The sequence below is a fragment of the Microtus oregoni genome, unplaced genomic scaffold, assembly GCF_018167655.1.
Source record: "Microtus oregoni isolate MIOR12 unplaced genomic scaffold, Mior012 000013F_ref0000133, whole genome shotgun sequence".
Lineage (NCBI taxonomy): Eukaryota > Metazoa > Chordata > Mammalia > Rodentia > Cricetidae > Microtus > Microtus oregoni.
The window spans coordinates 8,754,996-8,809,306 of record NW_024543072.1 but is presented as its reverse complement, the minus strand read 5'-3'; the positions used below and the strand labels follow the sequence as shown (position 1 = coordinate 8,809,306).

The 54,311-nt window shown below is 44.4% G+C and overlaps 3 protein-coding genes and 1 pseudogene across 5 annotated transcripts; 2 read left to right on the top strand and 2 right to left on the bottom strand.

Moving 5' to 3' along the window:
- Positions 1-7,877: 7,877 nt before the first annotated feature.
- On the bottom strand, positions 7,878-14,571 carry LOC121455361 (double homeobox protein B-like). The gene is made up of 5 exons (XM_041663026.1): positions 14,550-14,571; positions 13,564-13,718; positions 10,543-10,636; positions 9,888-10,033; positions 7,878-8,528 (listed from the first exon to the last, which is right to left on the bottom strand). The coding sequence occupies exons 1-5, from the start codon at positions 14,569-14,571 to the stop codon at positions 7,878-7,880; spliced, it is 1,068 nt and encodes a 355-aa protein (XP_041518960.1).
- Positions 14,572-27,582: 13,011 nt separating this feature from the next.
- On the top strand, positions 27,583-28,177 carry LOC121455359 (annotated as a pseudogene).
- A 1,524-nt stretch (positions 28,178-29,701) lies between these two features.
- On the bottom strand, positions 29,702-34,366 carry LOC121455358 (cytoplasmic polyadenylated homeobox-like). The gene is made up of 3 exons (XM_041663025.1): positions 34,097-34,366; positions 29,901-30,059; positions 29,702-29,854 (listed from the first exon to the last, which is right to left on the bottom strand). Exons 1-3 carry the CDS (start codon positions 34,364-34,366, stop codon positions 29,702-29,704), a joined length of 582 nt encoding a protein of 193 aa, XP_041518959.1.
- Positions 34,367-43,543: 9,177 nt separating this feature from the next.
- On the top strand, positions 43,544-52,935 carry Tmem254 (transmembrane protein 254). 3 transcript variants are annotated; one of them, XM_041663082.1, is made up of 4 exons: positions 43,544-43,817; positions 45,741-45,844; positions 46,044-46,103; positions 46,875-48,040. In XM_041663082.1, the coding sequence occupies exons 1-4, from the start codon at positions 43,731-43,733 to the stop codon at positions 46,993-46,995; spliced, it is 372 nt and encodes a 123-aa protein (XP_041519016.1). In that variant the 5' UTR covers positions 43,544-43,730; the 3' UTR covers positions 46,996-48,040. The 3 variants fall into 3 exon arrangements, with proteins under 3 accessions (XP_041519016.1, XP_041519017.1, XP_041519015.1); XM_041663083.1 differs by lacking the exons at positions 43,544-43,817; positions 46,875-48,040 and adding exons at positions 43,832-44,070; positions 50,098-52,935; XM_041663081.1 differs by lacking the exon at positions 43,544-43,817 and adding an exon at positions 43,832-44,070.
- Positions 52,936-54,311: the final 1,376 nt, after the last annotated feature.

Sequence of the window (54,311 nt, the reverse complement as noted above, 5' to 3'; positions counted from 1 at the left end):
ATGTAACAGTATAGGAGTGGAAAGCTTGTTCTGTCTGACAGTCCAGCCTAGGTTTCTTAGAGCAGGCAGATCCCACCCTCACCACTCAGCACAGCCAAGGACATGGAGACATTTGATTGGCCTGCCGGATGAGGGAGATGGTCAGAGGGGTTCTAACTGTGACTAAATTCTGGGTGGTCAGCATGTGATAGATAGAGGAGGATGTCCACTGTGTGGAGTAGTTTGAAATGGTCGGCTCTTACTGGGTAGTAAAGGTGGTCAGAGCTCTGGAATCTGCCACACAGAACATGAGTTTCTTTATGGGCAAAAGACATTCAGGAGACTATTTGCAAGTCCCTTCATGTTAAGGAGCATCTAGACAAGGGTCCTAATGGAGACCTTAGATGGAAAGCAGAAACCTACTAAGAAGCCTGGCACTGATGCTGGGGCAGAGTGGTTGTTAGTTTTTATTATACAGACTAAAGAAAGAATATTAAGAGCTGCAAAGGAAAAAGGTCAAGTAACATATAAAGGTAAATCTATCAAAATTACACCTGACTTCTCAGTGGAAACCATGAAAGCCAGAAGGTCTTAGATAGATGTGCTGCAGACACTAAGAGACCGTGGATGCAAGTCCAGACTACTAAACACAGCAAAGCTTTCTTTCACTATCAATGGAGAAAACAAGATATTCCAAGACAAAACTAGATTTAAACAATATGTAGCCACAAACCGAGCCTTACAGAAAGTACTAGAAGGAAAACCTCAACCCAAGGGAGCCAACAACACCCAAATAGCACAGACATCTGACAAACCTCCACCAACACAACTCAACGAAGGGAAATACACAAACACTGCCACCAAAAAAATAACTGTAGTTAACAACCACTGGTCATTAATATCGCTTAATATCAATGGACTCAATTCACATATAAAAAGGCACAGGTTAAAAGAATGGATACAAAAACAGGACCCAACATTCTTCTGCTTACAAGAAACACACCTCAACCTCAAAGACAGAGCTATGAAACAAGTGGGTGTAGCTATCCTAATATCTAAAAAAATTGATTTCAAACTAAAATCAATCAGAAGATATGGAGAAGGACACTTTATACTCATAACAGGAACAATTCATCAAGATGAAGTCTCAATCCTGAATATGGAAATAGAAAACACTATCCTGAGTGAGGTAAGCCAGACCCAAAAAGAGGAACATGGGATGTACTCACTCATATTTGGTTTCTAGCCATAAATAAAGGACATTGAGCTTATAATTCATGTTCCTAGAGAAGCTAAATAAGAAGGTGAATCCAAAGACAAACATATAGGCATCCTCCTGAATATTAACCTTCATCAGGCGATGAAATGAGACAGAGACAGAGACCCACATTGGAGCACCGGACAGAAATCTCAAGGTCCAAATCAGGAGCAGAAGGAGAGGGAGCACGAGCAAGGAACTCAGGACCACGAGGGGTGCACCCACACACTGAGACAATGGGGATGTTCTATCGGGAACTCACCAAGGCCAGCTGGCCTGGGTCTGAAAAAGCATGGGATAAAACCGGACTTGCTGAACAGAGCGGACAATAAGGACTCCTGAGAAGTCAAGGACAATGGCACTGGGCTTTTGATCCTACTGCAGGTACTGGCTTTGGGGGAGCCTAGGCAGTTTGGATGCTCACCTTACTAGACCTGGATAGAAGTGGGCGGTCCTTGGGCTTCCCACAGGTCAGGGAACCCTGATTGCTTTTAGAGCTGATGAGGGAGGGGGACTTGATGGGGGAGGGGGAGGGAAATGGGAGGCGGTGGTGGGGAGGAGGCAGAAATCCTTAAATAAATAAATTAATTAAAAAAAGAATATAAATACACTGTAATCCAAAAACAAAAAAAAAAACAAAACAAAACAAAAAAAACAGACCTGCCGGGCAGTGGTGGCACACGCCTTTAATCCCAGCACTCGGGAGGCAGAGGCAGGTGGATCTCTTGGAGTTCGAGGCCAGCCTGGTCTACAAGAGCTAGTTCCCGGATGGGCAACAAAGCTACAGAGAAACCCTGTCTCGAAAAGCCCCCCCCCAAAAAAAAAGACCTATACGTCATGAGGAAATAAAATAGAGGCTGTCATCAAAAACTTTGCAACCAAAAAACAAAACAAAACAAAAACAAAACCCAGGATCAATTGGTTTTAGTGCAGAATTCTACCAGAACTTCCAAGAAGAGCTAATACCTATATTCCTCAATATGTTCCACATAATAGAAACAGAAGGGTCATTGCCAAAATCTTTTTATGATGCTACAGTTACCCTGATACCAAAACCACACAAAGACTCAACCAAGAAAGAGAACTACAGACCAATTTCATTCATGAACATTGATGTAAAAATTCTTAATAAAATACTGGCAAACTGAATCCAAGAAGACATCAAAAAAATCATCCATTATGATCAAGTTGACTTCATCTCAGAGATGCAGGGCTGGTTCAACATACAAAAATCTATCAATGTAATCCATCATATAAATAAGCTAAAAGAAAAAACCATATGATCATTTCATTAGATACTAAAAAAAGTATTTGACATCATGATAAAGGCATTGGAGAGATTGGGGATATAAGGATCATATCTTAATATAATAAAAGCAATATACAGCAAGCCTACAGCTAACATCAAATTAAATGGAGAGAAACTTAAAGCGATTTCACTAAAATAAGGAACAAGACAAGGCTGTCCACTTTCTCCATATCTTTTCAACATAGTACTTGAAGTTCTAGCAATAGCAATAAGATAACATAATAAGATCAAGGGGATTCGAATTGGAAAGGAAGAAGTTAAACTTTCGTTATTTGCAGATGATAGTGTACATAAGAGACCCCAAAAACTCTACCAGAGAACTCCTACAGCTGATAAATACCTTCAGTGATGTGGCAGGTTACAAGATCAACTCAAAAAATCAGTAGCCCTCCTATACACAAAGGATAAAGAAGTGGAGAGGGAAATCAGAAAAATATCACCTTTCCCAATAGCCATAAATAACATAAAGTATCTTTGGGTAACACTAACCAAGGGAGTAAAAGACCTATTTGACAAGAACTTTAAGTCTTTGAAGAAAGAAATTGAAGAGGATACCAGAAAATGAAGATCTCCCATGCTCTTGGATAGGTAGGATCAACATAGTAAAAAATGGCAATCCTACCAAAGGCAATCTATAGATTCAATGCAATCCCTATCAAAATCCCAAAAACATTCTTCACAGACCTTGAGAGAACAATAATCAACTTTATATGGAAAAACAAAAAAACCCAGGATAGCCAAAACAATCCTATACAATAAAGGAACTTCCTGAGGCATCACCATTCCTGACATCAAGCTCTATTACAGAGCTACAGTAATGAAAACAGCTTGCTATTGGGCATAAAAACAGAGATGTTGATCAATGGAATAGAATTGAATACCCGGATATTAATCCATACACCTATGAACACCTGATTTTTGACAAAGAAGCTAAAATTACACAGTAGAAGAAAGAAAGCATCTTAAACAAATGGTGCAGGCATAACTAGATGTCAACCTGTAGAAGAATGAAAATAGATCCATATCTATCACTATGCACAAAACTCAAGTCCAAATGGATTAAAGACCTCAATATAAATCTGACCACGCTAAACCTGATAGAAGAGAAAGTGGGAAGTAACTGCAATGCATGGTCACAGGAGACCACTTCCTACATATAACCCCAGTAGCACAGACAATAAGAACAACAATAAATAAATGGGACCTCCTGAAACTGAAAAGCTTCTGTAAAGCAAAGGACACAGTCAATAAGACAAAAAGGCAACCTACTCTTCACCAACCCCACATCAGACAAAGGCCTGATCTCCAAAATATATAAAGAACTCAAGAAATTAGACATTATAATTCTAAATAACTCAATTTAAAAAATGGGGTACTGAACTAAACAGAGAATTCTCAACAGAAGAAGTTCAAATGGACAAATGATACTTAAGGACATGTTCAACTTCCTTAGCTATCAGGGAAATGCAAATCAAATCAACTTTGAGATACCATCTTACACCTGACAGTATGGCTAAAATAAAAAACACCAATGATAGCTTATGCTCGAGAGGATGTGGAGTAAGGGGAACACTCATCCATTGCTGGTGGGAATGCAAACTTGTCCAACGGCTTTGGAAATCAATGTGGCAGTTTCTTAGAAAATTGGGAGCCAACCTACCTCAGGATCCAACAATACCACTCTTGGTAATATACCCAAAAGATGCCCAATCATACTACAAAAGCATTTGTTCAACTATGTTCATAACAGCATTATTTATAATAGCCAGAACCTGGAAACAACCTAGATGCCCCTCAACGGAAGAATGGATAAAGAAAGTGTGGCACGTCTATACATTAGAGTACTACTCAGCAGTAAAAAAAACAATGACATCTTGAATTTTGCATGCAAATGAATGGAAGTAGAAAACATTATCCTGCGTGAGATAACCCATAATATGAATATGGTATGTTCTCACTCATTAGTGGATTCTAGCCATGAACCAAGAGCATTGAGCCTGTAGTTCATGGTCCTAGAGAAGCTAAGTAATAAGGTGAACTCAAAGAAAAATATAGAGAGATCTACCTGGAAATTGGAAGCAAACAAGATCGCCTGGCAAAAGTTGGGAGCATGGAGGCAGGTAAGTAGAAGGAAGGGGAGAGGGGGAGGGAAAGAGGAGAAAGGGAGGGTTGGGGAGAGCTTGGGGGAGTGGGATGGTTGAGATGGAGGAAGGAGGGATATGGGAGTAGGGAAGGAGATATCTTAATTGAGGGAGAAATTTTGGGGTTGGCAAGAGGATTGGCTCTGAAGGGATTCCCAGAAGTCCATGGGGAGGACCCCAGCTAGCACCCTGGGCAGTGGAGGAGAGGGCGCCTGAACTTACCTTGTCCCATAGTCAGACTAATGACCCTCTTGAATATTACCATAGAACCTTTGTCTGGTAGTGAAGGATGGAGACAGAGACAGAGACCCACATTGGAGCACTGGACTGAGCTCCCAAGGTCCAGTTGAAGAGTGGAAGGAGGGAAAAAATGAGCAAGGAAGTCAGGACCATGACGGGTTCACCCACTGAGACAGTGTGCCTGAGCTAATGGGAGCTCACCAACTACAGCTGGACTGAGACTGAAGGAGCATGGGATCAAACTGGACCCTCTGAATGTGGCTGACAATTGGGGCCAATGATAATGGCACTGGGATTTGTGTCTACTGCGTGTACTGGCTTTTTGGGATCCTATTCTCTTTGGATGCATACCTTGTTCAGCCTGGATGTAGTGGGGAGGACCTCTTCTAAAGAGGCAGGCAGCTTTTGCCTCTTTTACTTCTTCTCTTCTATCACCACTTTTCTCTCCTATTCTTCCCCCATAACCCTTTACTTTTATGCTGTCCCCAAAACCCACTACATAAACTCTATACCCAAGTTTTCTCTGCTTGTTGTGTCTGTCTCCTTTCCGCTGTGGCCTCTGGTCACTGCCGCCACCCCTCATGGGACCAGTCTCACCCAGGTCACCCACGTCATGAATGATAACAGAGGCCATAAGTGTAGGACCCTTAAAAGCAGAGAAGAGGGGCAATTGTGCACAAAGCACAAGTTATGTGAAGACTGAGTATTCAGAAATCCCCAAGTCGTGAAGAGCCTCTGTCCCAGCCCCACCTTCACGCCCCCCCCCCGGAACTACAGGCACTGCCATAGGGACTTCTGGCCTCTACAGCAGTGAAAATATAAATTATCTGTGGCTTGAGACATACATTCTGTGGCACTGTGATGGTTTCTCGAGTGACAAAATGAGTGTAGAGTTTCGGGTTGCAAGATGAAAGTTATTGGTTTGGACTGGTCGGTGGCCAGTAATACTATAGTTAGCACTACTGTACCACACACTGAGTAACTGACTGGTAATTAGTTAGTAGTATTTGTAGCTTTTAACTCACTGTGACCAAAACATCTTCTAGGAACAACTCAAGAGGAGTTATTTATTTGGGTTCTTTTCAGAATGTTTTAGTCCTTTATCACAGAGAGGCATGGTGAAGTGCTTTGGTCTATGCAGCAGGACCATGCGGTGAATGCTGCCCACATGGTGACTATGACACTCGAGACCCACCCCTGACCTACCTCTGTTGGTCAGAACCCACCTCCTAAAAGCTCCACAGATTTAAAATAGCACCATCAGCTGAGAGGCAAGCATCGAAAATATGAGCTCGTGGAGGACACTTCAGATTGAAAACAAAGCAGATAATAAATAAAACATGTTTTTTGCTTTGTTTTGAGACAGCGTTTCTCTGTGTTGCTTTGGAGCCTGTCCAAATACTGAAGGACAGTATTCAAGCTGTGCAATTATTATCAGCTAGAGATGATTTCCAAGGTCAGACTATGACATCACACCAGGCATGTCACCATAAAGACAATAAAAAGATGCAAGAAGCAGGGCAGTGGTGGCACATGCCTTTAATCCCAGCACTCGGGAGGCAGAGGCAGGTGGATCTCTGGGAGTTCGAGGCCAGCCTGGTCTACAAGAGCTAGTTCAGGGACAGGCACCAAAACTACAGAGAAACCCTGTCTCGAAAAACCAAAAAAAAAAAAAAATGCAATAAACTGCAGAAAAGCCCAACAAGAAGCTAACCTGCCTTAAAAAAGATGAGTGCTTGGCTACTATCATGGTAAGGTTGTTTAATCCAACATGAATTCATTTAGAAAGCTTCCAGATGTCCAAGAAACAAACTTCCTGCTACTGTGTCTAGAGCTTCAAAGGCACAGTCTTTGCCTGGAAATGGCATTAGTATAAGAGCCTTGATGGGGGAGAGTCTTCTGTTTTGTGTTAATTTCATTGGTTAAATAAAGAGACTGCCTTGGCCCTTTAATAGGACAGAAAATTAGGTAGGCGGAGTAGACAGAACAGAATTCTGGGAGAAAGAAATCCGAGTCAGGCAGTCGCCATGATTCTCCCACCTGACACAGACGCAGGTTAAGATCTTTCCTGGTAAGCCACACCTCGTGGTGTTACACTGATTATTAAATATGGGTTAAAGCAAGATGTGAGAATTAGCCAATAAGAGGCTAGAACTAATGGGCCAGGCAGTGTTTAAAAGAATACGATTTGTGTGTTGTTATTTCAGAACATAAGCTAACCAGGCTGGTGCGGAAGCTCGGTGGCGGGAAGCGGCCCGCTGCTCCTCTTACTACAGAGCCTCAAATGTGGCTGCTGCAACTGAGTCTGCAAACACTAAATCTGTGTGCGCTATGTCAAAGAACTCACTTGTGTAAACACCTATTAGAACCCTCCACAATAATACCCAGGGTACGGCAAAACAGGGCCTTAGCAGGACCCTTGCCAGTGTTACTATCAGAAAAGAGCCTTTTGAAAAGAATTACTATGATCACAACCAGTTGTATATCCATCCTCAGGACACAAAAAGAGATAAGGCACCATCAAGAAGTATAACATCTGAAGGTGTAGCCAGGACTAATTTGTCTAATACCAGACTGCTATAAAAGTCAAAATAAAAAGAGTGAGACCCGATTTCAAGAATAAATTAAAATTAAAATAACTGTTTTCTTTGTGTGTCAAAGTGGTTTATGCTGTTTACTGATTTGAATGAGTTTCACAATTCGGTCTTTTTATTCTTCACTATATCCACTGATTTCAAACCCAAGGACAGAGGCCCTGGATTAGGATCTTGACAGTGTCCTCAATCTGAGTCACTGATAAACTTCACGCTGTGAAAGAGAATCTGAAAATATCTGAGAAGCTCTCCAAGCAAAGCACAGTCATCTACATGGGGCCTGGATGTGGAAAGATGAGGTCTTTTCCTGAAAACTGGTGTGCAGTGGGGATTGACGGAAAAGGCTTGAGGTAAACCTATTGCTGTGGGGTTGTGCCCACTTGATGAGATACACTGGCAGGCTGCTGAAGCTGCGCCTGCTGTGGATGGAGCGCAGAGTCACCAAGAGTCCAGTATTCTTCGTCAGGTATCCATTCAGCCAGCATTGACTGGAGCCATTCATCCCAGTGTTGCAGAAAGGCAAAGTCTGTCTGGTCCAGTTCCCGAAAGTGTTGATTGACGGCTGGAGCCTGAGTAGAACTGTCTAAGGGTGGGACAGCCGAACCACTGCTCTCCCCAGGATCTTGCCGTCTTTCTTGGATTTGAAGACATAAAGGAGTCTGAGTGTGGAAGCCCTCCTCTCCTGGAGTTACTACCGGTGATAAGTGGCCAATACATGCTGAGGAATTTTGACCATCACCCCTTCCCTGTACCCCCTGGGAGGGCTGTGGTCCTGTGGTCCTTGACAACTGCTTCTGATGGCCCTTGGAGAGATTCGAAGGACCAGATGGTGTGTGGGGTGGAGAAAGAGCTATTGTAACTGACAAGCGGCTGGTGAGAGTTTTGGAAGGAGCAGGTTGATCAGTAGTCTTCAGGGCAGGGCACTGGCTGTTCTGGGATAGCTGAGCAGTTGCCTGAGTGCCCTGTTTGGGACCTGGATGCCGAGCTCTCCGGTTCTGAAACCATATCTAAAACATGCACACACACACACACACACACACACACACACACACACACACACACACACACAGAGAGAGAGAGAGAGAGAGAGAGAGAGAGAGAGAGAGAGAGAGTCTTTAATAACAGAAGTAATTCCACCTGTTTCTTACCATTTGCTAAGCAGAATAATAACAGTGACAAGGACCATACCTTTCAAATGCAGGCTCTTGGTACTTTATTTCCTCCAACTAGACCCCCCCGCCATTCCATATTTCTACCATGTCCCAACAATCCATTAATATTTCGAATAGATTCTTTGCAGTGATCAGCTCAGAGGTCTTCTGCTCTAATGTGCTCTGGGAATGCCTCATCTCACCAACACACGGGGAGATGAGCTTCACTAATCTTCAGTGTTTCTCAATCCCATTACATTGACAATCAAGATTAAGTAAATCATGTCACATGGCCATGGGTAAAAATAACACTATGGTTGAAAACATGGATTTAGAATCTACCCCCTTTGGTTCCCAGCCCTGATTTAGAAAACAAGTTCTCAAAAGCAGGGTGATTTCTGCTCACCAAGGAGCATCTAAGAAAATGGAACTTCCAGAGGGCATGGAAGCACAATGGCTGGTAGGATTGTCTAAGGACATACTTTAGAAGCACGCTTATCAATCTCCATAATATACAAAGAGCGGGGATTTTCAAACCATGCAGGCAGTGTTCTAAATTTCTCAGGATACAATAAGAGATGAGCTGAAAGCTAGGCATGCAGACATCCCAAGCACAGAGGGTCTGGATGCTAACTAACACCCTAATACACAGGACAACACCCTTATCCTCTGGTACTGAATTTTCAGTAGTTCTGAGGATTAGAAACACTAACAAAGATTGCATTCTCAAAACAAGTGTGACTTTCCAGCTTTCCCAATCTCACCTAGCTGTTTTCACTTTTCTCTCTCCCTCCTTCCCTCCCACCTTCCTTTCCTTCCACCCTCCGTCCCTCCCTCCCTCCTTCCCTTCCTCCTTCCCTCCCTCCTTCCCTCCCTCCTTCCCTGTCTTCCTCCATTCCTTTCTTCTTTCCCTGGTTTTTTGAAACAGGGTTTCTCAGTGTAACAGTCCTGGCTGTCCTGGAACTCAATTTGTAGAACAGGTTGGCCTCGAACTCACAGAGATCCACCTGCTTCTGCCTCCCAAGCACTGGGATTAAAGGTGTGCACCACAACCACACAGCTAATAGTTATTGCTTATTTCCTATGCTCCCACAGGTCTGAGCTGTTTTTCAGAGTGTCTACATCTCATACCTAGAACAGAGGGGACAACCCCAGTCCAGCAACAGCTTGCATAGGACAAATGACGGCCAGAGACAAAGACCCTGTGCGACATACATGAATTCTGGATTCCGGGATGCCTGTTTGTTGAGCCAGTTTTTCCCTGGTAGCAATCCCAGGGAATCGATTCTTCTCAAAAGCTTCAATTAGAATATCAGTCTGAAATTGTGAGAAACATGTCCGTCTCCTCCTAGCTTCTTTAACTACTGAAAACATAGGCAAACAACAGGGTTTGCAAATCAGTTTTCACATTCAAACTTGAAAAAAAAGCAACATTTTGAATATTGTTCTGACTACTTTTACTCTTGGAATATGCTCCACCTTATACTACCAAAGAACTCTTTAATCTATCTTGTCCCTGAGATGAACCCCCAGAGGCGACAGATACAGCATCACCAAACAGCAACAGAAACAAGGAAAGGGAAGCTTTTCTTGCTAAGAGACCCATTTCTGTAGCCCAGGCTAGACTCAGACTCTCTAAGTAACCAGAGATTACCCTGGGTTTCCTTGATCCCCTATCTTTCACCTCCCAAGGTTGGGATTACAGTCACTATCCAGTGAGATAATGTTTGTATCTCTGACCCTAGCATGCTCAGAATACAATAGGTCCCTGGTCTAAGCTTTCTCTATAGAATATTTCCCCATAGCACACAGTTCTTTACATTCCCAAGGAAATCAATGGAGAGGTTGTATTTGAACTTGTGGGTCTTACCTTTAGGTTTATCCTTTCCCTGGGCTTGGCATTCTTCAAAGCAACATTTAAACTCCACTTGTTTCTTTATTTTTCTGTTCTTCTGAAACCAAGTCTGTTGTGGGGGGAGAAAATGAAGAGAGGGAACACAGGATGAAGCTCAGTCTAGATCACTGCAAATGTCAACTAAACAAACTGATTGGGCATCTTCCCTGGAGACCATGTCCATAAGAGAAGAGTAGAATTCAGTTATTCATATTGCTATGTTTATCTAAGACACTAACAGGAAACTCCACTCATTCTCCCTCCTGCTCCCCCAACCCCCTACCGCGCGCGCGCACACACACACACACACACACACACACACACACACACACACTTCATCCTTGTTAAGTGCGTAATGTTTTCAATGCTAATTTCTTGGCCCCTCTTTTGAGCAAATATCATTTCACAATGTGCAATACATATAGACTTAATCTTTGAAAATAATTCCCTTAAATAAAAAGGCAGAATTGACACTAATTTCTGATTACAGCTTACACTATTTCACTCCATGGGAAGCCAGAAATAAGGAGACTCCCAGGGATGCTGATGGAGGAAGGTCATTGGCTAATAAAGAAACTGCCTTGGCCCATTTTATTGGTTAGAAGATAGGTGGGTGGAGTAAACAGAACAGAATGCTGGGAGGAAGAGGAAGTGAGCTCAGAGAGGCCATGCTCCCCTCTCCCGGGCAGACACACGCGATGAAGCAAGCCGCCAGGTCAGACATGCTGAATCTTTCCCGGTAAGACCGGTGCTACACAGTTTATTAGAAATGGGTTGATCGGGATATCAGAATTAGCCAGTAAGGGCTAGAGCTAATGGGCCAAGCAGTGTTTAAATGAATACAATTTGTGTGTTATTATTTTGGGGCATAAGCTAGCGAGGCGGCCGGGAGCTGGGTGGCAAAAAGTGGCCCACAGCTCCTACTACAGGATGCCAACATCTAGTTTTAAAACTGTAGCCGGACGGTGGTGGCGCACGCCTTTAATCCCAGCACTCGGGAGGCAGAGTCAGGCGGATCTCTGTGAGTTCGAGACCAGCCTGGTCTACAGAGCTAGTTCCAGGACAGGCTCCAAAGCCACAGAGAAACCCTGTCTTGAAAAACCAAAAAAAAAACCTGTTTCCACAGACTGGAGAAATGACTCAGCAGCTAAGAGCACAGGCACATAATTCTCTTCCAGAGGACCTGAGTTCAATTCCCAGCCACATCAGGTGGTTCACAACCCCCAGTAAACACAGCTCACAGATACATACATACTTAAAATAATAAAGGTAAGTTTAAAAAGCCATATGCACCGCTATAATTAAATTTATTTGCACTTGTCCTCTCGAAGGAGAACTGTGGGGGTTTTGGTTTTCTTGTTTTCTTGGGTGGGGTTGTTGCTGGTGTTTTAGTTATTTCTGAGTATTTTCTTTGGACTGATAATTCACTCTAGCATTTACAGCCTTATGACAACCACTATCAGCTGAGTTGTTAGGCATAGCTAAAACACCAATTTCAAGTTTTGTTCTCAAAACTCCTCATGTTTTCCAGATTCAGCATTGAAAATAAGTTTTCAAATTAAAGCCTTATGAACAGCTGGACGCTTCCAACTAATGAGTAGGTATAAACGTTCTCAGGAGCGACCAACACCCTGCAAGGTTCAGAACTTTTCCATCAGTTCAAGTCTCTTGGGTACCCAGCCACCAGGTGTGCCCACATGGAACAATTTCATTAGCATTATTTGTGCCAACCATCTCCCATACCTGGATAGTTTATCAGGACGTAAGAAAATTTTCCTTTCTCCAGGATTCCCAAAGAGTCAAGTCATTATATCAAATGATTATTCATCAAGTATAAAAACCTGAACTAATTTTCTCACCTCTAAAAGTTTTTCTTCACTGGTTTAAATACCAATCCACTTGATAAAATTATACAACGTACTACTCTAGTTCACCTTTGTCTATCACATCAGCAATTTTATTAAAATAAACCATATAGAATTTTACACAAAGCTTTTATGTAAAGGGCATTTGAGATTATAAAAGAAGGAGGGAGAAGAGAGGGAACAAGAAGAAGGAAGAGAGAGAGAGAGCTATGGTGGCACACCTTTACCCCAGCATTAAAGAGGTAGAGGCAGGCAGTTTTCTTAGTTCTAAGACATAGCTAGCTTGGTCTACATAGTAAGATGTTGTCTCAAGGAAGGAAGGAAGGAAGGAAGAAGGGAGGGAGGGAGGAAAGGAGGGAGGGAGAGAGAGAGGGAGGTAGGGAGGGAGAGAAGGAGGGAGAGAGGGAGGGAGGGAGGGAGGGAGGGAGGAAAAGAGGGAGGGAGGGAGGGAGGAAAAGAGGAAGGGAGGGAGGGAGGAAAAGAGGGAGGGAAGCAGAAGATGTCCAAAGGGACTGGGAGGGGAATAAGAAAAGAAATCCAAAGAAGATGATTCAGATTTAAAAAAATAATTATCTAGTCCATGGTGGCACACGCCTTTAATCTCAGCACTCAGGAGGCAGAGGCGGCAGGCGGATCTCTGTGAGTTCAAGGCCAGCCTGATCTACAGGAGCTAGTTCCAGGACAGGCTCCAGAACTACAGAGAAACCCTGTCTCAAAAAAATAAAAATAATAAACTAATAAATAAGTGAGAAAAGAATAAAGGATAAAATAGTACTAACCTACAAACCATAAATTTTCATGAGGTCTTAACTTCCCTATATTTTCACAGATGTTAATTTAATCCCTCATTACTATTCTGATGACATAATCTCTGACATTCTGTAATTCTCAAGATAATGATTTCATTATCTCCCATGGGGAAACCATGAACTGGTTATCCTTTCCCACCAGTGCAGGCTCACAAACAATATTTCCTTCAATAAAACATGTTATTTCTGTTTTATCTTCCCAATACATATGGAATAAACTTAGAAAAATATCGCCCACCTATGAGACTTGCCCAGGGGAATTTAGCCTAGCTTTGCTCTTCACCTTGACTCAGACAGAGAGAGGACAGGGGCCTAATGCCTACCATAATTTGAGACTCTGAGATGCCCAATTCCTTAGCCAGATGTCCTCTTGTAGCTAAATCTGGATTAGGATTCTTCTCAAACCATGCATGAAGAGTGTTCTTTTGGTTCTGGTTCAGAATCATTCTCTTTCTCCGAGCTTCTTTTTCCAGTAGGCCTAGCAAAGAAAGACAGGTGAAAATGTGAGAAGGACATCTTTTCTGGCATGAGCTCCCGCCATGTCTGCTCCATGCTGAAAGCCCAGACACACAATGATGATTATGTGTTTTTAATTTAGTGATATCGTTTTGTTTTTGTTTTTTATCGAAACAGGATATCTCTGTGTAGCTTTGGCTGTCCTGAAACTCACTCTGTAGAGCCAGCTGGCCTTGAACTCACAGAGATCCTCCTGCCTCTGCCTCCCCGGTGTTGGGATCAAAGGCGTGCTCCACCACCACCCAGCTAGGAATGTATCTTAAGCCATGCCAATAAGACATGCACAGATATAAATATGAATTTTAGAAGAGATGATAATCATATTAGAATAAAAGCAAGAAATTACAGAAATTCCCACAATGGTAGATGAAAATAGAAAGTAGTGGGAATTAGAAACATGGAAATTAATAAAACAAGTACATAAGTTTTAAAAATTGAAAGGTTAAAAGATTGAAAGGTTAGATTATTATACAAAATTTGAACTTTGGGATAAATGACATGGTTTTAATAAAATGAAACATTAGATATTTAATTTTCTCTTTATCCAAAGTGTCAACTTAAATATTCTAAGTAGTCTCCTTTTAAAAACAAAAAACCCTGTTATTGTAAATTACAAGTTCCAAGAATTTCAAAACACTCATCTATCAACCCACCCAAAATGTCAGTAAAATCCCGCTCTCTTGCCTTTCCTCAAACAGTGGAAAAATAATGATTGTGATATAAAAGTTTTGAGGTTTGGAAAAACAAAGGAGGCCTTTGGCATCACCACGGAAATAAACAGAGAGAAACATACCAAAAGTGCAGCTTAGATCCATACTGAAGTCACCTGGAACCCAGGAGAGACAGATGAGACAGAGGAGTGGAGTGGCCGGACTGAGTTCACAGAGACACAGTGTTTACAAGAGCCCAGCCTGGCCCACCCACCCCTCAACTACCTGTTGCTTTAATCCCTTCGTTAAATATGCAACAGCACAGTGGCAAATCTTGATTGTCAACTTGATTGGATTAAGAGGTTCCTGGGAGATTGGTGGGCCCCGCCTCTGGGTGTGTCTGGGGTGTTTCCAGACAAGATTAAATCATCAGCAAGTTGAGCTAATCACAGGTTTAACCCTTTGATGGACTGACATTTAGAAGACTCTTGACAGGTGATGAACTGTGAATGCTGGGACTTAGTTGGAGGGTTGCTGAGACTGCGTGACTTTAAAGGCCAGGCCTTGGCCGTGGTGCATTCCTGTGACTCTCTCTATCTCTACTACCTTAGTTCCAAGAGAAACAGCCTCAGATTCACTGCCTTGATGCTCTGCCTGATCAGGTCCCCAGCTGTGGAGTCCGCTAACCACAGACAGACCCTCTGAACCAGAGAGCAAGAAGTGAATTCTTCTTCCTTCAAATTGTCTCTCTGGGACACTTGTTAGAGCAATGTGAAATTTGACTAACACATCCACAGAAGAGAAATTTGAAGTAATTATTTACACAAAGAAATCAAATTTGGAGAAAAAAAATACCAATTCTTCTGGGTAATTTTGCATCTATCTTAATATCATATAAATGTATGGTTTCATTTCTGAGCTCTCTAGATTGTGCCTGTATATTATTTCATCTTTTTCATTATTTGCTGTGCTCAGAATGGAACCCAGTCTCACGCATGATAAGAGGAGAGAGCCAACCCTCACAAAATGTCTTCTGACCTCCATATAGCATGGCAGGGACGTGCCCACCTTATACATACATAAATAAATAACAACTTTATATAACCACATTCAACGTATGGTAAGAAAAAAACTGAACGTCACCCAAGAACCTTCTCCTTCTGAGTACATGTGTTCCGGGGAGAGTTACAGAAAGTTAGAAATATGATCTGTTGTTGCTTTTTATTTGCACCGAAGAATAGCTTAGATTAGACATAGGCATGTCAAGTCAGTGTAACTGTTGTAACTCTGGGGAAAGTAACAGTGGAATTAAAACTGCTAGTGAGAGATCATTTCAGCTGTCTCTGTTGCTAAAGAAAAAGATAGTTCATGCTTTAGAAAGGCTGGTAGACTCAGGGCCTCTGAGAAACAAGCTGTCGCAGTTACTTTTTCAGCTGAGATAAAATACCCCGATGAAAAGCAGTGTGAGGAAGGAAGGGTTCGGTTAGGCTCGCAGTTCCAGGCACAGCAGAAGCAGGGCGGTCACGGCAGAAGGAGCCTGCAGCAGCTGGTCGTACTGTTTCCCAAGTCAGGAAGCAGACAACCAAGGATGTCTCTGCTCAGCTAGCTTTCTCCTTTTTAGCGCAGTCTGAGACCCAAGCCCAAGCCCCAGGAAAGGAGGGCCTGTTTTGAAAGTGGGTCTTCCCACCCCCCTTAACCTAATCAAGATTAACTTGCAGGTGTGCCAGGAGGCTTACCTCCAGGTGAGCCGGTACCCTGTAGAGGTGATGATAATTTTTACCCATCACCCACATCTCCACCAATCCTATAAAAGCTAGGTAGTCACCGCAGTGTGTCCATTCCACCAGCAGGGTTTCTAGCTTGTTTTACATTCTAGTCAGACATTAATCTTAAAAAATTGTTGGCTGAACACTTGACATTGTCAATTTTCTGTAGACTGTAGCAAAAGTCACGTTTCAATATGCATGTATTGTTAAAAATATGTTTTGTTGACAGGATATGTTCTTGTGGCTCGCCATAAAATCCATTGTTGTCTTCACTTAAAATATTTGCAATAACAAAGAAAAGAAAACAGACAATAAGTTGGGAGTCCCTGTAGCTAAATAAAATCAGTTGCATTAATTAAACTTTGGGCAGTGTGTTACAGATGTCTGTGTATGAGACCAGTTTTAGTTCCAAAACAGCCACGTGACTAAACTAATGAAAAAATACTTGAGCAGAAAAAAATCCTATCTCGACCCACAGTATCTTACCCATATGGTAAAGAGGAGACCCAGTAGCCCCTCATCCCCCCCCCCCCATGTATTTGCAAACTAAGCAGAGATGGAGATCTAGTCTAGGCGTTCCAGTCAGGCAGCAGAAATTACCTAATTAGGGGAATCGCCTCTGAAACTGCAGGATGTGAAAAACACCTCTCCAGCAGCAACTTGGTGTCCCACTGATACCACCTCGTCCTCTTCATCGTCTCCTCCTCTCCCCACTCCACATACCCCCTTCCCCCACTGTATCAAAAGAGAAAAAAATGTTTGCTTTCTGAAATAAAATGGCGGATTGGACGCTTCCTACAGGCAACCCCGGGACAAAAGAGTCAGGATAACAAAGACAGGGTAACAAATACTGTGTTTTCCCAAGAAAGAAAGAAAGGAAAAGCATCAAAAACAGGTGACAGGACAGATGAAAAAGGATGGGAAAATACAAAGGCTAGCTAGGACAAAGACAAGAAGAAGCAATCTATAGCCCCAATCCCCGCAGAGGAGCAGGAGCCCCAACCACGTGTAAGCGTGCCAGCTCTAGTGACAAAAGACTGGCAGTCCCAGCAGCAGGATAAACCCACAGTTCTCACAAGCCTTAATCCAGTGGGGGAGGGGAGATAATGCTTCCTCCGGTGGGGACCCGCTAGGGGCGGGAAAGAAATCTTGCATCCAGTCCCTGCATCCAAAGCCCTATCCAACCCGGTATTTCAGAAGTGCAGTGCTATACCAGGTGCCTGGTCGAGAAAGGACCTATTGTTTGAGACGAGGCTACTATGGGACTCCGAAAACAAGGAACAGTAGTCACAAGTCAGCGAAGGTGGGGCCACTCTGCAACAAAAGCTACCAGGCGCAGATGCAAAGAGGAAGGGTCTGACGTGGGCCGGCTGTGAAGTTTTAGGGGCGGGAGCTCAGCGGGGGTGCCCCCTCCCTGAGAACTGAGAGCGGGGGTCCCCACACACAGCCAGCGGGTCCCAGCAAAGACACGGAGAGATCCAAGTCCCGGCTGGCGGATTCCTTGGCCTCTGGAGTTGCTTCTAGTCTGCCACGTAATGAAAGAAAACACCAAGAGCCCAGAGCTGGCAGATGGCTCTATTTCCAACAGAGAGGCTTGCTGCTGGGCTGGGGCTGCGTGCCCGAAAACAGGCAGACAGCTTGTCATCCTCTCCCGGTGCAAAAACCAGCACTCCTTGATTCCCTTCCGATACACTCTTGGACACCTCTAGGCTTGGACATTTGCCACTGCTGGGTGTACAAATTTAAGTGTGTGTGTGTGGGGGGGGGAGGTGTTCTATGGATTGAGAACCTGCCTGACCCACAACCCGCAAAGTTTACTGTGGTCAGCTACAGTCCTCAGGGAAGGGAAACTAAAAGAGTGAATGTATCCCTGACCTCGCAGCCCACCCTTGACTAGGGCAGACCCTCTCTGCATAGGCAGAAGGCTTTTCAACAGGTTTCAGCACTGACACATGACACTCCCTCCACCTGGCAGACTCTAGTACTAAATGAACCCTGAAGGAAGTTTGGGGTTTCCCCTCACGTTTTTCTTTTTGCTATATTATATTTTTACTTTATTTTATTGAAATTTTTATTTAAAAATTATTTTAATTTTTGCTCCTTTTTATCCTTAACTTTTCTTAATACTTTAAATTTTTAATTCATATTTATATCCTTATCATTTTCCTCATATTCCTTTCTCATCTCTTAACCTCATTTCATCTCTTTTCCCTTTTAGTTGCCCCTCCTAATTTTCTTTTTTTCTTTGGTTTTTCCAGACAGGGTTTCCCTGTAGCTTTGGAGCCTGTCCTGGAACTAGCTCTTTTTTTTTTTTTTTTTTTTTTTTTTTTTTTCGAGACAGGGTAGCTTTTTGGTTCCTGTCCTGGAACTAGCTCTTGTAGACCGGGCTGGCCTCAAACTCACAGAGATCCGCCTGCCTCTGCATCCCTAGTGCTGGGATTAAAGGCGTGCACCACCACCGCCCGGCTATCGCTCCTTATTTTCATCTTTTTATTATTACCTTTATCTTATTATTTAAGACTTTTTGTTGGTTGCATTAATTATTCATAACAATGAGTTTCACTATGTCATTTCCATGCATGTATATAATGTAACTTGACTATATTCACCCCAGTTGCTTATCCTGCTGCTAAAACAGCTCAGAAATTCATTTTTTTTAAAAAAATATCACTGTAGGCAGTCATCTGGATAAGAAATACAGCAGTTCGAGAAATTCAAAGAGTCTTGCATTCTGAATAACAACAGCAAATAAAAATTCTAAAAATGAGTGTTCAGCCTTTCCAATAACTCACCGGAAAGCGTCAGAAAGCAGTGGGATAGTGACTTACAATGATGAAAGGGTGCGTGATAGAGAAAGGTTGTAAAAAGCTACTCACTCTGGAGGCTGTAGCGCCCTATGCTGCGAGACTCCCGAACAAGACCACCACAGAGCTGGTTTCTTGTGCAAACACAAAGGGGCTTATTGATTACAAGCTCGCGCTTGGACCACCGTCCAACACTCTGGCGCAGCGAGTGGAGGAGAGCAGCACTGAGCATTTACAGTTTGGGATATATATTTACAGTTTGTATATATATATATATATACACAAGCAGTAGTACAAGTGGGTCACAGCCTTGCCATTGGGTCTTGGGGTAGCCGACATTTAACCTGATTGCTTATGGTGAGCACAGAATTGAAGAGTAAAGTAGTTAAAAATGCATCAGGTGTGACTGAGGCATGTGGTTAGTAGCTGTCATTAACCCTGTGGTTCTTGGTTGTCATCAATCATACGCTCATCAATCTTACCCAGGATGGAGTTTGACTCAATTTAGGAACTTGGGATCATGGAGAGGGCATAAGGGGGGGTGGTCTTAGTTTAGATCAAATTTGGTCCTCACAGAGGCTATTTATTATCATAGCATTACTTAGTTAGTGAATTCTAGTCTAGCTAGCAAGCCTGCCCCAGTAATCCCAGTCTCTACCTCCCAGAGAACTGCGATTACAAGCAGCTGGCATGGCCCAGATTTTGTACAAGAATTCTAGGAATCTTAACTCTGATCCTCACAATTTACAGGACAAAAATTTTAAGCCATATTCCAGCCCCACTAAGAAGCTAATTCAGTCTCAACATTCCCAGAAATACATTTATCATTACTACCTGTTACAGCCCTTTACTAAATGTCCTGTAACTACTTTGTAGATTAGTCTGGCCTCAGACTCAAAGATCCACCTTCTCCTGCCTCCTGACTGCTGAGATTAAGGTGTTTACCACCACACCTGGCAAAATCCATCTTTTAAGTGAAATGCTTCGGCCTGTCTGTCATTCTCTCAGGCTCAAAAATCTAAAGAACCACCTAGCCAACAATCTTGAAAATAACGGCATGGTGGCACATGCCTTCAATCCCAGCACTTGGGAGGCAGAGGCAAGTGTGTTATGCCCAAATCTGTGAAGTTCCCCCAAAGCCAACAAGGAGAACAAGTCCCGTATGTAAAAGCAAAGAGCCTTTATTTTATGCAAGTTTGGAAAGTCGGTCTCTCCACATGTCCAATGTGTTGGAATAAACGGAGAGCCCAGAGCTCAGTTAGAGTTGGGTTTTTATACTAGTAAAGGTTGGGGTGAGGGGTTTCTGAGGTTCAGGGCCGCTGATTGGCTGACATTTGTCTAGGGGTGTCCTGGTGAGTGTGTGCTGGCAGGTGATCCTTATCTACAGTGGTTGGAACTTGGAACATTAGGCATTTCCTTTGGATGGTCTGTTCTTGGGTGGTGGTCGGGTAATCTCAGTTTGTGGTTCTTCCTGCAACCAGGTATTGCTTCAGGATAAACTAATGAGACTCAGGCCTCCATTAAACTTATCAAATGGCTGAGTCCTACTCTGGCAGGTGATAATGGTTGGAAGTAAAGACCTTCCTTTGGGTGATCTGTTCGTATTTAGCTTATCATGGCTGGCCCCCACATGTCCCCCTTCACAAGCACCAATGACAGGACCCAATCTTGGGTGACTCCTATTCCACACTGCCCTCCCTACTTCTCCAGCTGTTTGTTCTCTACACTGCATCTGGATCCCTCTTCCCCATCCTTTCTAAAACTCTACAGGTGTTCCTTCTTTATTGTTGTTTCCTCTTACAGTGTCTACTAATCTGGTCCTTAACGCAACCACCTCTGTGCTTCCCTGATTTCTGCTGCTTGTCTAAAAGTATTTTATTTGTCTGCCTGTTAGAATAATGTGGCCACAGAATGTCTGTGTAAGTATATGGGTGTGTTTTCATAGTATGCTTGCTTTATGTTTCTGGGTGCATGTGTGCTTGTTTTAAAATCAGTAAATCTTATAACTCCAGATTACAACAGCTCTGGAAAAATACAAACACGTGGGTAACCACCATTTTGACCTCACCACCGTCTTGGGTAAGAGTACCCATGTGTGTTAGTATTCTTTAACTTATTAAAATATTTTAATCTTCCTACATTTACTAACATTGGTAAGCTATAACTAATTGGGTAAAATACATGTCTAAATTTAGCTCATATGTCCAGTTTAAATATAACAGGTAATGGTATGGAATACTCAAGTGCCTTTAGAGATCTGAGAGTATGGCATTTAACAAAAGAGCTTCTAAGACAGAGACATGCCAGCTCCCACAGCATCCTTTAGCTCCTCCAAGAAGATACGTGGTGACAAAAGACCTTCGCCTTGAGGCTTGCCTTTGGGTTTGGCAAAGCTACCCACACAGTAAAAAGCGGCCTTCCACCTCTTTAGCCAGTATTCTTCTGAATACCACCTGGGGAATGGATCTTCTCATCCTGCCAAGACAGGTAGTCTAAATCTTCCCCCCACAGGAAAATCTCCGGGCCTCTTGTACTCAGAAGCTAACAGCAAACACTGTTTCTAGCTCTCCAAAGACTAAGGAGAGACTTGGGATTGCCTGTGTAGCTAAAATAGCTGTCTCATTTCTGCTCATTTATCCCCCTTAGATCTGTCTAATGGCATTTGATGACTTAAGGTACTGGTAACTTATTACGATATCTGCTAAGTTTCCTGTTAAAATACAGACAGGTGTGCCTCTTTAACAGGCTTTATAGTCCAGGACTAACAGATTTCAGATGTATCTTCAGAGGTTCAGAGTTTCCAATTCCCTTTAATTGTCTTATAAAATGTTCATATCTTTTAACCTAAAGCATTAGCTTTTTGCTATGACACCAACATGTAAATCTGTTCCAGTTGCTTTACAGGTACCTACAGGTTCCTGTGAAAAAATTCTGCTGCTATCAAAAATCAGGTCTGGTAAAACCTAACAGGATCAAGAACTTATTTTAACCCCACCAATTTTCAAGCATATTTTACAGGTCACTCCTGCTGTCTGGGCCAAGACCAACTTATAAAGAGCTCTCCAGACAATGTCAACACCTGCACCAGCTCCTGGGACTTCACTATTGGTATCAACTCTCCTGGATCCAGGACACCTACCAACTAAAATCTGGTTTTTTCTGCGATTGTGTCCCACTTATAACCCGAGCCTTGTTGGACTCTAGCGTCCAAACACCGAGAAGGAGTCGCCCCCAGAGACCATCTCACACACCACAGCCGATGCAAAAGCATGAGGATTTTATTAATTCTGTCATGACGGGGTCCCCCAGCATTTGGGAAGCCGAGGGACCTCGAATAGCTGGTACAGTCTACTTTTAAAGGGACCACAGATGCAAGGGGGGTTGTTCTTTGACTATTCTGATTGGCTTATTTGAAAGGGCTATTACCAATAATTGACTGGAGAGCTGTTGCCAGATCAGATGAGGTAAGAGGTCATTTTAACCCCATTTCCCAGGGGACCGAACCAAAACATACGTATATGAGTAATTGTTCAGGAACTGAATACGTGCGAGTGTAGCTGTTAGGTCCTTGGTTCCCAGGGGAGGAGGGGAAGCACTATGGCACAGAGGCTGAGAGGATTCAGAATTGTCAAAAATGGCTTCAGGATTGTCTTAAAGTCTTACATTCTCTCCTCTTATTTGGTCAAATATCTCAATCTTGAGATATTAGTAAATTTGGAGGACCAATTAGATCTGTACACCAAAATTAGCAAACCAGTGCTGTTTCCTCATATTAGGGAGGTCCTGCTGACAAGCATAGCCAACAAGACTGTGTCAAGCTGGGGTCAGTACTATTTAGCAAAGAAAAGGCTAAACAGTCACTGCCCTGTATTAGAGTTTGCCAGCAGTGAAGCAGGGGTTGCAGAAGGGTTCTTGGGACTAGGAGTGAGGCCCAGGGCCCTGGCAAGGGGAGCTACCTCAGCAGGGGCTAGCTGGCCCTGGTCAGGTAATACCAAGTTGGGCCCTAGTACTATGGTCATTGGAGGTGTTACAACAACTCACAGGGTGAACAGAATCCCTATGTCTTTCCTTCCTGGATCATACAACTATAAACCCCAAGTATTGCCTGTTAACTGGTTAGCTCTTTTTGTTTTTCTCGATTTCACGGGTGAAAGAGACTAAGTCCTTTTTGTTAACCCTCAACCAGGAGACATTGACATTGGTTTTACATTTTTAGGCAGCACAATAAAATACTTTAAGCCCCCCCCCCCATATTGCTTTTTCTCCCTGACAAATATATCATTCAGAATATTTGCATACAGGATAAAGGTTTCCGGGGGTTTGCTCAGTATCCTTCCAAGAGGCTTTTGCTAAAACATACAGGTCAAAAGTTAGCTGGGGGAACCAGGTATTCAGGGGATGAACTTCAGTGGCTAGCTTTAAGGCTTGCCCAGTCTCAAAGTTAGTTAGGGTCCAGGTTAAGTCCTGAGGATCAGGGCAAAGATCAGCAAGCCTGGCAGAGTCAGGCCTCCTTGAGAGGATTTTGGGTACACTGAAGTTTTCATTTGGAAGGTCCTGTGGAGGTGCAGGCTTGACATGAGATGCATGGATCCAGGCTGCAATACCGTCCACTTTGAGGGCAGTAGGTGTAGGGTCCCTTCCAGCGAGGTTCAAGGTTCTGGGACCGGTGTCTCCGAACGTACACAGAATCGCCAACCTGGAATGGGTGTGAGATTTCCGGGTGCCCGGGCTGGTGTTGGGAGGTGCCAGCAGAGAAGCGGGGAGAGTAGCTTAGTCCAGCGGACAGCAGCAGGGATAGCTAGGGCCCCTTTAGGGAGGGTCTAGTCCGGCCGGCAGCAGCAGGCTCTGGTCAGATAAATACCATTTTATGTCCCAAGTCCTTCCCGACACCCATGGAAACAGTCCCGCTTCTCGCCCCTGGGAGACAAGTGGGGGAGATGTCTGAACCCCCGTGTTTAAATATTTTTTCCAGGGGAAAATCTTTTGCCAGCCTCCAGGGGCAGCTGTGGGGGAGGGGGGATATCCCAGGAGGCTAGCCCTGCTACTAGTCTGTTCTGGCTGTGGGGTGCTGTAGCTTTCCTCATGTCCCTCCGGATATACCCCAGGCGTCAATTCTGGAACGAATGCGAGATTTTCAGGTGTCAGGGTGGCCAGGGGTCCCTACGTCTGGGCTTGGAGATCTGGAGAGCCTTTAACCACACCTGCAGATCGGGTTTGTGAGCAAATGGGTCATGAGGGGCCTTAGGAAACTAAGAGGGGGGTCCCCCATATTGGATCTCATAGGGGGTTAGTCCAAGCTGAGATGGGGTGTTTTGCACACAGAACAGGGCTAGGGGAAGGAGCAGATTCCAAAGGCCAGTTTGGTTTTGTTTATCCTTTTTACCTGTTCTGAACTCTGGGGTCTGTATGTACAATGTAATTTTCCCAGTCTTACCCATGTCCTGACTTTTTTGGGCAACAAGGCCGTTTTACCATCAATTCCGATTACCTTGGGCAGGCCAAACCTCGAGAAGATTTCTTCTTTGATCTTCTTAGTCCTGGTAAGAAAAAGCTTCTCTGCCATCCGGCCGATGTCCCTTTAAGAAGGCTGCTCAGGTCATTCACCATTGCTGCCCTGTCTTCTTCAGCAAATCCTACTGGTGGCACACACCACCAAAACCGGCTCTGCTTGGGCATTGCTGAACCCTAAGCTTTCCACAGTTGCGGTCTGGGAGCTGGGGGCAGTTGTTCTCTGTGAAACTTGCAAGCAGCTTGGGAAGGCTGATTGGAATTGGGCCCCTCCTCGCTTCAGTCAGTTGCTACCTGCCTGGGCAGGTAGCTGTAAGCAGAGTTCCCAAGCTTGGGCTTTGACCAAGGCAGCTGGGAGGAGGATTCAGCCGGCCGTGGCTGCAGAGCCTTCCTCAGCGAGGTGGGCACGGCAAAGGCAGAGAGCAGCCTGCTATTCTTTACAGCCCTGGAGAACAGTAGGGGAAGTCAAAGTCTCCAACAGGTCTTTTTCTAATAAAAGTGTGGGACACTCAGGAATAATCAGCCATCCTTGTGTCCATAGTCAAATGCTTTAGACATAGCGAAGGGGAACTCCTCCCCCCCCCCCCCGTACACCCCAGAATCGGACACTGGACACCTGGGTGTACAGTATAAACAAGGGGGGGAATTTCAGTACTGTCACTGTGGCTGCTGCATAGGCCTCTCAGGTGGGCAGAGCATCACTTCAGTAGCCGGCTGTGCTCGGTGCCGTTTTCCGACCTGCTTCTGCTCAGCAGCTGCTTTGGGAAGTGTCTCCAGCCCAAAGTCCTGTAGGGCTGCTCACTGAAGTCTGCATTGGGCCACTCGGGGGCTGCTCTGTCTGAGGTGCGCAGTCTCTGCCTCCCTATCTGTCTAATTTTTTTCCCTTTACTAAGTCCTGGAGGGAGCATCTCTGCAGTCCCACCATTCTCTGCGACTTGCTACGAATATCGGATGCTGACTGGCCTATAAAAGACATCACTACATTGGCTTGGTGATCTGCTGCCATGGGATCAAAAGGGGTTTACATCCTGTAACCCTCAAATAGTCTTTCTAAAAATCCTGTAGGAGTACTATCAGACCTTTGTACTATTGCTCTTACCTTAGCCAAATTAGCAAATTAGTGGGGTGCTTTGCAACCCCCCCCTCCTTTTTTTAGACCCGCCAACTGGACTCTGGCAATAAAGATGGATCTGCTCCCTACCAGCTGGAGTATTGAAGTCCCATCCTCTATCTTGTCCGGTGATTGGGTTGGCCTGCTGTCAGCTCCTGGGACATTCTTTTTCCCTCTGTGGTTAGGAGCACCTGTAAGAACTGCTGGCAATCATCCCAAATGGGCCAATGAATAACCAGAACAGATTCTATAAGCTTGGTCATGGCCTGAGAGTCCCAAGAACAGGGCTAGGGCCCGACCAGCAGGGCTCCTCAGGAATGAAGTGCTTCCTCTGGGGGAGGAGGAGGGAGAAGTCTGTCATGCTCGGCTGGATATCAGGAAGAACCAGATGTGCCTGGATTCTGGGTTTTTTTCATTCCTGTACAGGAAAGAGAGAAGACAAAAGGCTCGGGGATGGGCAGCCACCACCTCCTCCAGCAGTGGGGCTACTTTCGGAATCACGGGTGAACTGATGATGGCCAGGGGGCCGGTGCCAGGTTCTGAATTTCTGCAGGTGGATTTTAACAAAGACAAACCGACATACAAAAACAAAAAATACAAAGAGACAGACATAAACTCAAAACCAGAAGCAGGTGCTCTCACCACCACTGTGGTGTAGAACTGAAAATATACAAGAACAAAAAGACAGACATAGACTCAAAATCAGAAGCCGCGCGGCAGTAGATCCAAAAATACAGATGGAGGATCATGTCTCCCCTGGTCACTCCACTTGCTGTGGACAGCAAGCACAGCCCTCCTGTGGTGCTGCTGGAAAATAGAGGTGGGGTATGGTTAGTGGAAGGCCAGTGAGGGTGTGCTTTGAAAGAGATAGTGGTACCCCAAGCCCTGTCCTCTCTCACTCTTTTCACTTCCTGACACTGCAGGATGGAAGCAGTTTTGTTCAACCAAGCACTCCTAACTACTTTTGGCCTTTCTGAAGGTCCAAAAAACAGAGCAAATGACCCTTTAAAAACACAGTCTGTGTGCTGGGGATATAGCTCAGTTGGCATTGTTTTCCTGCTACATGCAATGCCCTAAATTCAACCCACAGCACTGCATAGATCAAGTATGATGGTGCAAACCAGCACTCAGGAAGTAGAAGCAGAAGGATCAAAAGTTCAAGGTCATCTGTGCTACACAGTAAATCTGATATATAGGGAGTTCTAAGCTATTCTGGGATACACAAACACTTGTTTCAAAAAGAAAGGGGGCTAAAAATAGTTTGGTGGTTAAAAGTACTAACTATTCTTCAGAAAACCTAAGTTCAATCCCTAGGACCCACATAGCATCTATAAAGCATTTGTAACTCCAATTTCTAGGGGCTCCAGCCCCCTTTCCCGTGTCTTTAAGCACTGTACAGACGTATATACAGGCAAGACACCCATATGCACACAAAGTAAATCTCAAAAACAAAAATACAATTTCTATGACCCAAAACAAATATTTTAAACTTTTAAATTGTTTTTCCTGGTGACAGAAAGTCAACTCTCTGACTTTATAGTTAATTGGAGGCTTTTTAAAAGACTGGTTAAGCTGGAACCAGCTATTCTCGCTTTCTTTTTTCTTTTTCGTATTTATTTGTTTATTTATTGGTTTTTCGAGACGGGGTTTCTCTGTGACTTTTGGAGCCTGTCCTGGAACTAGCTCTTGTAGACCAGGCTGGCCTTGAACTCACAAAGATCCACCTGTCTCTGCCTCATAGTGCTGGGATTAAAAGTGTGTGCCACCACCGCCCAGCTGATTCTTTTTTCTTTAGATGCTACTGTGTGTGTTGTTGGCCACACTTCTTAGAAGTTGCTCTGACTCTGAGGGTGACCCAATTTGCCAATCATTCTTATTGTTTTGTTCTTCAAACTCACTTATATAAGTTAAACTTGTTTTTCCTTTCAACGGACCATAAATTTCATCTGGTCATCAAAGACAGATAATAACCCATATATAAAAAAAAATGGTCCCCAACTTGTTCAGACATCTCACTTGGAGCGGGGGATTGTCCATTGTATACAAGATCACCACTGTGCTTATCTTGGTGAGAAATAGGACAGCAACTTTGAAGCAAATCAAACTTCAAATCCACCAGCTCTGCCTCAATATCTGTGTTGGGGAGAGCGGAGACAGGCTGACCCCAGCAGCCAAGGTGTTGGAGCAGCTCACAGGCTAGACACCTGTCTTTTCCAAAGCTAAGTACACCATCAGGCCCTTCGTCATCAGGAGAAAGGAGAAGATTGCTGTTCACTGCACTGTCCGTGGAGCCAAGGCAGAAGAAACTCTGGAGAAAGGCCTGAAGGTTCAGGAGGATGAGTTTCGGAAAAATAACTTCTCGTACTGGGAACTTCAGCTTTGGGATTCAACAACACATTGACCTGGGCATCAGATATGATCCAAGCATTGGGATCTACGGCCTGGACTTCTACGTGGTGCTGGGCAGGCCAGGTTTCAGAATTGCAGACAAGAAGTGCAGGACAGGCTGCATTGGGGTCAAACACAGAATCAGCAAAGAGGAAGCCATGATCTGGTTCCCACAGAAATATGATGGGATATGATGTTGTATGAGCTGTGGTGGGCTGCATTCTGGCTGCCCTGGCTCCCGCATGGCTAGCTTATGCCCCGAAATAATTACACAGAAACTGTATTCTTTTAAATACTGCTTGGCCCATTAGTTTTAGCCTCTTATTGGCTAGCTCTTACATATTGATCTAACCCATTTCTAATATTCCATGTAGCACCACGAGCTGGCTTACCAGGAAAGATCTTAGCCTGCATCTGTCTGGAGTGGGAGAATCATGGCGACTGCCTGACTCAGCTTTTCTCCCAGCATTCTGTTCTGTTTACTCTGCCTACCTAATTTTCTATCCTATCAAAGGGCCAAGGCTGTTGTAATAGGAGCGACGGGGCTGCATCCAAAGCACCCCGGCCGCCTGGCTAGCTTATGCCCCGAAATAACAACACACAAATTGTATTCTTTTAAACACTGCTTGGCCCGTTATATCTAGCCTCTTCTCAGCTAATTCTGATATCCCGATCAACCCATTTCTAATAAACTGTGTAGCACCAAGATGCACTTACCGGGAAGAATCTAGCCTACGTCCATCCTGGGCCGGAGCTTGATCGCGTCTGCCTCAGAGAGCAGAGCTATCGCGTCTGCCCAGGAGAGGGGAGCATGGCGTCTCTGCTCCAGAGAGCAGAGCTGTCGAGTCTGAGCTCACTTCCTCTTCCTCCCAGCATTCTGTTCTGTTTACTCCACCCACCTATGTTTTAACCTATGAGGCCAAGCAGTTTCTTTATTATAATTAACCAATGACCTTCCTCCATCACAAGGCAGTTTCTTTATTTAACCAATGAAATCAACACAAAACAGAAGACTCCCACATCACCTGGCAAATAAATTGTATCCAAAAGGCCAATAAAAATTTTTCTCAGAAAAAAAAAATCACAAGGCATTGAGTTCCCTGTAATTACAGAAAGTTGTCAACTACCATGAAGGTGCTGGGAACTAAGTCTCGGTCCTCTGCGAAAACAAATGTTCTTAGTATTGAGCTAAATCTTTATTTGTGAATGTATGCACAGCGCCTGGGCTCGCAGCCCAGCACCACAACCGTGAGGTGTCAGACATGTTGTGACACATATTTGCAGTCCTAGGGGGAAAGACAAAGAACCTCAGTTTGGGCCAGAAAGATGGCTCAGCTGGTTCAGCCACTTGCCCTAAAGACCCAAGGTTTGATCTTCAAAACCCACAGAGTCCAAGAAGATGTTCCCACAAATTGTCCTTGGACCTCCATGAACGAATGCACCACTTGTTTCTTCAAAGGCTTGGACTGTGTTACTGCAGAGTTGTTCGTGCTGTGTTACTGCAGAGTTGTTCGTGCACCATTAGCCACAGTGACACTGTCACTTGGACCAAATTTGTCCTAACAGCCTGAGAGCCGCTGCAGTTGTCACTGTTCTCTACAGTCATTCAGCCGCTGTTCTGGGAACAGCGAGGAATAGTTACGGTCATCTATCTGCCTCTGCCCCTGCACACCAGGAACAGCCAAAGACAGAGGACACTGGCTTTTTCGCGTCTCAGGTCAATCACCCTTATAAAACTGCACACACATAGGGGGAGGAGTAAAGTCTGTTGGTTTGAAGGTGAAAGAAGATCCAGTTCCACTGGTACCTTGATAGCACACAGCTCCACCTGATCTCATTCTATTGCTTTGGACCATAGCATTCACCAGAAGCTTCCTGGGGCTCCAAAGAATAGATAGGGAGACTCAATGGTGCCACCTGGTGATAAGAGACCTGCTCAACACTGTAATTGGGAGCTTGCCCCTGGGTATCTTGGTGTCCTGTAAGTATGTAGTCTTGGCTCTTGTGCATTCTCTTGGTGCCAAAACTTTTGTCTCTAAATTTTGATAGCCTTGCTCTTCTGTTCTGAAACCAGTTCTAAAGAGAAAAAGGAAATTGTTAATCAAATCTGCTTTCTAGCAGTGCCCCACAGTGTTCTTTTCCTGTTCCCTTTTCCCCCTTTGTTTTGACACAGGGTCTCCCTATTATGTAGATCTGGCTGTCCTGGAACTCCCTATGCCTCAAACTCAGAGATCCACCCACAGAGCAATGGGAGTAAGATGTGTGCCACCCTGCCAAGTTTCACAGCCATTTCCACAGGAACTTTCACAGGGTAGTAAGAGTCAGCCTTACTGTCTTGCTTCCTGACCTTAAAGAGACAGGGAAAATGAAGTATGGAAGCCTGCTCCAATCAGCCCTGTTGCAGCCTCTGCATCTACACAGAACAAGCCGGAACTGCCCCTTAACACTTTCTAGACACTTCACCTAGCTGCCCCCAGCCAAGATACAATAGATTACAAGCTATATTCTTATGGGTGACACAAAACGAGGCAAGACTTAGCCATGGCATGGTAGGTGTTTTATGTGGTCCTAGGCACATCTGGATTCATTTTTAGCATCCTTAAAAATAATAGCTATAGGGCTGGAGAGATGGCTCAGCGGTTAAGAGCACTGACTGCTCTTCCAGAGGACCCGGGTTCGATTCCCAGCACCCACATGGCAGCTCACAACTGTCTGAAAATGTAGTTCCACGAGATCTGACACCTTCACACCAACGAACATAATAAAGTTAAATAAATAAATAATAAAATGTTTAAAAAAAAGAATATTTAAAAAAAATAATAGCTATACATGAAAATCATGGTCCAAAGCTTTTGCAGGGAAGGGGGTGTGTGGAAATTATAAAAAATATTTTAAGGATGGAGGACAGGTCTGAGAGCACACACCTTTAAACCCAATACTTGGGAAGCAGCAGGTTCTTTCTGTGAGTTCAAGATCAGCCTGGCTGACATAATGAGTTCCAGGATGGCTGGGGCTACATAATGAGATACTTTCTCATAATTATTAAATAAATAAATAAGGGCTTGAGATACACACCCATAATCCTAGCACTTGGAAAACTGAGGCAAGAAGATTCAGAGTTTAAAGTCACTAGTGAGGAACCTACTCAGTTTGCTAAATGATCATGTTACAAATTTTGTGTATTGTTGGTTTCCGAAACAGGGTTTCTCTGTGTAGTCTTATCTTGGACTCACTCTGTAGATCAGGTTGTACTCACAGTCAGATATCCACCTACCTCTGCCTCCCGAGTGCTGGAATTAAAGGCGTGCGCCGCCACCACCACACTTTATTTTTTTTTTAATTTATTTATTTATTAAAGATTTCTGTCTCTTCCCCGCCACCGCCTCCCATTTCCTTCCCCCTCCCCCAATTAAGTCCCCCCCAGCCCAAAAAGCAATCAGGGTTCCCTGTCCTGTGGGAAGTCCAAGGAACCCCCACCTCCATCCAGGTCTAGTAAGTTGAGCATCCAAACTGCCTAGGCTCCCACAAAGCCAGTGCGTGCAGTAGGATCAGAAACCCATTGCCATTGTTCTTGAGTTCTCAGTAGTCCTCATTGTCCGTTATGTTCAGAGAGTCCGGTTTTATCCCAGGCTTTTCCAGTCCCAGGCCAGCTGGTCTTGGTGAGTTCCCAGTAGAACATCCCCATTGTCTCAGTGTGTGGGTGCACCCCTCGCGGTCCTGAGTTCCTTGCTCGTGCTCTCTCTCCTTCTGCTCCTTTAATTAACACAACCGCAAGTGTTAAAGGGCAGTTCCGGTTTGTTCTGTGTAGTTGCAGAGGCTGCAACAGGGCTGATTGGAGCAGGCTTCCATACTTAAACATGGAAGTGGAAGAGTCGGGGAGGGGTTGCACAGCTCACAATCTTCGTAATGTGCAGGCCTAGGAAATGCTGTCTTCATTTTTCCCTGTCTTTTCAAGGATTATTTTTATAATCGTATGTTTGTGCTGCTTTCAACCTTTCAAAGGTACTTCTTTTTTTTTTGTTTCTATTTATTTATTTATTTATTTATTTATTTATTAAAGATTTCTGCCTCCTCCCCGCCACCGCCTCCCATTTCCCTCCCCCTCCCCCAATCAACTCCCCCTCCCTCATCAGACCAAAGAGCAGGGGATAAAACCGGACTCGCTGAACTCGCTGAACGTAGCGGACAATGAGGACTCCTGAGAAGTCAAGGACAATAGCACTGGGTTTTTGATCCTACTGCACGTACTGGCTTTGTGGGAGCCTAGGCTGTTTGGATGCTCACCTTACTAGACCTGGATGGAGGTGGGAGGTCCTTGGACTTTCCTCAAAGGTACTTCTTTTGCAGCAGACAGTAGTTAATGTAGAGACTTATAATTAGTCAAGGTACTGAGTGCTTGTGAGGCCCAATTCTCCAAGGGACATCTACACCAACAAACCCCTCCAAGGCTCAGGAACACCATGGAGGAAGACTGTAAAAGAGTGTAAAATCCTGCCAGGCAGTAGTGGAATATTCCTCTAATCCCAGAGCTCGGGAAGCAAAGGTGGATCTGCGGGTTCAAGGATAGACTAATCTATACAGGGTGAGTTTCAGGACAGCCAGGAATGTTTCGCGGAGAAACCCTGTCTCAAAAAAACAAAACAAAAGCCGGGCGGTGGTGGCGCACGCCTTTAATCCCAGCACTCGGGAGGCAGAGGCAGGCGGATCTCTGTGAGTTTGAGACCAGCCTGGTATACAAGAGCTAGTTCCAGGACAGGCTCCAAAGCCACAGAGAAACCCTGTCTCGAAAAAACCAAAAAAAACAAAAAAACAAAAAACAAAGGCCGGGAGGTGGTGGCACACGCCTTTAATCCCATCACTCAGGAGGCAGAGGCAGGTGGATCTCTGTGAGTTTGAGGACAGCCTGGTCTTCAAGAGCTAGTTCCATGACAACCAGGACTACTCCAGAGAAACCCTGTCTTGAAAAAACAAAACAAAAAAAAAATCAAAACAAAACAAAAGAATGTAAAATACCAAGGAAATATGTTGTGAGCGCTTCTTCCAGCTGTTACACTCGTGAACTCACACTTCAAAGTAGATTTGATTCATTATAAAACAACCATACAGGCTGGGCGGTGGTGGCGCACGCCTTTAATCAGGAGGCAGAGGCAGGCAGATCTCTGTGAGTTCAAGGCCAGCCTGGTCTACAAGAGCTAGTTCCAGGACAGGAACCAAAAGCTACGGAGAAACCCTGTCTCGAAAATCCAAAAAAAAAAAAAAAAAAAAAAAAAACCCAACCACACAGCAGACCTGTGTAAGATCAAGTCAGCATAGGAAGGAAGACAATACTAATCTTCCAATTTCATTTTTCAAGGCAATCCTTTCTCCCCTTCCCTTGTTATATATCTGATCTCTCAGCAGACTGTTCCACCTTTAAAATGGACAGCATTTTCAATCCTAAAATCAACACCTGGAAGTCTTCCTACTTTGTCCTTGCCATAGCTATCACCAGCATAAAACCATCACAGTTCCTATCCTGTGCGATGCCAATAACTTTTAATTTGTTGCTGTTATTTGGAGACAGGGTTTGTTTGTCCCTGTAGCCCTAGGTGTCCCGGAACTTGCTCTGCAGACCAGGCTGGTCTCAAAGAGATCCCCCTGCCTCTCACAGCACCCATGTCAGTCTACAGACTAAAGGCATCCACAACCATTCATGGCCTAAATTTTTTATCTTATGTTGTATGGGTGTTTTGCCTGCTTGTGTATCTGTGTACCATGCTTGTGACATGCCTGTAAAGGTCAGAAAAGGATGTCAAATCCCCTAGAACTGGAGTTCCAGAGCATCAGCTGGGTGGGTGCTGGGCATTGAGCCTAGTTCCTTTAGAAGAGCAGCCTGTGCTCTTGAGCCATCTCTCCAGACCTGGAGGGGCTTACATCCTTCAAGTTCCTGCTTCCAAAGTCCCTCATAATAAGTTATTTTCTATCTAAGCTGTGTCAAATTGAAAGAAAAAAATTGACATGTTAACAATGCCTGATGCCAAGACGTGTCAGCTTTCCTATGATTCTTTGCTTCATTTTCTAAATGGCCCACAAAAGGGCATATCCTCGTGAAAAGCTGCAGAGATCTGACTTACTTCAATCACATACACTGTGCACCTGCACTCTTGGGCCAGAGTTTCCTTGGTTGTGAAATCTGGATAACGATCCTGTTCAAATGATTGTTGAAGTATCTTCAGGTCATCCTTGGTAAACTTATGTCGTGGTTTTAACTTTCCTCTTCCACGCTCTGTTCTTGCTTTACTGCAACTGTCTTCTTTGTCAGGAGAGCCAGGAAAATGTGGAAACAGAAATGCATTAGACATCAGCAGCACCCAGAGATGCTCCAGAGCAACAACAACACTCATTTGTTGACTGACTATTCATAAAGACCTTTTTCTTTTTCTTTTAAAAGAAACAAAAACACATGATGTTCTCATTGGATGCAGAAAAGGCCTCTGATAAAAAAAATCTTACAGCCATTCAAAAAGTCCTGGAGAAATTAGAGCTACAGGAACATATTTAAATATAATAAAGTTAATTTGCAGCAAGTCTATAGCTAATATCAAGTTAAATAGAGAGAAACTCAAAGCAATTTCACATAAATCAGGAACGAGACGAGACTGTACTCTCCCCATATCTATTTGATATAGTACTAAGTTTTAGCTAAAGCACTAAATTGGAAAGGAAGAAGTCTAATTTGTGAATGATATAATAGTATACATACACTAAAAAATACACTAAAAATTCCACCAGGGTATTCCTACAGCTGATAAACACCTTCAAAGAGGTTGCATACAAATAAGATCAGCTCAAAAAATCAGTAGTCCTCGAATATAGAAACGATAAACAGATGAGAAAGAAATCAGGGAAGCAACACCTTTCACAATAGCTTCAAATAAAATAAAATATCTTGGTGTAACTCTAAGCAACTGAAAGATTTGCATGGTAAAAGCTTCAAGTCTTTGAAGAAAGAAATTGCTTCTAGTAGGTGGAAAGATCTCCCATGGTCATGAAGAAGGAGGAGGTAACTAGGAGAGGGAAGAAAAACTATAATCAGGATATATTGTGTGAGGAAAAAAAATCTATTTTCAATAAAAGAAAGAAAAAAAAAGAAAAGAATGGCTACTACTGAAAAAATACTAAATTAGGAGCTGGAGAGGTGTCGCTTCTCTTCCCAGCACCAAGATGGTGGCTCAAGCTGCCTGTGACTACAATACCAGGTGATCCAGCACCCTCTTCTGACCTCCGTGGGCACCAGGCTTGCACACACAGGCAAATACTCAAATATGTAAAATAAAAACAAATATTGTTTAGACTGACTTAATCAGCCCAAAGGAATAGCTGAGAACTAGGGTAGGCTCTACATACTCAAGTTCACCCCAGTGTTAAAATCACCTTGACGCTAACTCACCCCCTCTCGTGCCATTACCCACTCTGGGAGGCAGTGGCCTGCAGGATCCAATCACTTTGTATAGGCCCTACATTTAGTACTGATACATTGAGGATGCTTTTTTTCAACATGCTAACTTTAGGGCCATGACCATAGTACTCAGGTTCATTCAGATGACTACAATAAACATTCACAAAGTGAGAGTTTTAGACATTTAATTGTGTAACAGGTTAAAATAATAGATTGGTCATGCATTTAGAAGTAACTAATATAGGGTCATCAAGATGGCTCAGAAAAGAACGTTTCTTAACCCCAAGCCTGACAGAATTTGTTTGACTCTTGGGATCCACATGAGGATAGAACTGACTCCCTAGAAATTGTCTTCTGGCTTCTGTGTGCCCTCCCCTCAAGCAAAGCAAAGTCCTGGTTTATTAAACAAACTGCTAATACCATTAAACACTACACTTTTAAATCCAGTCAGTGAATTTTGTTTTTCACCAACCAATTCGAAAATATATTTTAGCTAGGCAGTGGTGGTGCATTCCTTTAATCCCAGCACTTGGGAGGCAGACAGGCAGATCTCTGAGTTTGAGGCCAGCCTGGGCTACAGAGCAATTTCCAGGCTCCAAAGCTACACAGAAGAACCCTGTCTCATAAAACCAAAAGTGGAGGAAAAAAAAAAGAGAAGAAAAGGAAAGAAAGGAAGGAAGATTACCCGACTCTGCCATTGTTATAGCAACAAAGAACAGAAGAAACATAAAGGTGGATGTCACATTCCAACAGCCAAGGGAAGAAAGAAGATGACCATGTGTCTCACATCTCTACAAGGCTGAGACAGGAGTACAGCTGGTCCTTCAACCCAGCAGTAGGTTGAATTTACTATTGTTATTGGAGAAAGACAAAATGAGAAGCTCAAGGTCTACAAGAGCTAGTTCCAGGACAGGCTCCAAAACCACAGAGAAACCCTGACTCGAAAAACCAAAAAAAAAAAAAAAAAAAAAAAAATGAGAAGCTCTACCTGAGGCAGGCAAAAGTCATAGCTAGAGAATCAGAGCTCTTCCTCGTTTGTATAGTGAAAAAAAAAAAAAAAATCAGAGCTCTTGGCCAGTCCCAACAGCTCCAGGAACCCCATGGGTCCAGCATTTACATTGTCTGCCTCAGGTAACATGCCCCAGATTGAAGCGTTTTTTCCTTAGAAACTATTTCTGATGTGGAAAAGAAAATCAGCCTTACACTGCTTTGTCTGCCCATGGGGGGTCCTTTACATTGCTCTGACAATTCTATACCAGATTAGCCGGTCCCTGGCTCTTATAATATATACTCCTGGATTTATCCAGTATTTTTTTTTCTGGTGGTACAGACTGAACCCAGGGCCTCACACTGGCCTACCAAGTAATCTACCACTGACCTGAGGCCCCAGTCCTCCTGCATCAAAAAGCACCTCTACAAAAATTCAGAAAACTAAAAGAGCCCAAAGGCCCTACCTCTTGATTCAGCCCTCTTCCCTTTGGACCAGGGATTATTCCTGAGGCCATGTTCATCATGGCCATTCACTTTGATACAGAAGGCTGCTGGGCTGGGGCCATTCTCTAACACACATCCTGCTTATCTCCACACTGACCCAACACTGCAAATGCAATCCCAAGCATAGTTTTATGTTACCTGCAAATAGTTCATGTAGACCTCTAAGATAGGAGACGCCCCCTTTAATGTAAGCACACATTTATTTGTAGGCACTTGAGTCTCTGGGGAATTTCCACCAACCATTTCACCAGGCAGCAGACAGAAACAATTACACTGTTTATAAGAGCGGCCTCCATGCTACAAGCTGCTTTTAAGAGATTTAAAAAAGGAGAAATGGTAGCTCACATCCCTACTAACAGACAAAGGAGAAATGGTAGCTCACATCCCTACAAACAGACAAAGGAGAAATGGTAGCTCACATCCCTACAAACAAAAGCCCAGATACAGTCGTGCCCAACTTGTAGGCAGACTGTGCCGGGATGAATGCAGCCGAACACATCTATAGATAAATATGTCAAAATATCAAAGGTTAGAGATTCCTGGGTAGATAAATAGCCAGCTACAAAAGCCAGAGTTTGGTCCCTATGCAAGGAACTTACCTTTGGAAGCCATTTGGGAAATTTCCAATCCCAAACCTTGCTCGCTTCAGAAAAGAAAAAAAAAGCTTTTTTTTCCTAATTATATAAGTGAAGAGCCCGGCGGTGGTGGCACACGCCTTTAATCCCAGCTTCCGGCACTCAGGAGGCAGAGGAATGTGAATTTCTGTGAGCTCAAGATCAGCCTGGTCTACAGAGCGAATGCCAGGACAGGCTCCAAAGCTACAGAGAAACCCTGTCTCAGAAAAACATAATAATAATAAAATAATAATAATAATAATAAATAAGTGAAGGTTGCCCCCTCCTCAGAAACGCCCTAAAGAACCCACCCAATCTTCACTCAAAACAAGGCTCCACCCTTGACCCAGCCTTATTCTCCACCCAGGACCACCAGTCTGCCTTTTCAAACACACCTTGCGTTCCTGAGACACACACCGAAAGGAATCTTCATGTTTAATCCCTGTGTTATCTTTATAATGTTGGCATTGTTTTATTCCCACCGAGGCTGGAAGGCAGTGAGGGTAGATCTCCTAGACCAGAGTGAGCTGAGGACCTTGAAGCTCAAGCTTACCACATTCCACTGATGTAGTACAAGTGAAAGCTACGTGAGAACCAAAGTCTGTCTAGCTCACAGTGTCCATGACATTCAATAAATGAGCGATTAATGAATACTGCGAATATAGGCAATAGAGGGCCCATGGTGACATTGGAAAGGACATTATAAGACTCTTGTGGATTTTTTTGTTTGTTTGTTTTGGTTTTTTGAGACAGGGTTTCTCTGTAGCTTTGGAGCCTGTCCTGGAACTAGCTCTTGTCGACCAGGCTGGCCTCGAACTCACAGAGATCTGCCTGCCTCTGCCTCCCAAGTGCTGGGATTAAAGGCGTGCACCACCACCGCCCAGCTGACTCTTGTGTTCTATAGGCATTGAATTGTTTGGTTTCTGTGTATCTCTTGTAGCCCAGGTTAGCCTCAATTCCCGCGCCCCACCCCATCCCACGTAGCTGAAGATGACCTTAAATTCCTGATGCTCCTACTGACTCCTCCCATCTTCACCTTTAGTTCTAAGCAGGAATGGGGAAAATGGACACTTACAATTCCTATCTACTCAGAAAGCCGAGGCTCGAACTCTACCTCCAGAGCTCTGGAACTAAAGACATGTGCCACCACCACCGATCAGAAATAATGTTTTGGGCTGGAGAAAAGTTGGAGCTCTGAGTTTCCGGCTTGATTTCAGGATGGATCATGTTCGGTAGACCTAATGAAGCTGAGGTTAAAGGAACACACCAGTGAACAGATCAAGACGTCCTGGGCGACCCCACTCAAGAGCAGTGGCTGTAGTGGTCCTGTGCTGTCTGCTTACGGACCTCAACCATTGCTCTGGGAGCAGCACCATGTTCACTGGGATAGATGGGGGTGGGATGATGCTAGAGATGCGCTGAGAGAGACCAAAATGATGCTTCTCCAGAAAGCTGGCTCATCTTTATTCCCATGTTGCTACCTGCTTCCAGCAGCCTCCTCCTGTGAGAGCGCGCGCTGGAGTCTCATGGCTTTTCCTCCAGTCTCCACAAACACTGTCGTTTAAAGCTCTGGCATGCCCCACTGTGCCAGAGGAAGCCCGGGACACATTACCAATCTCCTAGATCATCTCCAAAAGCTTATAGGCAGAGAGAGAAGAGATGTCCCAAGCCAGACCTGGTGGGACACGCCTTTAATGCCAGCACTAAGGAAGCAGAGGCCAGGTAGATTTCTATGAGTTTGTGGTCAGCCTGGTCTACAGAGTGAGTTCCAGGACAGCCAGGGCTACACAGAGATATCCTGTCTCAAAAACATAATAAAAGAGAAAGAGAGCAGTCCCAGGTGGCAGGCAGGCAAGGCAGTAAACGAAGAAGGAAAAAAGAAGGGGAGAAAGAGGACGCAGAGAAAGAAAGGCACCGTGAGGCTGAGGCAGCTGCTGACAAAGGCAGCTGAAGTTGAGGAGGGAGATGGTGCTGACAGCAAGAAGTACAACTCCACAAGAATCACTAGTCAGCCAGAGAGAAAAAGTCAACCGTAAAAGTGGGGAGGGACTAGAGAAGTGGCTCAGGGGACAGAGTGCTCACCTAAGTACACAGGGCCAAGGGCTCAAACCCAGCCCCAGCACCTATTGAGAATCCCAGTACTCAGGAAGCAGGAGCGGGAGGATCAGAAACTCAAGGTCATCTGAGCTACTAGAGGATTGGGGGGCCAGACAGAAATAAATTATAAAGAAAAACAGATGGCTTGATCTAGCCGTCCCTACCCCCACCCAACTTCCCATCTTGGACGTGGGCCACAGATGATTAATTCTCTCCTCTATCCAAAGCATGTTCCCACCCCAACCAACCAAAACACATTAGCTTGTAGTAAATGTGGAAAGCAATATGAGTAGCTTGCTTTTCTTTTTCTTTTGAACTGGAAAGTGTATACATTATGCATGATTCAAACATCCAAACCTTGCATCAGGCAAGCCCTAGAACTGAGTCCCAGCCCCAGTCTTCTGGGCCTGTTTGGTGAGTGTATGAAAAAAATCTGGTCCTACAACAAGGATCTTTTTTCTTTTTCTTTCTTTCTTCTTTTTTTTGAAACAGTTTCACTGTATATCCCTGGCTATTCTGGAACTCTCTATGTAGGCCAGGTTGGCCTCAAACTCATAGAGACCCACCTGTCTCCTCCTCGCAAGCGCTGGGATTGAAGGCCTGCGCAAGGATTTTATCTGCTGAATTGTTCTACCCAAAAACAAGATGTAGGGTAAACCTATGCTTCTTCTAGCATTTGTTTTCTTCCCCAAAATTCAAAGTTCCAGACAGGTATGTTGCTGTTTGCTGTCATTTTCTCTCAGCATCCTGAGTTCCCACTTAGGGGTGACCTGTCCTGTCCCTTCTACCTCAAGCTGCTGCCAGGAAACCCCAGGAGCAGAAACCCTCTGTGCCTACTGTCTTACCATCTCTTCAGTTCCAGTCTGCCCCTCCTCTCTCTCACTCCATTATTTAGGCATCACTGGCAAAGACTGATGCCAAAAAAAAAAAAAAAAAAAAAAAATCTGTTCCAAATTGTTCAATCTTTTTTAATGTTCCTAAGTCATCAATTGTGGTGGCCAATGTCTCCATCCCCCTCCATTCCCTTCTTCTCCCCCACTCTCTGAGGCTAGGCTTTTGTGGGCATCCACCAAGTTCTTCAACCTTTTGAAAAACACCCCACAGACTGTGTTTAGCCCCACAACACAGCATTGTGTGATGCAAGCTCTTCTGTTTTTGTTTTTTTTTTGTTTGTTTGTTTTTCTTTTTGAGACACAGTTTCTCTGTAGTTTTGGAGCCTATCCTGGAATTCACTTGGTAGACTAGGCTGGCCTCGAACTGACAGAGATCCGCCTGCCTCTGCGTCCCGAGTGCTGGGATTAAAGGCATGCGCCACCACCACCCAGCTTCTTTCTTTCTTTTTTTTCCTTCTTAGGAGTTTATTAGAGGTAGTGTGTACAGGCCTGGGGAAGTCAGTGTGCAGAGAGACAGAGACAGATAGAGAGAGGGACAGAGAGAGAGGGGGTGGACAGAAGGGGGAAAGGGAGATGGTGGGGGGGCAGAAGCTGCTTCTTTAAGAGGGAGACTGAAAAGGACTTTTTTCTTTTTTAAAGAAGAATTATTTATTTCATGTGTATGAATATTTTGCCTGCATGCATATTTGTGTAACACATGCCTGGTGGCATGAGAAGCCAAATGAGGGTACCATATCCCATAAGACTGGAATTATAGACAGTTGTGAGCTGTATTGTGGGTGCTAGGGTTTGAATCTGGGTCCTCTGAAAGAGCAGCCAATCAATCTCTCAAGTCCCTTTAGGACTTTTCTTGATGTTACTTTCCTGCTCCCAGGATAGCCAGGGGCTACACAGAGAAACCCTGTCTAGAAACAACAACAACAACAAAACCTCATTGCCCCTATTGTTTTATGTTATCATTAATTTTTTTAACTAAAACAAAATTAAATGGGGCGTGCAAGATGGTTCATGAGTAAATGTAACTACAGACAAGCCTGGTTACATGGGTTCAAGCTCTGGAACCTACATAGTGAAACATAGAAAATCAACTCCTACAAGTTGTCCTCTGACTTCCACATGTAAACACACACACACACACACACACACACACACGAGAAGAAAGAAAGAAAGAAAGAAAGAAAGAAAGGAAGGAAGGAAGGAAGGAAGGAAATGAAAGAAAGAAAACAGGTATACAATCAATGCGTTTCATTATCTTGTGATGGTAAAAGTTTACCTTAAATGGGTCTACACCTGGTGGCATATGCCCTTAATCCCACTCAGGAGGCAGAGGCAGGCAGATTTCTATAAATTAAAGGCCAATGCCAGCCAGGACTACATAGCAAAATTCTGTCCAAAAAAAAAAAAAAAAAAAAGGATGTTAAGTCTAAATGTCTAAAACCATGCTTTAACTGCACCAACTTAAAAAATGTGCCATTTCTAGAGAAATTCCCAGAAATCCACAAGGATGACCCCAGTTAAGACCCTAAACAATAACGGAGAGGGTGCCTGAACTAGCCTTGCCCTGTAGTCAAACTGATGACTATCCTATTATCTCAAATGTTACCGTAGAACCTTTATCCAGCAACTAATGGAAACAGAGGCAGAGACCCACAGCAGAGCACTGGGCTGAAGTCCCAAAGTCCAGCTGAAGAGTGGGAGGAGTGAGAATACGAAGAGGTCAAGATCATGATGGGGACACCCACTGAAACGGTATCCCTGAGCTAATGGGAGCCTTCCAACTGCAGCCTGACAGAGAGGGAACCAGCATAGGACCAAACTAGGCCCTTTGAACGTGGGTGAAAGTTGTATGACTGGGGCAGATTGTGGGGCCACTGGCAGTGAGACCAGGATTTATCCCTACTGCTTGTACTGGCTTTTTGGAACCCATTCTCTCTGGAGGGATACTTTGCTCAGCCTAGATATACTGGGAAGGGTCTTGGTCCTGCCTCAAAGTGATGTGCTAGACTTTGTTGACTCCCTACGGGAAGCCTTTCCTTCTCTGAGGAGTGGATGGGACGTGAAATGGGGGGTAAGGTAGAGGTAACGGGAGGAGCAGAGGGAGTAGGAACTGGGATTGGCATGTAAAATGAAAAAAGAACATTTTTTTCCGTTTATTTATTTATTAAAGATTTCTGTCTCTTCCCCGGCACCCCTTCCATTTCCCTCCCCCTCCCCCAATCAAGTTCCCCTCCCTTGTCAGCCCATAGAGCTATCAGGGTTCCCTGCCCAGTGGGAAGTTCAAGGACCACCCACCTCCATCCAGGTCTAGTAAGGTGAGCATCCAAACTGCCTAGGCTCCCACAAAGCCAGTACGTGCAGTAGGAAAAAAATAACATTTTTAAATAAATAAATATTTTAAAAAATATACCAATTTCGGGGCTGAGAGAGGACTCAGAGGTTAAGAGCACTGACTGTTCTTCCAGAGGTCCTGAGTTTAATTCCCAGCAACCACATGGTGGCCTACAACCATCTATAATGAGATCTGGTGCCCTCTTCTGGCCTGAAGGAATACATGCAGGCAGATGCTGTATACATTATTAATAAATAAATCTTTTAAACTATGCCTGCCAATTTCTTTCATCAAGACAAAATGGGGGGGGGGCACTCAGGAGGCGGCAGAGGTAGGCGGATCACTGTGAGTGCGAGGACAGCCTGATCTACAAGAGCTAGTTCCATGACTGACAGGCATCAAAGCTACACAGAGAAACCCTGTCTCGAAAAGCAAAACAAAAAGACAAAATGAATGCGTCCCATAAAAATGCAACACACACAGCTGATAAACTGGCAAAATTAGAGATTTGGCAAAATTACTTTTTCTAAGATGTATTTTATTTGTAGTATGAACAGGCTAAGGAACCACGCAAGGTTTACTGGGGGGGGGGGGGGGGGGGTAGCCTGACACCGTCGGCTCCGGCGGTGTATGGCCCCACCCATTAAACAAATGAGGAGGAGGCGCAATACTTATCGTGGTGCGCGTCTCACCGGACTGGCTCGGAAACTAGTCTCGCCATTGTGAGGGCGGCAAAACAGGAGCCACTCTAGCTGAAATAGGGAGGTGCCTCCTGCACCGGATTCCCGGGGTCACCCGCAACCGAAACCTTCTGGGCCTGGTGCACAGGAAGCCACTCGCCTCGCCCGGTGTAAAAGACAGCCCAGGGGAGTCGCTACAGCGATGGGGACGGCGCCAGGTGCAGGCTATTTCCAAAGGGGCAGCCTGTTCTGGTTCACAGTCATCACCGTCTCCTTCAGCTACTACACGGTAAAGCCGGCAAGCGGCAGGCACGGGTGGCGCAGTCGCACTGGCGTGCCCGAGCTAAGCCTGAGAAACCGGCTTGCCCGGCTCGCCCTGCGTGGACGAGGGTGGGAAGCAGGTCTTGCCCCACAACCCGGTGTTTAGGGCTCTCAAGATGATGGTGGCGAAGTCGGAGGTCCGCAGGGACGCCGCTACATACTTTCGTGCAGCCAGACCCTGGCCCTCGTTGATCACAGCCCTGGGGCTGGGCTACTTCGCGGTGAGGTTTGGGATCCACGGGCGCTTCTGACCCCCAGACCCCTGAGGGCGAAGTGCGCGCGCGGTGGGGGTGGGGGGGTGGCTTCTGTGCACGCGAACAGCGGTTGCCTAGGTTACTGGTGTACGCGGAAGTTCGGTGGGCACTGGGGGGATCTTCTAGTTGACGGTGTTCCGGTCCGGCGTCCTCTCCCTCCGAGTCATTGAGGTTTAACCAAGTTTTATCGTTTAGGGAAGGGTGATGTGAAGTTAGTATATTTCCGTAGACCTAACAACTCAATATAAAATTCGAAGCAGAGTGTTTGAATAAGTTTGAACTGCTTGGAAAATGATGATAAACTTAATGGATGGGTAGGGTTTAATTAGTAAGAAGGAAAGGAGAGAATATAACTGGATGTGGAAGAAGACAGTTGCATAGAGGAAGAATAACTTTTGTCCAGTTGAGAAAGATTTTATTTAAAGAATAACGAGAAAGATGATGATTGGGCTCAATTGGTATAATTATGAAGAAATGCTACTTAAATATTCCAGGAGACCCAAGGATTGTCATGTCCACAGTGTTGTTGGTGTCTAGTGTGATCACCTCTGTCCTAATTTCACCATATGCAGAGGCGTGAATTGAAAAATTTCAAGGATTTATTTTTGTTCTGAGGTCCCCGTGTAGCGGATATAGAAGGGAGGAAGCCTTTGCTAGTTCAAACAGATATTGTGGAGTTGGCAAGTACAACCCCTTAGTTCCCTTCATTTGGAAAGATGCAGTTACAATATTAGCTTCATCTGGACTTTGTGAAATAATATCCACACAGAGGTAAAGGTATCCTTGACAGAAATGTACAGGACTATAATAAAATATATAATATAATGTAATGTAATAGTCTTTGCAAATGTTGGCATGTAATAACAGAAACTACACGGCAGAGGCTGAGAAGGTGGCAGTTGCAGCTCAAACTTCAGTTTTAGGGGTCCAGAAGGTGAAAGAACAGTTCTAAATTAAAATGGGGGCTAGATCTGCTCCGGCTGTAACTTCTGCAGCCTAGCCAAGGCATGCAAATTCTTTAACAAATGGCTAATGACATCCATAAAATAACATTTTACTGTCGTCTATTAAGAAAAGCACCTGTCTTTAATCCCAGCACTCTTGGGAGGCAGAGGCAGGTGGATCTCTGTGAGTTTGAGGCCAGCCTGGTCTACAAGAGCTAGTTTCCAGGAAAGGCTCCAAAAACTACAGAGAAACCCTGGCTCGAAAAACAAACAAACAAAAAGAATAGCAGTCACCCTGGACACTGATTCTGGTTTTTTTGTTGTTGTTGTTGCTGTTGTTTGTTTGTTTTGTTTCTTCGAGACAGGGTTTCTCTGTGGTTTTGGAGCCTGTCCTGGAACTAGCTCTTGTAGACTAGGCTGGTCTCGAACTCACAGAGATCCGCCTGCCTCTGCCTCTCGAGTGCTGGGATTAAAGGCGTGCGCCACCACCGCCCGGCCCTGGACACTGATTCTGATAAGCAATTGTCTTCAGCATAAATCTCACAATTAAGTTGTTATTCAGGAATAAAAGTTGGTGCAGGAGGACTGGATGGTTTGGTCTGTAGTTGTTTTTGTAGAAACATAATTATTCCACAGCTGCTGTTAAATATAATCATTTACTGGACATGCTCTGTGTCTCTGGTTCTCTTTCAGTGGGTTGTCTTCTGGCCTCAGAGTGTCCCTTATCAGAGCCTCGGACCCCTGGGTCCCTTTACAAAGTACTTGGTGGACCACCATCACACCCTCCTAAGGAATGGGTAAGGAAAGGGAGGTTATGGACACTCACTGCGGCTCCAGGCTCTCTGGGTACCTGTAAGGCCTACAGTTACCTTTAGGTAGCTAACAGAGATGCTAGTTTGCGTTGAGATGCCTTTCTTTTTAAAGATTCTGTGTTAGAGTTAATTAGTAAATTACTATAACCTTACACTAAAAGACGGCTTTTTGTTGTTGTTTCAGGTATTGGCTTGCTTGTCTGATTCATGTGGGAGAGTCCATATATGCTATGGTATTGTGCAAGTAAGTCTTTGTCATAGGAACGTCTCACTTTCATCTTGGTATTTGATGTAAGTCATGAGCAGCCATGTCTAAATAATTTATACACTTTGAGACTGAGAGCCTGCAGCCTGAATCCCTATACCTAATACTGAGCCTGGAACAGAAGTAGTCAGTAAATGTTTGATGAGTGGTTGTAGTTTGCTTGCATTGACCAATTAATTATTTAGTTGGGTTTTTTTTCCCCCTTTTTTTTTGTTTTTCGAGACGGACTTTCTCTGTATAGCTTTGGAGCCTTCCTGGAACTCACTCTATAGACCAGGCTGGCCTCGAACTCAGAGAGATCCACCTGCCTCTGCCCCCTGATTTCTGGAATTAAAGGCAGAGGCTACCATCACCTGGCAATTATTTAGTTATTTAACAAAAATTGTATCTAACCAACTAGAGCAGTTAATACTCTGTCTTATAATTTGCAAAAGAACTGAGTTATTGATCTGGGCTGTTGGTTTTTAATCCAGTTTCAAAACAGAATCACATGAGGAGCTGTTTTGAAATATGCATACCTGGTTTCCAGATCCAGAGATTGTGATCTGATAGACCTTGCTTCGACACAAGTATATGTAACTTTGCTAAAACTCCTCAGATAATTCTGTGGTTTGATGTAAATTAAACGCCCCCCAAACCATATCCTCATGTACCGCACTTTTCAGAATTGTAAATGGAACTAAAAGTAGAACACAATAATCCCCTCGCACCAACATTAAAATTCTCTTGTTTAAATTTCCTCCTTTCCAGGCATAAAGGAATCACAGACGGCCAGGCCCAGCTCCTCTGGTTCCTACAGACTTTCTTGTTTGGCATAGCTTCTCTTTCCATCCTGATCGCTTACCGACCAAAGCACAAAAAACACAATTGAAGGAGATAGCCAAGTTTCTTTTCCACTTCTTTAAGTCCTCCTTTCTGTGGGTCCTGGTTTCTGGGATGACCTCTCTGCCTTCTAGGCAGGGTCTGTCACAGAAACCTGTCTAAACCTGTCTAAATTGCACTTATTTGGGGTGCTCTGACCAAAATTGGATAGACCATTTATTGTTTAAGAAAGACCCTGCCATCCCAGCTCTGCAGATGACCTGCTTGGAGAAGGCCTTGGGCCTCTTTCCTGAGGTCCTTGGCCAAGGCACTTTCCTCTTGTGTCTTTTGGCTAAGACACAAACTGGATTATTTTTTTTTATCGGTTCACCCCTGCCCTTCCTTCAGACTAATGCTCCCTCCCCTCCTCCCCACTGATAGCTTTCCACCCCCACCTTTCCCCCTGGTTTGGGACTAAGATAAAGTAAAAAAAAAAAAGGGGGGGCGGGAGAGATGGCTCAGTGGTTAAGAGCATCGCCTGCTCTTCCAAAGGTCCTGAGTTCAATTCCCAGCAACCACATGGTGGCTCACAACCATCTGTAATGAGGTCTGGTGCCCTCTTCTGGCCTGGAGACATACACGCAAACAGAATATTGTATACATAATAAATAAATAAATATTTAAAAAAAAAAGTAAAACTTCCACATATTACCAGTTCCACATGCGTTTATCCACCACAAAGCAGGATCTTATCCACACACACAGAGCCACCACCCCACCCCGCACCCTGTTTCCATTTCTCCAGCTACAGAGAAAGATAAAAACAAAGCAAGTGCCTGGCATAGAAACTGAAGGGACCTGCTGAGCCCGAGTCAGGAACATTGGGGGTGTCCTTCCTGATGTTGCGCACCAGAGGAGGTGACTGTTAAGTTGGAAGCATAGCCCCCAGCCCCCAGGCCTGCGAGCTGTATTGGTCTGGACTCCAAATCCCAGAGTATTTCTGTGAGCTCCCAAAGGAGAAACACGTGGTCCTTTTTCCTTCCTCATGGCCTGCCGGTTCCCCCTCAGGGCCACCTGAGAGCGCAGGAATCCCATTAAACCTGGATATTTCTTAATTTGGCTTGTTTTGATTTGGCTTGTGTTATGAGCTGGGGAACTTCAGCTCCAGGTTCTTTTCGAGTATTATCTATGAGGACTCTGTGCCCTTCTCCCCAGAGAGCGATGAGTGACCAGACCAAGCAAGAGAATTGTTTTTATAATGATTCTTTACTAGCAACTTCAATATCCAATGCATCAATGGGGGTTACAGTCTCAATAGGCATGGGGGATTGATAATGGGCAACACACAGGCACTTCAATATCACAATTATTAATCCTACTAAACCTAATACATAAAACCAATTCATAACCTAATCTAACTTATCACTTATTCATAAAACACTTCTTAACCTTAATACAGCTTATCTATTATCTATAAAACACTTAACCTTAATACAGCTTATCTATTACTTATCTATAAAACACTTCTTAACCTTAACTTATCTATTAACATTTCCTAATCTTATCAGTTATTCATAAAATATCTCTTAACATTTCACACACTTAACTTATGTATTAACACATCTATGCTCTTCTCTTAACCTCTCATACACACATGAAATAGCATCATACGACCTGGTATTCCCTGGCTTAAGAAGGGCTTTTTGAATTTCTTCAGGCTAGGCTCTTGTCCTCACTGGGGGCTGGGTAGCGTAAATCAACTCTTGACCCCGTAGTCTGCACTTGGGAGATAAGGTTCCGATGTCAGAATGTAGGGCCTTGGACTTGGCTTTTCGGGTGACCGAGTCTCTGGAGACAAGGCTTTTAGCTCTCTACTCTTGAAGACGAAGCTTTACTCTCGGGATGGCAAAGCCTTCTGAAAGGCAGAGTATCTAGTCTGTTCTTGAGAGACAGACCTTCAATGTCCACTCTCAGGGAATATGGCCTTGCATTCGGGATGCAAGGTGTTAAATGTCTGTTTTCGGGAGACGAAGCTCTGTACTCGGGAGACAGAGCATTAAATGTTTAGGCAAGGTGTTTAATATTTCTGCTTTACGGGAGGCAGGCTTGGAGGATCTCTCTTTCCACGGAGGCCTGATGCCAGAGCCATTTGTGAGAAGTGAGATAACCGTCCTGCTTCAGCCTCCCTTTTATTCCAATTCAAAACTGCCCCTCGTTTGATCCTTTCGATAACCAGGTGTCCTAGGTTATCAGTATCGACTGACCACAGAAGGGTGGGGGGTTCCTCTTGTGTGGCAAGATTACTTCGTTACCAAAGTTGCTGGGTGCAGCCTCCCCCATCTGGCAGGCCAGATGGGTGTGGCAACCTTCAAGCGGGCAAATGTTCTTTTAATATTTCACCTTAGTAATTTTCCACACCACACACAAGAAGAAAATGCTTTTACATTACACCAAATTATATTCATTCTTATTCTATAAATTTCCTGCTCTATCTACACTACAGATTCCCCTTTATTTATTCATTCAGAGGAATCTGTTTCCATGCTCATTACAGCTTGATTGGGAATTTGCATTGGCATAGAGCTTGCGTTAAGAAAAATTCCTAACAGTGACCCTACCCAGCTTATGGTTGGGTTACTGAAAGATCCCCAGAGTAGGGAGACTCTCACTCAAGTCTTAGGATAGCACGACCCCCCAAGAATTCATGAGAGATTGTCCTTGCTGCAATCACACGAGGTTTATTGACAGGAACCAGCGCACTGGGGCCGAGACTCATTTCCCACGCAGGGGTAGAGGAGTTCAACCCCAAGTAGCTGGGAGAAGGGGTATTTAGCGGAAGAAAACACAACCCAAAGGGGGTAGGGAGGGCGACATTGGGAAATTCTGAAAATACCAGTGGTAATCACAAGGGGTAACTCCTCAGTTTCTCAAGATTGTCCTCAAGATTATAATCTAACTTTATGGTCAGCTAGTTCCTGGAACAGAGTCACTGAACCAGGCTAACCTAGATTTTGGGTTCTTCTCTCCCTGCTAGATTCTTGGCTCTACTCTTCCTGGTCCTTCAATGCTTAGGGCATTGAATGCTAATGCTAATGTCACTGTGCTAATGCTAATGTCACTGCTGGGTTGCTCCTTCACTTCAAGCTACTTCTTATCTTTCCTTTCCCCTCAGTACTCAGCTCCAGCCCTACTTCATCAGTGGTAACCCTCCAGGGACGCAGACGGAAACTACAAACCCATCTCACTGTGCTCCATGCGTAACTTTCTCCATGTGAAACCTGTTGAGCCCGTTTAGTGCGCTCGGCCATAGAAGAGCCCAAGACTGCTCCTATCAGCAGCACCCCTCTGTGTGGGTCCTCCCTGGGAAACCTGGTTCCCCTCACACATTCCTGCTCAGTCATCTGTCCAGCTCTGGACAAAATGGCTCCTATCAGCAGCACCCCTCTGTGTGGGTCCTCCCTGGGAAACCTGGTTCCCCTCACACATTCCTGCTCAGTCATCTGTCCAGCTCTGGCTTAGTCTCATCATCACTCCATTCTGGTGAGACTCACCTAGGGCTTATCCAGCCTGCTACTTCCGCTTCCCTATTCACTGTGTATGCCTGATTAGTGCTAACTGTGTGTAGCTGACTAGTGCTAACTACGCATAGCTGAACAGTGCTAACTGGTTGGGAAGAATCACTAACTATTCTGTCCTGTCAACTCTAGGAGCCTTTACAGCTCTTTCTCCACAAGACCCAACTATTCTCAGAGCAATTCCTCCTTTCCCTTCAGTAACTTGGTGACGCAATTTGCTTACATTGACAAACATTTACAAGAAACACCTCAGGCCAGGAAAGCCCCCAAGTGAAGACTCACCCTGAAAGGTTGTAGACTCTTGCAAATGCATCTCAGCCTTATGTTTTGGAATCAAGTATTGCATTTAGGTAAAAGATTTGTAACCAAGTTGGTTTGGGTTGCACACTGCTGTTAACACTTCATTTTGCTATCTTTTCCTGAAGAGCACTTTTCCAGAACACTAGTCAGGCTCTGGGAATTAATTTGATTTCTAAAGTTTTGTGTTCAACTCTGTGCCTCCACGAAGAAAGGAATCCACTCTCAGCAGAGCAGGGCTTGGTGTGTCCATGGCAGCTACATCTCAGCATCAGGAGACAGGATCCGATCTGGTGGATAGAGTCTATACAAAGCTTCCTGCACACACACCCCGCTCCCCCATCCTGGGGTCAGGGATTTGATAGGGTCTTTCTCTGTAACTACAGTTGGCCTGGTATTCATTATGTAGCCCAAACTCGATTTGAACTCACAACAGTCTTCCTACCTCATCCTCCAGAGTGCCAGGCCTACTGGCATGCACCACCATATCCAGCTATATGTCTCAAGGAAACCCATTATCCCTGAAGAAACTAAGTGAATTCCTACCAAGATGAAACCCACAGAAACAGGAACCATAGTGCTTTTTGTAATGGTCTGTCCTGTCCCTTTAGGAGACAAGCATGCCCACTCCTTCCCACCTTACCCCAGGCAAGCAATCTTCTTTTCTGCTTGTCTCTTAAAGGGACAGGACAGACCATTACACCTTTAATTAAAGGTAGTGCCACACCTTGAATCTCAGCAATTGGGATCTCAACACTTGCAGGTGGATCTATGTGAGTTCCAGGACAACTAGAACTATGTGATAGACCCTATCTCAAAAAAAAAAAAAAAAAAACAAAAACAAAAACAAGCAAGAAGAAACAGTAGGAGCAAGAGAATGCATAGGTTTCCAAAACTAAGGCAGGGCAATTCGAATTCCTCTCCACCTCCCTACACGGATGATTTCTAGAACTGGAGGCAGAATGCTAGTAACCAGTGTAGACTGACACATGGAAAACCCAAGCTGAGAACTTTACAAAGTACTTTCCAGTCACCTCCCTCAAGTTGCTGTAGGACATAATAGTTGTCAGGGCGGCCCTTTTAGTAGTAGCAATAGCATCTAACAGGATGCTATTCACAGATCCATCTAAAATGCTTCTGCTGCCAACGCAAGAACCCTGCGTCAGTCACCATGCTGACTCACTACACACCATTTTGGAAGCACACTGCGCTCAGCCAGCATCGCTACAAACAGCCACGGCCTCTGCGGTCTTTAGACTTGCATCTGAGTCCTTTTTTGTGTCTTCTGAATGTGCTATTGTTGTTCAGAGGGTTTTAAGTTTGCTTAGTAATTGGCAATTGCCTTTTAGGTTTACTCTTCCCTGGACTTCTTTTCTCCATAGTGCATCCTTGATATACATGATGCTGATGATGCCTCAAAGGCAAAACTATACCATGAGTGTGCTTGGAGAAGTCTAGCTTCCCTCCTGCCCATCTCAGTTTATTCCCACCCTCCTGCTTAGTTAAGGGGTAAGTTAAAATGTGCAGAGCAGACAATCCCCAATGTAATGGAAAAGACAAAAAGAAATGTCACCTTTTATGGACAAAAATGGACAGAAACTCTGTCATAAAATACCCCACGAGGTGTTATAGGTAACCATCCCTAGAATTAAGGAAAAGGGTACAGATAGAACGAAAGAGTCATGGATGTGAAAGCAACCTGGTTTTGACATCTGCTCCCCCATTGGTTGTCAGGATTTAGTCAGCTGATCTGGCTGGCTAGGAGAGTGCCACCTTCCTTGTAGCTCCGTGTGTGTTCCTCTCTAAGCTGTACTCTTGGTGGAGACCTTTCTGAAATAGAGGAGGATCAGTGTGGTGGTTTGAACGAGAATGGCTACCATAGGCTCATACATTTGTTGGTATTTTTATTGTTTTTATTGACCTATACATTTTCTCCACTCCTCCCTTCCTCCCCTCTCCATTTCTACCCTCTCTCATGACCCTCATGCTCCCAATTTACTCAGGAGATTTTGTCTTTTTCACCTTCATATGTAGATTTGTATAGGTCTCTCTTAGAGTCTTCTTTATTATCTAGTTTCTCTGGGGTTGTGGCCTGTAGGCTGGTTTTTCATTGCTTTATGTCTAAAAGCCACTTATGAGTGAATATGTATTATATTTGTCTTTCTGAGTGTGGGTTACCTCACTCAGTATGTTTTTTTCTAGATCTATTCATTTGCCTGTAAATTTCAAGATGTCATTATATTTTACCGCTGTGTAGTACTCCATTGTGTAAATGTACCACATTTTCTTTATCCATTCTTTGGTTGAGGGGCATCTAGGTTGTTTCCAGGTTCTGGCTATAACAAATAATGCTGCTATGAACATAGTTGAGCACATATCCTTGTGGTATGATTGAGCATCTTTTGGGTATAGACCCAACAGCAGTATTGCTGGGTCTTGAGGTAAGGCTCATAAATGTGGATGCTTAGCTCCTAGTTGGTAGAACTATTAGGGAAGGATTAGGAGGTGTGGCCTTATTGGAGGAGGTGTGTTGGAGGGGGTTAGCTTTGAGGTTTAACAAGTCCAGGCCATTATCTATTTATGTTCTCCCCCACCCCACCTTCAATGCCTCTTTTTGTTTTCTCAGCATATAAGCTCCCAGCTTCTACTCCATGCTCCCTACCTCGTGATTTTGTATTCCAACCTTCTGGAACAGTGAGACCCCAAATTAAATACTTTCTTCTATAAGTTGCCTTAGTCATGGTGTCTGTTCATAGCAATAGACAAGAAGCTAAGCAGCATATTCCCCTGCTAGAATCTCCAAACAAGCTGTCAAGAATGGAACAGCTGGAGGATGGGGAGGAGCGCTGTGAACCAGTCTCTTCTGGACACGACATTGTGGATTCATTGAAGCTGTAGTGGCCTGCTCAAGATTGGTCCCATCACCCATCACCTATTTCATCATGCACACGGAAGAGCCAAATGATGCCCCTCGCCCCCCATGAAGGAACTGTGGGAAGTTAATGGATGCTGGTAGAGGGAGTATCATGCTCTTCAGTGGGATAGCCACCGACAAGACACATATTCTAGTAATTAACCCCAGTGATGCTCATTCAAGCCATCATTATTACACTCAGTGGGCCTCCCACCCACCCACAAATACAAAGACTTGAAAATAGGAGATAGTTTAGAATGATGGTGGAAGACACAAAATAATCCCACACTAGTTCAGAATGACGTATAATAAAAGGTTGTTTATTTAAGGAAGACTCAGATCACTGTCCTAGATTACAGCCCTCTGCACAAACAGGAAAGAGTCTAGTAGCTGGAAGCAAGAGAGAGAAAGAGCGTGTGCACTCACACTCACACACATACACACACACACATACATACACACATGCTTTATAGTGTAAGAGACCGCACTCAAGTGGGATGGTATCTTAAAGGCTATTGGCTGAAGGAGCTGAAGGAGCTCCCACAGCATTAGAAGACAGTTTTCAGTGAGAGGAGGAAGAGGAAGGCTAATGAAAGGCTG

What these genes read in the sequence shown, in the direction of transcription:
- LOC121455361 (XM_041663026.1), bottom strand. Translation starts at nt 14,571, where the DNA reads ATGGATCTAAGCTGCACTTTTG. An exon ending in TCTCAGAGTCTCAAATTATG is followed by an intron (nt 10,637 to 13,563) that starts GTAGGCATTAGG and finishes CCCCCACAACAG; the next exon opens with ACTTGGTTTCAGAAGAACAG. An exon ending in GGGAAAGGATAAACCTAAAG is followed by an intron (nt 10,034 to 10,542) that starts GTAAGACCCACA and finishes TGTTTTCAGTAG; the next exon opens with TTAAAGAAGCTAGGAGGAGA.
- LOC121455358 (XM_041663025.1), bottom strand. Translation starts at nt 34,366, where the DNA reads ATGAGTGTTGTTGTTGCTCTGGAGCATCTCTGGGTGCTGCTGATGTCT. An exon ending in GCACAGTGTATGTGATTGAA is followed by an intron (nt 30,060 to 34,096) that starts GTAAGTCAGATC and finishes TTTTCTCTTTAG; the next exon opens with AACTGGTTTCAGAACAGAAG. An exon ending in AGCAGGTCTCTTATCACCAG is followed by an intron (nt 29,855 to 29,900) that starts GTGGCACCATTG and finishes AGCCCCAGGAAG; the next exon opens with CTTCTGGTGAATGCTATGGT.
- Tmem254 (XM_041663081.1), top strand. Translation starts at nt 43,966, where the DNA reads ATGATGGTGGCGAAGTCGGAGGTCCGCAGGGACGCCGCTACATACTTT. An exon ending in TGGGGCTGGGCTACTTCGCG is followed by an intron (nt 44,071 to 45,740) that starts GTGAGGTTTGGG and finishes GTTCTCTTTCAG; the next exon opens with TGGGTTGTCTTCTGGCCTCA. An exon ending in TATGCTATGGTATTGTGCAA is followed by an intron (nt 46,104 to 46,874) that starts GTAAGTCTTTGT and finishes CCTCCTTTCCAG; the next exon opens with GCATAAAGGAATCACAGACG.